Source organism: Cyprinus carpio, chromosome A14 (genome assembly GCF_018340385.1).
Source record: "Cyprinus carpio isolate SPL01 chromosome A14, ASM1834038v1, whole genome shotgun sequence".
NCBI lineage: Eukaryota > Metazoa > Chordata > Actinopteri > Cypriniformes > Cyprinidae > Cyprinus > Cyprinus carpio.
This window is the reverse complement of record NC_056585.1, coordinates 679,301-751,389: the sequence shown is the minus strand read 5'-3', so window position 1 is coordinate 751,389 and position 72,089 is coordinate 679,301. Positions and strand designations below refer to the sequence as shown.

The window sequence follows — 72,089 nt, the reverse complement described above, 5'->3', positions numbered from 1 at the left end:
GTCTGACGAAGATGTCTGAGTTTTGCTGTAAACCATGGCTTATCATTGTTGAATGTTAAATAAGTCCCTGGTAGGAATACATATATCCTCACAAAAACTAATATAGGATGTTATGGTCTCTGTGAGTTCGTCCAGATCGATGGTAGGAGCTTCAAAAAACACTCCAATCAGTGATGTCAAAACAAGCTTGTAAATCCTGCTCTGTTTCGTTGGTCCATCTCTTTACAGTCTTTACTACAGGTTTAGCAGATTTAAGTTTCTGCCTGTAGGTTGGTATAAGATGAACCAGACAGTGATCAGACAGTCCCAAAGCTGCTCGTGGAACAGAGTGATATGCATCCTTTATTGTGGTGCAACAGTGATCTAGTATGTTGCTGTGGCTGATTCTGTTCTTCGAATGCACATGTTGTTGATTATTAGTATGGCTGGATTGAGTTATCTGAGATAATTGCATGTTCATGGGTTGATTTAAAAGGGGTAATGTATCGATACTCGAAACCACGATCAGCAATGCAGCGATTGGCTGGCAGCAAGACGGCAACCTAATGACATCGTATAATTAAAAAAGACACCTGACGAAAAACTTGACAGCCAAGCGAACAAAACTAAATGTTATAACAGATAAATGAAATGTGCACTGTTTTTATTTTAATTTACATGATTCCCAATTATTTATATTCACGATTTTTAATATTTGTACAGACTTTACATTTTCATTTCAATGTAGATTAGCAATTCATTTAATTTTATATTTGAACAGATTTGTTACGTGACAGCATTAACTGACTGTGTTAAAGACTATAATGTTATTATATTATCTTTATTTATTTATTTTTTTTATTATTATTAATTAAAATTTTTGTTTCTGGATCAGTAGGATGCTCTTGTAATGTGGTAGCGGACAGATTTTAAGTATCAATTCTGCTTAAAAAAAAGGCAAACTAATCCTGTTTACATGAAATAAGCCTTTAAGTTTATGGGCCTGTTGCTATGACAGCAACTTCTGGATGAGTTTCGAAGACCTAAACTATCCAAAATCATGGCAAATCATCAACAATCAAATCCAGTTAACTGAGTTAGCGACGTACGAAGAACGGGACCCAGTAAGTAACAATATATTGAAAAATATTATCAGTCTGGATCCAGCCCTTACGAAGATCCAAAATGACCAAACACCTGAGAAGAGATGATGCCAACCCTGAACCAACATACAAAACTACTGAATTTTCCTATTGATAGTTTTTACGTGACGTCACATGTAAACTATGCATCATTAATATAGAAATTACTTATTTTTCTTATTATTTTATTATTATTTTGAAGAATTTTTGGAGTCCGATGAAATCAGTATAAATACGTGTTTAATACTGCAAAATATACTCGATGTTACAGTCACTGCCCTTGCCGTTCAGAATAAAAGAGAACATCCCAATTGAGTGAAATAGTTTGTGGAAACTGTGGTTCCTAATTATTGTGATCCAACATTTGCCTCGCATTTCAGGATAAAAAGACAAACATTTCAGGTGAAGGATAATCCACTAACCTCCGAGACTGTGTTATGGTCTATATGACCTTATTATTTTTATTGTGAGTATTAGGCTTGTCATTATTGCTGATCACTGTTGTTGTGCTGTTATTGTAATATTTACAATTATATAATCAGAGGAGTATAGAAAAATTTATGAAAGTGTCACTCCACAATACAATAGCAAAATATATAAATATGTATAGTATTTTTATGTTACATTAATCAATGTCTAGCACACCTTACTAAGGAAAGGATATGGACCAGAAGACATTGCAATTACTAAATGATATTTAGACCGACTTAAAGGCGTTTCAGTTCTATACTTGTTCTCTTAAGATTTCAGTTATTTAGCCTTTAATGGTAATAGACATTTGCAAATAATATACTTGCTCTTGTGAAATTATTTTGATGTTCATTATTTTGTTTGAGCTGTCTCTTTAATACCACGTGGTTAATATACAAGTTGCTGCTGATTAGGCTTTCTTGAAGGTGCAGTGGGTAATTTCTGTGCCATTAGCTTAGCAAATAGAATGGCAAGAATAACTTGTTCTTTATACTTTCTGAAGAAAATGTGATAGGTTTGAGTATTGTGGCTTGTTAAGATGTTGCTATGCAGTGCTATGGTGCTCTGAGTGTTTTAATGTATTTTTGTATGGTTGTTCTGGGTGGTTGCTAGGGCATTCTATACAGTTGCTAGGGTGTCATGGGTGGTTGCTATGATTGTTCCTAGTTATTATAGGTTTACTTGGGAAAAATAAAGTCTATGTGATATCCTGGTCTCTAAATATGGCTCTGCTTCTTCCTTCAAATTAAGTCTGAGATTTATTTATTTATTCATTTATTTTTGTCCATTTTATCATCCATCAGGTGAAAAATCCTGGTAGTCACTTAGTATAGATTCAGTAAGGTTATTTTTAGCTAGGTGAATGATTTGAGGTAGCATTCATATCTGTAACACTTAGATCACAAACCCCCAGTTTCACAGACACGGTTTAAGCCTAGTCCTAGATTAAAATGTAAATCTGAGCTGTTTCAACTGTAAGAAACTTGCACTGATTGATCTTAAAACATGTCAGTGCCTTTGTTTTGTCTTAAGATGCACACCAGTAATGTTTTTTTCTAAGGCATGTTTATAAAAAATGCTTAAATGTCCTAATTGAGCTATGGCATAATCCTGGTTTAGGCTAAACCCTGTCTGTGAAACCGGGCCTTAAAGTAATAATGATGCTTGCCTTAGCGTGTCAAAAACTATTTTTTACTTTTTTTTTTTTCTTTCTATTTTTTCAGTATGTGTACAGGAAGTGGATGTGGAATCATCTGCACATGGCAGCATTTGACTTCCTATATTCCTAAAGTAACACAAGCCTCATTTGCATCTTCCAGCAAAATGCAAAATGTCAAAGTGCTCTCCGGGCCTCATTAATAATAGAAGGTTCAGATCCATTCAGATCCAGAACTTGGGTAACATTCTGCCAATTAAACGGACAGGCCTTTATGATTTCAAATGTTGTCCTTCAGGATAAAATGGGCACATAAATATTTAAAGGTGATGTGACATAACGGCAGTCAGAGATAACGAGAAGAGACAGATTCCACCTCTATCTCACTCTCTTTCTATCTCACTCTCCTCTTTTCTTCTATAGATCTCTCTTCTTTCCCTCTCTTGCTCTTGAAATGTTCGAAATGAAAGGATAACCACAAAAACATCATTTGCATTCCATTCCCCATGAGTGCATGTTTTTTTTTCTACTGTCAGGTGTCTCCTCGCAGCATGACAACTGGGGAATTGTTCATCTTGTGTCTTGTTTGTTTTTTGGTGGCATGCCTGCAGAGACAGTTTCAGCTCTCTGTGCGAGGATGTACTAATGTACTCGTTCCAGATGCCACTTCCCATTCCAAAAAAAAAAATGAACAGGATTTCATTATCAGGAGATTCCAGCTTCTGCGGCACTTGCTAAACGATGGATGGAGATGTTTTTTTAAAGCTCTCAGAGGGAGAGATGGTCCACATGTTTCATTGCAGTTTACAGTTCTGAGCATCTTTTTCATTTCTGTGAAGAAAGAAAATCTATGCAAAATGCACGGCCTCATTGTTCACACAAGAGCTGGGTTGTTAACGGGCTCCTTTCTCTCCTCTGCACACATCCAAGCATTATTATACGTGTTTACCATGAGCGCCCAAACCAATTCCTCTACCCCCTGCTATGGATTTTGTGTAAAATGGTAATAGCAATTACTGCTCATTTTCCAGGAACAAAACAGAACAGCAAGGAGCCCTCACTTGGAGGAAAGCAATCAGTATGTTCTCTAATTGCATTAAATTTCTTTTGTTAAAATGTTTTGATGATTGTTAATCTGTTTGAAATTTGCAAGCAAATTCCATATTTAGTAAATCCATTTTGGAATATCATCAAATGAGAAAAGCAACACAAAGGCAAGTGGTTTTTGTCAATGCAACGAGAGCAATATATTAACATTATTGATTATGTAAGCTCTCTTTCATCTGATCAAAACATGATTTTTAAAGTTCCTTAAAATGTGAGTGGTGCTTGCAGTCCCATTAACCATTATTGGTGACAACAATAAGGTCTCATTTGTTAACCTTAGTTAATGCATAAACATGAACTAACAATAAGCAAAGTATATTTACAGCATTTATTAATCTTTGTTAATTGTAATTAATAAAAATGCAGTAGGTTATTGTTTGTTTATTTTAGTTCGAAGTGCATTAAATAAATCTTAGCAGATACAGCTTTCCATTTTAAAAATATATTGTTTAATGTTGGAATTAACATAAATTAATTGGAACCTGTAAAGTGTTACCCAATTCTTTTAGTGCTTCTTCAGATTTTAGTGCTGATAGAGAGAGAGAGAGAGAGAGAAATTATGCAAGAAAATAGACTTTAATTCCATTCATTTTAGTGGCATAAATCCAATACAACAATGGCCCTTAATTGTATTTTAAATAACAAATACTAAAATAAATAAAATATGTCAACATATTTCATTCAATTTTGTATTTATTATTATTATTATTATTATTTTTTTTTTTTTTATAGAATAATACTTATAAAATTCACATTGTGCATCTTTAACTACACATTGTCAGTTGAACTGATGTTTAACTGTATGCATTTGATTCACTAAACAGAACTGTTTGGGAGTCTAACTGTAATGCATGTGCTATACAGTATTTTTTGTTTCACTAAAAAGAACTGGCTCATTAGAATCATTCATTCTGTAATTGTACTCAGTGATCACGCCGTCAGTTTTGCACTATGGATTCAATAGCAGTTTCAGCAGAAATTAATGAGTAGCATTCTATTTCAGTCTGTATTTTAGTTAGGTGTTTCATTTACATGCAAGAAATGTTTACAGAAACAGAACGGCATTAAATTCTGGAACTTAATGTCAAAGGTTATTAGTTCCCAATCCTAGTTTTTAATGGTTCTTCTCATATTTATATATTTTTTTGTTTTCCTAAGTGGTTCCTTCACAGTCATATATTTATATCATATATATATAGTATAATATTAAAATTTATTTTTTATTCAGGTGTCTAAATATTTATAAAGTTTTTCTAAGATTTTGACAACAAAACCTATAACTTGGGTAAACAATTTTTTTACAGCAATAGAATTCAAACCATTCAAACATCAATTACAGTTTTCAAAAAAAGGAAATATAATAAACATCATAACTTGTATCCATGGTGACTGCATAATTATGATAACTTGAGTGAAACAATGGAAACGCTTCAATGGCAGTTTCAGAACTCTCTTGGAAGTCATTTGGGCGCCTTGGCAACCAGAGTTTCTCTCTGTCTCCCAGCTGCTCAGAGGTCAGCTGTCATTGGCTCTCATTTGCTGTTCTCGCTAACAAACGTGTCACAGTACATCAAGATAACATTTATAACCCATCCAAACAACAGGGGTACGGCACAGAGCTCCATCCCAATGACAGCTGAATGAAAAAGAAAAAAAAAAAAACTTCAAAAGTACTTCCTAATTTGCCTTTTGGGATAAATGATCGAGTTTGTGATTATTCAAACGTTGTCGTCTTTTAAATAAGGTCAAAGGCAAGTCAACCTCATCTGTTTTAGACAACACAACAGCATCAATCTAACTGATGGCACCCACAAACCCTTGCTCTTCATGCAAATGAGCCTGAATATCATACGATTGGCCTGTATATTGAGTGCAACCTGAGGCATCCACATCCGCGTGTGTTGTGTGTGTTTTTAATGCACTGTGAGAGACGCTTTGGAGACCTGTGTAAGAGAGCATCTGAATGCACCTGAGGGGGAATGAAGATGGAAAGCGGTTAATTTCCGCTCGCTGATGGGAAAACTGCTGTGACCTTTAGAATGTGTGTGTTTGAGTGTGAAACATCTCCTCTTAGGCATGATGTAAAGAGGGGAAAAAAAAGATAATTGAGAATGAGTCATAAATTTCCATTGCACTCATAATATGCATTCATAGCACCATTCACTGTGTACAATGGCTATAATTGCTTCTGTGAAGCTACAAAATAACTAGTCAGATCAAGGTGGCTATTTTTTTACCAGCCCTTTTGTACTGCTGTTGTTTTCTCTTCTTTGCCTTTGTGCGGCTTTTTCATACCTAAACTTTTCCCCATTTAATCTAATTCATTATCTCAAACCTCTTTGTTCTCCTATCGAGTCGCACAGTGTCGCCTGTTCACTACGGACATGTGATTTCTTTCTTTCAGGCATTCCATCCTCTCCTCCCCTGGGATGCAGAATCCAGGAAAAATACCTAAAGCTGGGGTTTTTCCCCCTTTTGTGTCTGGGAGGTTCAAGAAGGGAATGACAGAGGCACGGGATAAACGTTTTAGAGAGGCACTTATCGTGACACTTTTTGGCCCCACAGGGCCTCCATATGCATGGTTTGTGCTGATGGGATTCAAGAAGGGAATGAGGGACTTTATTTCCTTTTGATTGAAGGTGCTGTGGACCTTTTTTTTTTTTTACATTGGGGCAGTTGTGGCCTAATGGTTAGAGAGTTGGACTTGTAACCTGAAAGTTGCAGGTTCAAGTCACAGGTCCAGCAGGAATTGTCATGGGGGAAGTGAATGAGCACCACTCTCATCCACCCTCAATGCCACGACTAAGGTGAGACCCTTGAGAAAGGCATCGAACCCCCAACTGCTACCCGGGCGCCACAGCAATAAAGCTGAACACTGCTCTGGGTGTGTGTTAACAGTTTATGTGTGCACTTGGATGGGTTAAATGCAGAGCACAAATTCTGAGTATGAGACACCATACTTGGCAACAATGTCACTTCACACACATTGTAATTGTTTGTGAAATTTACTAGCAATCGATTTTACAGTGTTCAGCCCATCTGCTTTTTGTTATCTATAACATACTTAATCATTTATTAGGCGGAAACTTTATCTCATAAAGTTTTTTTTTTTTTTTTTTTTTTGTCAAAACGTATTATTTTAACTGTAAAGTTTTTTAACCATAGTTTTTTTTTTTTTTTTTTTATGGTTATTTGACAGTTTTGTTTAGATATTAGTGTTGTTTCAAAACAACGTTGCTACCTAAACAACGTGTAGTTCTATTCAAATATTAAAACTACTGATTACAAGCAACAAGCAACAAGAAACATTTTCACTTGTCCAGTTTGCAGGTATGATTTATAATATTTCAGAGATTATGCATTAAACAAGATTTTTTGCTTATTCTGAACGGAATGTGGAGTGGTGTTTGCCCATGCATACTGTATGGTTGTGTTTGCCCATGTTGCTATGTGGTTGTTTACCACAATCATGCCCAAGTTTAATACAAAATGACAACTGTAGTAGTGACCCTTGACTTGCAGTGAACTGCAAATATATATTAATTATTAAAATAATACCATCTTAAAAAACTGTAAGATTTGAAGATGAACTTAAAGTTATAGGCAAACACAGTAAGAAGCACTACAGGGCTGATGAAACGGTATGAACCTTGAATGACTGCTGTGCTAAAGAAAATCTCCCACCTAGCCAGAGATAGCTACTTTTGAATCCAGTCCCATACAGCCTAATCCTGCTATATCCTTGAGTAGGAACATGATTCTCCTCACTGTTCCTGCATTCCTCTCACAGTTCCTCTCAATCACTCTTTGCTTTCTGTCTCTGCTCTGAATTATTTCTCTATGAGAAAAAAAAAAAAAAAAGGTTAGTTCACATTTGGGAAAAAAAAAAAGAAAAATAAATAAATAAATAAATAAATACAATAAATATATAAATATATATATATATATATATATATATATATATATATATATATATATATATATACAGTATATCATAATAATCATATTAATCATATTAATCATGTTAAATCACTTCATCATAAAATAGTTATGTTTCCTCAACATATTTTCCTTTATGATATATATACTAAGAGATCAATCAGAAGAAAAAAAAAATGATGTGGGAACATGTTGCACTTTTTTCACTGGTTTGGTGCATAGACCTTCCACTATATTTATTGAAAGTGTAACACATATACAACTCAAGAGGCCTGCTGTCAGTCAAGTTTTGTGTCGAGGTGGTGTGGGAGATCTTCTCTCTCTAATTACACACCATGAGTGACGGGGAGACAAGAGGAAGGGTTAGAGAGGCAGAAGGGCGACTGCTACAGTGGCACAATTAAAACAAAAAAGGGGGAGCACACAAGATCTGCCACACACACTTCGACCACATACACACACTCAATCTATCTATCACAGAAATGCTTACTATTCACTGCTTTGAGACCTCAGTGCTCAATGGCTGAAGGCTTTCTGTTGCAATGAGCAGGAAGACACCACCTGGTGCCTGATCTGACAACTTCTTCCACTCCTGAGAGTCTTCCACATTTGATTGGATAGAGACGACAAGGGAGACATTGTTTTCTTGACATACTGTATGTCACACACACATACACACACACACACATACACACACACACACACACACACATACACACACATACACACACACACACATGTTTGTTTTTTGAAAAGTGGGGACATCCCATAGGCGTACTGGTTTTTATACTGTACAAACTGTATATTCTATTGCCCTACACCAACCCTACCCTTAAAGGAAACTTTGTGCATTTTTACTTTCTCAAAAAAAATAATTCTGTATGTTTTATGAGCGTTTGGAAAAATGGGGACATGGGGTTATGTCCTCATTAGTCACCCTCCTCTCCTTGTAATACCTGTGTCATACCCATGTCATTATACAAAGTTGTGTCCTGATATGTCACAAAACCACGCACACACACACACACACACACACACACACACACAAAACATATTATCAGATCTGTCCTGAGATCCAGAGAAAAAACTAACGTTGATATGCAAGTATTTTACTGTTGAATTCCTCCAAGATTAGAGTTTGAAAGAGAGACGAGATATGACAAGGGGCCGTGGGGGGAGACAGAAAAAGATGGACCTAAAAAAATGGAGTTAGGGTTGATTAAAAGATTACTACGTATTAAATATAAGATTGTATTTAAGATAATTACCAGATATTTCTGTGCATGAAGAATAGATAGATAGATAGATATTCGATAGATAGATAGATAGATAGGATAGATAGATAGATAGATAGATAGATAGATAGATAGATAAATATATGAAGATCCCTTTTTTGCATCTTTTGTTCATCAGCTCTGATGTTTTCAAGTAAATCGTGGATGACTATTTCTGAGGGAAGTGAACCTTAGGCACTGCAAAAATAATACAAACACCATTACATCCAGAAATGTTTTATAGCACTATTATGAAAGCCAACAGTCGCACATTAAGGTCTTGATGTGCTTACACAGCCAAAAAAACTCTCTTTTATTGCCAAGTGCAATAACAGGCTGAAAAGAAAAAAAAATGGCATGTGACAGAAACAACACATTAACTTCAAAATTAATCTCCCTCCAACCATTTGAATGATTTTTTAAATAAAAAGAGAGATCAATCTGCTAATGGTGCATAGCCATTTTTATTCATTATGGAGATTCACAGCAAACCCAAACAAACCACACAGCCATCTTTCACTTAGACAAATTAATCCCAATTTGGGACCCGTGGAAGAACACGGAAGAAAGCGCAGCACCAAACCATCCCCCAACCCCATAACAGGGCAAGTAATAGCACATTTTATTTTCTGTATAATTTTTATCCTCCGTGACAGCAGCATCTGCTCTCAGGTCTATGATTACAGCCTGGCCACACCGCCATAATTCTTTGTTTGCGCGTGCTTCCTATCAACACCTAAAACCTACATCCTATACTAATGTGTGGGCAGGGGCTGGGGAGTGAAAAGGCAGGGTCACCGACCTCTGGTCTCTTTCTGGTTTCTGATGTAATCTACTGCTCTGCTCTGCGTGAATGCTAATTAGATTCAGTGTTGAATATACATGACAGGGACTGCTGTTTACTGAGAGAGCAAGGGGTAGTGTTTTTAAATTCAGCTCACGTCGGCAGACACAATTACACAAAACACAAACACTCACCGCATTCGTGTCTCATTTGATGGAGTCACAGAGATGATGTTGCTCAAAACTACGGTTGAATGGCGTCTACTGGAAACTGTTATATCACGAAAAACACACGTATGTGAGCAGGATTCCAATCATAAAAGAGTGTCTCTAATAAATAACTAATGGGTCTGGTGAGCTATAGTAATGGCAAATTTTCCAAACCTTGTCTCTGAAATCTTACTATTTTCTGAGGAATTTTTCTCAAGAGGGCAAACTTTATTGCTTGAGGTTCATCATAAAACAATCGTGAAACATTAGGTACCTTAGGTATTACACCGTAGTTATTATTTTGTCATCCGAACGAATGAAAAAGTCCGAAAGGAATGTCTCGGAGAGCAACACAACACAGTAGTTCCTGAATGAATGAATGTTTGAACAAAATGGTTGATTCAATGATTCAAGCACGCACCTACTCAGTTTGTTTAATTTCTGAATGAATCAGGTGTTTTGAATGAATCAAATGTTTCCATGACTTAGACATCTTGCTGTGTCCCAATGTGCCTACTGGAAAGCCTACTACACCCCCTTAAAGTATGTAACTTTTTGGCGAAGAAAAAAGTACACATTGTCTGAGTGTTGTAGTAGAAGTATGCAAGGGCACATATTATGTTCATCTGGTATTGAGGTTTGGCAAACGGGAAACCTGTTTTCCAGAAACAGTAATATTGGGAACCAGTTTGAAAGTCATATTTTTCATTCTTGTCTTCAATATTATTTTAAATTATGCTGTATTTGTCAATTTAATCTCATTTGGTGTCTCGTAGAATGAAGTTTTTTTCCCTTTTTATTTGATGTTTTTCCTTCATGTTGGGTCAAGTCCAGTCTATCTTTCCCTCTTCTCTACTCTTATTTTATAATAAACATACAAGCCATTTAGTCAGCCCGGATACAGTAAGTAGACCAAAAGCTTTCCCATCCAGCATGTTGAGGGGAAAGGGGAAGTTGAGGGGAAAGGGTGTGTAATATCCCTTCTATCATACCCATATAGGGATACAGCACCGTCATCCCATAGGAACCATTCTATTACTCTCTCACTAACACACATGCAGTTCTTCCACTCTGCCATTGAACAATTAGCAGAGCGAGGTCACTAATGAGCCTGAACATTTGATGAATAAGGCTTGTTTATGCTAATTAAAAAATGGCTAACGAAGCGACACAGCCAATTATGTACCGGTTCCATCCAGTTCCTCAATATCATTCACAGAAAACAGACACGGGAACATGGACCCATTAACCAGAATCACCTAATGAGTATATTTCCTCCCAGAGATTTATACTGTGTTACAAGTTCATTAAATATACGCCTTTATATCTGAATTCAGAGCTGGTACCTATGTGGTCAGTACTGAGTAAGTGTAGTATTTGTGCAAATTGTTATAGAGCATTAGAGCATTCATGGTCAGCTAAAAGTTCCGTTAAGATCTTCTGCGCTCACTATCTTTGCCATGGTGTAGCCAAACTTTGTAAAAACGAGTATCTGAGCCCCCAGGACAAACAGAACTGAACTACTCAATATAATTATCTGTGGCTGAGGGCAAAAAAACAAAAGGATGGTTGGTACAAATCTGATGGAGATCTTCTGTGGAGTGTAGAGTGATGGTCTCTTGTGGAACTTCCTCAGGCTATGTTGTGTTCTCATTACATAATTTGGCTGATTTTGATGTAGCAGACTAAAAAGCCGCAGGAATAAGGGTGCAAAAAGTGAACATATGCAACATGTTTTAATGCAAGTCATATAAATCCTTGAAATAACCAAAAATATCACTTTTAAATAAGAGAATATATTTGTTAATTTGTCTCAATCTTTTTAGTCCAGATGCACGAGCATCTTCCACTTTGTAGAATAAGCTAGATTTAATTCTCACAGTGCTGTGTTTTACAGACAACATGAATCAGACTAATACAGTAAGTGCTGAATATAATGAAAGCAGATGGTGCTTTGGGAATTTGTGGGTGCACTTTAAAGACACAAGCCTGGCCATTTGCAGATTTTATAAAACCAAATCTAGCAATTAGATGTTGTTTTGTTTAGTTTTTTTCCCTCAAAACCACTCATTGTTATCGTGTGCTGACTTCTAAACAACCCTTAAAAAACTTTACAAGTCTGTCATCTACGCTCTGAAAACTATGAGGAAATCAGTTTTTTTTTTTTTTTTATTTTTTTTGTTTTTTTTTGTGAAACATATATAAAAAATATTACATTTACCCTAACCAACAACATAACAGAATGTCAAACATATCAGAACATTAAAAACACTACAGCTCTCTTCTTAATTAACAAAATAGCACTTAATTTCAGCATATACTCTCCTTATACATTCCATGTAAAAGCATGCTGGGATATTTAAAAAAATAAATAAATAAATAAATTGAAGTAAACTTAAGTTAAATCATAAGTTATTAAGTTATTATTAATAATTTCCAAAAATGTGTCCAAAATTAACTTTCATTTTGATATGTCCAGCTTAAACAATCACTGAAGTAATAGAAAAGATTTTATAGCAGGAGCGTAACCACCATAGACAATAATTAAAAGTGGCCAAACTGAAATTTTATATATGGATTCAAACAAGCAAACAAATAAATTAATAAATGTTCGTTAATGCAAATTGCTAAATGAGTCCCTGCTCTGGACACACTGCTGAGCATGAATGGCAGATTGTGTGCTGTAGTGAACACCTCTTTGTTTTACTCCTTGTATCCTGTTTCCTTGGGGAAGTAAAATAGCAACGTCAAAGATTCTCCATTCCCACTGCGGTTTTACTGAAGAATTCTGAGCTGGATTATACAAGCAGAGGAAGAAAAAAAAAAAAGCAGGGATGGGATTTTGTGTTTTAATAGGTCTGTGCTGATGAGAGTGGTTTCTTTCAGCAAGTTGTAGGACTTTGTTTCCTCCAGTGAGACGGAGCCTCAGGGGCATCTCACATTCTGTTCCACATGGTTTTTTTGTCTGACTATGAACACTCTGATCTCAGCCTCAGAGTTTAAAAATACAATACCTCATTTTTCTAGAGAAAATGCTTTCTTCTTACAGTATAAGGGCTAGTTCTGAGGCCCCTTTTTTTTCTTTCTTTTTTTTTAAATACATTTTAGATGAGCTGTAAAATTACACGTTTCTAAGGCCATGAAAATTCCCACTTTTTATTGAAAAGACATTTGCTCATGAGTGTTCTAGGTTTGTAGAAGGTATTTTAGTGAACTTCAGAGTAGTCGCCTCAAAAATTTTCTAAACTAGTTGCATCGATGCCATAAGGTTCTGTATTCAACTAAAGTAAAACAACATTGCAAAAAAACTAAAATAAATAAATAAATAATAATAATAATAAAAAACTTCATATTTGTTTTTTGTGGTTGACCACATGCCCAGGGTGCATTTTTCTGCTGAAAGGATAAAGACAGATATGTTTTTCCTTAAAAAAAAAAAAAAAAAGAGAAGCAGAAGTCAGCAGAATGAGCCAGCAGACGCAGCACTGATGTGATCCCGGCCCATCTCACAGCTTAATGAACAGCAGAATGTGCAGAGGGGGAGTGGGTGATGTTTTGGTGCAGCAATCTTTATGTAATCCTCTTCATATTACCTATTATGAAGAAAAAAAACACACATCTAAAGGCCCCTTGAAGGAAAGATATGATGATGGAACTGCAGAATCATGGTTTTTCTTGTGGTTTATGGGATAGTATATCGGAAAAAAAAAAACTATTGTTGTTTACCTGTACTAAGCTGAGGTAAGCTAAGCTGAGCTTAGTCTCAATTTTTGTGTATTTCTTTTTTTAATGGCATGACCAAAAACAGTGCCTTTGCAATGCTAATGCAGTGAAAAAGTTAAATAACAGTGGGAGTAAACAAATAATATAAAACAAATAAAAAAAAGGAAATGAAAAACAGATTGATGAATTAATGAGTTTTAAAGAGAATTAAAATAAATAAATAAAATATTTTTAAAGATAATACATTTATCAATAAATTAAAGAAAATAAAAATGTTTTAAGAGAATAAGTGCAATTTTAATATATAAATGAATATAAATGAATACATCATTTGTAAAGAGCATAAAACCATTTTAAGAGAATAAATGATTTAAATAGACATTTAAGACAATAATGAACAAATAAATATTTTAAATAAACAAATACACACATAAATAAATACAATTTTAAAAAGAATAACTATACATAAATATTTTTAAAGATAAAGAGTGAATAATGTCTAATAAGAATAAATGAATCAGTTAAATTATTAATTAGTTAATTAATTAATTGTAAAGCACATCAATCATTTTAAGATAAATAAATAATAAAAATAAATCAATTTAATGAGAGTAAATGAATGAAATAAATAATTTGTAATGAAGATAAATGTCATTGCATCAAAATGTCACAAAACTGCATAGTGACATGTTTCTTTCTGATTGTGATTTTTTTTCTTTTTTAAGTATATTTTAAAATAGCTTGGTTGTCTGGCTCTGATATGCATTGACATGACATCCAAAGACAGCATGAGTTTTTCCTTTTTCTTTGGGTGTCTAAAATCACTGTATTCTCCGCTCCTCTCATCTCTCCTCCGCAGGCATTTTCCTTTCAGCTGCATTCTGCCACACGGTCTGAGAACAACAGACTGTTTTGTGAAGACTAAAGAAAACAGTGAGCATGAGATGCTCCGAATTTTAGAGGTGAGAAGAAAATCATGCCTGTCAAAACACAGGTTATTCTGCACGAAGAAGAAGAAAGCATGCTTTTGTGTGGCCTGGGGGCAAGGCAAGGTATTAACCTATGCAAGTTTCTAGTTTAAACTGGGATTGTAGGTGGGGGGAGTGAATATAAGCAGTGCTTCCCTTCTTTCCAAACCCTCAATACTGACTGAGGTGAGACCCTTCAGCAAGGCACCCGAAGAACCCCCAACTGCTCCCAGGGCACGGCAGCAAAAACATGGCTGCCCACTGCTCCAGATGTGTTTTCACTACTCACTGTGTGTGTGCACTTGGATGGGTTAAATGCAGAGCACAAATTCCGAGTATGAGACACCATACTTGGCTACATGTCACGTCACACTTTAAGATAAGTGTGAGGAATAGTAGCAACGTTTGTCTTAGCTCTAAAACAGAACATGTCCTCTGAAAACGTCCTCTTATTTATTTCTGTATTTATCCATTATTTTTTTTTTTTTCCATCAGAATCACAGAACAAAACAATGACAATGGCCAGTGTGCCTTATCTACACTGAAATTCTTGTTTACATCCTGTTTGATATTTCTTGATAGTTGAAATAAGACATGGCATTTGCTATTTACTGTAAGAAAGCTTAATTAACAAGATGTCTGTTGAGAAACCATTATGAATGAAACTATTTCTTAATTTTCATGAAAAAGGTTTAGTAGAAAGAAAAGGGAGTATTTTTAAGATAATAAAAATTTTCTATTGGCAAATTTTTTTAATGGCAGTTGAAACATATTCCCCCATATTCTTGGAAATACATCTGAAAAAAAGGGGGTCTATACTTGTTCATGTCAATAATACACCCAAAACAATAGGTGGCCACCAAAAATGTGTAAAACCGTGTGTCCTCCAGGACTGAAGTGAACCACTACTGTGTTATGCCATATAGCCAGTGTTTCTAAATTGGTGGGTCGCAAGAAACATCAACAATAACCAACAACAATAAAGAAACAATAACAAACATTCTATGTTTTTTTTTTTTTTTTCTTCTGATGCAAGACTTTATTTTTGAAAGATGTGCGTGGAAGCTGTTGACACTTCTATATATGTCAAGTGTGGATATTCTAAAGCTAAAAGAATAATGAATTTCTTGCCTCACCTCAGAAAAACAATCTTTCTTCTGTTAGCTATTAAACTATTGTGTTTCGTTTTGCGTGTAGAGCACTTCATCAGAAATAAAGTTTCAAAGGAAGTACGAGCGTGCAGTGGTTGTAGTTGTGTTGGTAAATGATGAAATTACCAATAAAATTATGTAACTGGTAAAATGTTTTACTTTTTTAGGATTTAGGTCAAGACAAGCAGGCATGTTTCTAGGCATAGGCAAACTAGGGCATGACCGCGCAGGAGGGGCACCAATGAGCGTACTTACTGGCACTATATTTTAGCAAAGTCCTGATAAAGAGTGGCACAGCCACCCTGAAATATGCCTGCTGCCTCCACTGGATCCCAATCATCATTGGGCTAGAGTATTGTCAATCTGAATATGCCTGTATGCCACTGGATCAGAGAGCTGTCAATTGCTGCCTGATTGTTGCATGCAAAGTTTGCATTTGGAGTGCTCAACAACAAAATTAGATCATTGTTCTGTCAATGCTTTGACAAGGTTATATTTTTTTTTTTTTTTTTTTTTACTTAAAAAAATAATAATAAAGTTTCAATGAAGTTTCAATGGCCAGTTTAAAATATCGTTACTGATTACTTAACAGTATGTGACTGATCAAACTTTTATCTGTACTTTGGGATAGCAAAGGGGTTTTATAGGTTTGAATTATAATGATTTTTAATGAGGGAAAACATCCCCTAAAAAGTCAGTGTTTTATATCTGAAGTCTCCCCTGTACAATCTTACAATCAAACATCCTAAGCATGTAAGCGGTTATTTGTTTAAAGGGGTCATATGATGTAGCTAAAGATAACATTATTTTTTGGTGTAATGAAATGGTTTTTTTATGTGGTTTAAGTTTCAAAAAAACACATTAGTTTTCCACATACTGTAATTATTGTTTCTCCTCTTTGCCCCGCCTTTCTGAAACGCGTCAAATTAAATTCATGTCTCATACACGTCAATGCACTTTGAATGGAACATATACATTCACTTTGAACAGGAATCATGGCGGAATATATCCTGTGATGTCCACTTCACAGGGCACTTATGTTCGAATCGAACAAATGTCTATAGCGATAAGAGAAACATACAAATTGTGCCAGAGCAGGGGGCGCGAGAAGACTGGAATTGAGAGCTGATTTTATACTGTCTTTTTACGCGTTGCGTTGCATCGTGCTGCGGTTAACATAAAACCATGTCTGCAGTTATGATCTGAGAAACGACAAACAACAAGCACTAGTCTACACTGCTCAAAAACTCACATTTGAATTGTCAGTGGCAAATCCTTTAAATATGTAAACGTACTTACAGTCTATGAGTCAGAACACTGTATTGCATTGTAGTCTATTCTCAATTCTATTCTATTCTATTCTATTAATATTAATATTAATATTATTATATTAATTCTATTCGCAGGATCAAGAAACAGTCCTCCATAAAATGCGTTGCACACATCTGAATATTTGGGTTGGACTGTTCTGGAACAGTGTTTTAAATACAACTTAACCACTGATTTCTATTTGTGTCCTCTTTTGGAAGACCAAACAAAGTAGTTTCGCTTTCACAAGGAAAAACACAGCATCTCCTCAACATGGCGGTGGCGGCAAAAACATGGCGGTGGCGGCAACAGCGAGAATAAAAGTTACGCCTTCTTTCTTTGTGTGAACATTTGGGTGGCGTTATGCAAATCTTCCCACATCAGATGAACATGATGAACATCGGTTGCTCAAAATGACAAAATGCTCATTCTCGGAAAACAGAATTATGCTTTGTATACACATATACCTTGATTCTCCTTGTACAGTTATTTTCACTTTTTATGTAATTTTGTTATAGTGTTTTTATTTGTTTTATTATTTGACTTCAAATGTATCTAAAATTATTTATTAATTAATAGCATTCAGAGAAATAATGCTGTTAATACGGTATGGACTTAAAGACATGAATCTTTATTTCCAAGATGATGCATGGTAAGCTTTGAATTTCGATACAACCAAAGTCCCTTTGAGGCAAGGTCATTTCACCTCGGCAGCCATCTTTGAAACCCTCTCGGGCATTTGCAAGTGCAGCTTTGAATGGGGAACCATCAAAATTCCCCAAAACTGTTTGCCAGTTTACAATTAAATTCATATTTGAAATCACCAATGAAATCTTGCAGACAGCTTCTCTCAAAAATGTTGTTTCTTTTTCTCAAATAGCGTAAAAAAGGGTCTAGACCAGCCAGTGCACATGCACAGTCCTAAGAGCGTGTCTCAGAATGCTGAATATTTCTATTCATAATTTTCACATGACGTCACACTCTTACAGGAACGCCTACATGGAGGGCAAAAACAACCGGCTTTCCAAGCTGACCGCCAGGTATTTTTACGAGGATTGCAATAATAATAAGTAAGTAGTAAGACAGTGATATTTAAAGGCCAAATTCAGTATACACTTTATTGATGATGCAGACTTTGCATAGGCAATCAGATAAACCAAGTATATAAACTAAATGCGCAAAGTTTCACATTTTAATGTTTTTTCCATAGAAAAACGTTATTAAAAAAAAAACACTTAACCAGCGCATTGCATTCATATTTCAAGCTCAAACTCGTTTGCTTGCCTGTATAAAGCATGCATCATCGATAAAGTGTGTACTGAATTTTATTTTCTAATATCACTGTTTTAAAGGCACTTTAAGTGTTTTCACATTAAGCATTTTAAAATGTCATGCAGTTTTTAATTGAAATATTGCGGTGGGTGTTTTATATGTAATGCAAATGGCCAAAACTTACATTTTGTTCACATATCTTTGTTTTATACTTTTGAGAGATGATCTAAATATTTGTGGATTGGAAACAGATGGAAAATTGACAGGCTCATGCTGCAGTTCTATGGATGTTTTTCCCCCCAGGTCTTCTAGCCAGACACGAGACTAAAAACTATGAATAGCAACCGGGACTTCTAACGCCAGCTGCAGTGACACAATGACTTTGCAGATTAGCTATTGGCTTTTTTACTCAGAAGGTGGGGCTTCTTTCGATAGAGCAGCCATATTGAGCATTGCATTTTCCACATTCAAAAACACATATGAGTGACAGGCCTTGGGTATTCTATAGTTTTTGATACAACAGCAATATAGTAAAACAGAGGCATGTATTATATTATTCATTGTATATTCAAATCACTTTCTGATACTAATACCAGATATGTTCATGTTTAATATTTCCTTAATAATTACCTACAGTGCATAAATAAATATATTTTATGTTGGATAAGTTACCTGTGTCGGCAAGTGCGCACCAGTCACACCCCACCTAAATGATTTCAATATATCGCTTATCCTGCCCCAAAAGACCATAAACATTTCATATAACATCTGAAGTAAAAATTAAATAACACATATTTTAACACATATCTTTTAAAACTAATCCTGTGTGACTGATACGCTTCAAATCAAGTGATTTTGGGTCAAGGATTTTGCTGTTATGATGCTCTCTGCCTGACAGAACGCATAAGCAATCCAGCCATTATATAGATCAGTGTTCCACACACACTAGTGTAACTGCATTCTGAAAAGAATATGTATATGTATATGTATCTATATCTATATCTATCTATCTATATCTTATATATATATATATATAATCTATCTATATCTTATATATATATATATATATTCTCTAATTATGTAGTCCGTATGATAAGTGCATTTCTTAAAGGCATGTCCATTACTGTGGAGATGACAGTAGGCAGTAAGACAAGATAAAATTATAATCAGGTTGTCTTATATTTGGGATAAAAATACAGTATATTAAATAAAAGATTTATATAAATATATTAATTAATTATATACTTTATCAAATCATTAAATCATTTTAAATAAATAAATAACAAACAATCTACTTTATTATATAAATTAATTACATATATTAAATGTATTGAATGAATGCATGAATGAATGAATATTTTATTTATATTCACATAGGAAATTCTGGGTGAAATGTGGTTTCAGACATGCAAATATCATAAATGTAAAAACATAAAATATAATCCAGACATTTGTAATATTCATCATTTAATATGGTTTAATTTTTGTCTCATATTGTTATTTATTTATTTATTATTTGTTATTCTCTGGATTATTTCTAAGAGAACATGTTTTTATGTTTATTTACCTACACACACTTCAGTGTAGCTCAGCATGGTTCTGTTTGACACGGTGTTATTGTGCAGAGATGGAGCTCATATGTCTGTCACCAGTGGCTGCAATAAGAGTCATGTGTTATCAGGAGATGTCTAAACCCAGTGCTGTATTTTCTCATTGTCTACGGCGAGAGGTTAATCCCGGTTATTAAAATCATCACTCTTAAGGGGATGTTTGTGCCTTTGCCCTTCGCCTGTTGCTTTTAAAGGATAAAGTGGCATTAGTGAGGGCAGAGATGGCTATCAGAAGTCTCTCTCTCTCTCTCTCTCTCTCTCTCTCTCTCTCTCTCTCTCTCTGTGTGTGTGTGTGTGTGTGTAAAAGTAAAGAGGAAGCAGTGTTTTTGTGAAGAAGACAATTATCAATATTGGAGAGTTCAGAATTTGATTAAAATTTGTGCATCTTTTTCAGACATTGGTGCCATTGACAAATAAAATAAAGCATGCATTCTGTGAGAGCAAACAAGATCACAATACTGATTCTGAGAGGAGCAGCATTTTAAGTTCATGAAAACATTTCCAGTCTTGATGGCAGCAGTGAAATGTGTCATAAAATTTAAAAAAACAACTTGCAAAAGTCCCTCTTAAGTGAATTTTGAGAAGACAAGGGTCATTTGAGGAGACAGACAGATTTACTTTTATATCAGGCAAGGTGTGAGTCTGGTGACCATTGCAGTCACAGCAGCTCTGTGGAGAAATAAACCACTGCCTGTATAACCTTTCCTGTGACAGAACAGATCACAGGAATTCTGCTCTTCTCTTCCCATCTCTCTCTCTCTCTCTCTCTCTCTCCTCTCCTCAGAGACTAACACACACACACACACACACACACACACACACACACTATCAGCATCTGTCATTCAGTATTTGTCTTTCTCTTATTCATTAGCATTTAAAGGGTCAACTTCACAAGCAAATATTATAGTTTTTTTATATAATACAAGCCTAGAAAGAGCAATTTTTCATTTTGTGATGCATAAAATGGCCATTATATTGATTGATACAGTATATTGACGTGTGAACAAAAAGGTCATTCTCAAAAAGTTTATTTAAACTTCTGAATTCAGTTCATGATTTCTTAACTCGTGAGTTTAGTTGTGGATTCTGTTAGGTTATAGGCTAAAGGGTTTTAATGATCTCGGTCAGGGATATTGGACCATAATAACTGAGATGCTGTGTTTAATAGGAAACAAGGGATGATTTATGAAATACCTGTACTGTAATTATAGTTAATTATGACACATTCACAAATCGAGCTTGTATTAAATAATCAACTAAGTGTTCAAATGATACAAACAATAACAAAGAACAGTTGCTGAAAAAGTGCACTTGCACACTTAATATACTGTATACAGCTATCAGGGGAAGGTGTAGTTTATGCCCTTTGACTTTTGAGATTATACCCAGTCTCCCTTGGCAACAGGGAGTCCTAGCAGATTAATAAGCTTAACCAAGAGATAATAGCTATTTTGCTCCTATATTCCTCTTAACATTTATACTTCCTTGCAAGTATTTTTAGCATTTGCTGTAAATGTAAGAAAAAAAAAGTGGGATACAGAAAGTTTGTGCTTTTCCAAATACACCATAATAGATTAATAGTATACAAAAAATATACTGTACATACAGGAACTACCATATGCAACATAAAACCATAAAATATCAAACTATTTAATTTTATGAACTATTTGTACAAATTTATTTATTTTCTATATTAATGTTGTTTACAAAGCATTACAGTAGACTGTCGAGTTGTGTTTTCATGTTAATTAAAGATTGGAAACAATTAATTGTTTGTAAAACTATCAAACTAAACATTTATTTGTTTCATAAATAATCCACTGTTTTTTCAGGAACAGCTTATTTAATTTATAAACAAGGTGATATACAGCTAAAAATGATAAACTACGGCAAGAGCAAAGCAAGCCGCTACTTTTGAATCACTCTCGCCGTTCTCGAATCTCGATCTCATTCCAGAGTCTTGAATCGGTTGCAATGGTTTTCAGATCACTAGTACACTGATTGAACCGAAAACTCTTTCTTTTGGACACATCTGATTTGAGAACCGATGAGATGATACTGCGCACATGCGTGATTCCGCAGGAAGTTACCGAACACACATGACTGACTGCCTGGAGGGGGCCAATCTAAATAAATCAGAATGGATTATGCATTGTAAGTGGATCATGGTTTATGTGCTGTTTAAGACTAATTTATTCACTTTATATCTTCAATATTTGTAAAAGATCCTCGTTTGCACATCACTGCTGTACTAGTACTTGGCTACTTAATTGTAAGAAATCAGATCATCATGTGTTTTTTTTTTTTTTTTTTTTTAAGTTATGATTACTGACTTATATATTTGAATGTTGTTGAGTGTGTTTTCCATCTTTTTTTTTCCCATCTTTTTTTTTCATCAAGACATAACGAATGACGTCATTATGTTATGACGTAAAAGTACAGGTCAATCGTTTTTTTTTTTTCTTTATTATTACTATTATTATTATTATTATTATTTATAATATTATTATTTTATATTATTGCCTGCCGCCTGTACCAATGTGATCTTTGTTGAGTTTGACATTCAAAAATAAGTCATGAATTGGTTAGTCTTGACTGGCAGAGCTACGATTCTGCTTACGTTTGTTCCGTGCTTTCTGTCAAACGGTTTCAATTCTAATCAATAATGCGCGGGACTCGAGGAAGGAGAGGAAGCGGCCAGAAGCATCCCATTATTATCCTCAGTCAGAATGATGAATGTTAAAAGACATCATTATATCTATTGTAAAGTTACATTAATAAATTAAGCAGACAGATGTACACATCGATTTATAGTAAATATAGTTGGAGGGAGCTAGAGCAGACAGCACCACAAAAATATGAGACATAATAATGCATTCACGTGTTCAGTAACATTTTTCTATAAACAATTTATTGTAAAGTATTTTAATAAAATAGGCTATGCTGTAGGTTTGTTAATCTTGGGTATTAAAGTGATTTTAACAACAAAAACACATTTTCCTAATGTAATACTTTAAATTTAACTAAAATAAATTTAGATTGTGTGCAAACAAATTACAATGAGGTGGCTGTTTTGCAACAAGGTGGAGACAGTTCTGTTCTTAACAGTAGACCTGCTGGTAAAGAAGTGACAGGTATAAGAAAAATAGCCAAAATAATAATAATAATAAAGTACACACACACATACAGTACATAAATAGAAGTGAGAAATTAGATATCAAGGAAAATTAAGAAACGGAAAAGGGAAATGAAGGTGCAGTTCAAGGGAGAACCTTTAATTATTTTGCACAGCCCGAGTCTAAGGATTTAGACTTTTTATTTAATTATTTCATTATTATTATTATTATTATTTTTTTATGATTATTATTATTATTATTTTTTATGTGATGGCCATACAAATAATAGGGTTGTCTGTGGTTTCAAAAATTGTTGTGTGTGTAGTGTCCTGCAGAGTTTAGTGCAACCCCAATTAAACACACCTGGATCAGCTAATCAAGATCTTACTGGAAACTTCCAGGCAATTGTGTTGAGGCAAGTTGGAGCTAAACTCTGCAGGACACCGGCCCTCCAGGACTGAGTTTGGAGACCCCTAGTGTTTAGGATGGCCTGGATGAGTGTGAGATTTCCCAGCCTGGACTTGTGTCCCAGTCCAGCCCTGTCTACAATGTACAGTATCTGTCATAAGTAAAGTTTGTCATAGATAAATGTTTATCATCTATTTATCATAAATGTTGAACACAAATTAAGCCACAAATTAAGAGGCCCATCAGGTCGTCACATCAAGAGAAGAACCTTTTTTTTTTTTTTTTTATAAAACTGTGTCTCAATCCATTGCTCTTTTAGAGACAGGAGGACAGTTACAGAGACACAGGTAACTTCTTAAAAATCACTCTTTTGACAAGGGGATTTGGTTAAGTGTTGTGTTTATATAGCTGCATTCTGTATATTCCTGTTTGATATTCCTGACTTTTGACCATATAGATGTTTCATTGTTCGATGCAGAACATGTTCACAAAATGGCAACTCTACCTTTATCTTTGCAAGTGTTAAATTGTCAGAAAAAAAAAGTCAATTAGCAAACAATTGTGAGCATTAAAACTGCAATAAAATGTTAGTGTTTGTTTTGCATGTTTTTGTTGATAATTTTTTTCACATTCTTCCTCATTCTCTCTGCAGAAATGTATGCTAAACATGTTCTGCAGTATAGAAACGTTGACTCACTAGCCACATGTTTCCAGAGTTAGGAATTTAATTTATGGAAAAAAATAAAAAATAAATCACAAAGCATAGTACACAAGTCAAAGTCAATAACAGAGATCTAATAACAGAGTGCTGCATGGATGACTCATTTTTTGTAGGCCAAAACCAAAGTCCCTTTAAGGCAAGTCATTTTAATCGGTGGCCATCTTTAAAGTGTCTTTGAATGGGGAAAAATTAAATTCTCCAAAACTATTCACCAAGTTTACGATTAAATTTCATATTTGAAATCATTAATGAAATCTGACAACAGCTGTCTCATAAATGTTTTTTTTTATTTTTATTTTTTCTCAAATAGCATTAATAAATGCTTATTATTCAGGCTCGACCAGCCAGTGTGCATGCACAGTCCCGAGCGCACATCTCTGCTGACTGTTTCTATAGAAACTGGGACTTCTAACCGCAGCTGCAGTGACGCGATGACTTTACCGATCAGTGATTGGCTCTTTTACTCTGAAGGTGGGGCTTCCTTCGATAGAGCGCCCATATTGATCGTTGCATTTTTCCCCATTCAAAACTATACAAGTGACACATCTTGTATATATATATATAGTTTACTGATAACACTATATACATACACAAAATACCAAGTAAACCAGAGTCAAAAAACAAAACAAATGCAGCATTACAAAAATAAATAAACAAAATAAAAATAATTAGAACATTAAAAATGAATGAATTAATAAATAAATAAATCAAATTAAATCTTTCTGGGGTGGGGGGGCGGGGGGTTATTAAAGAATCTATATTTATGAATGAAATAATTGGCAAATGAAGCATGAAACATAAATTACAAGAGACAACACAATCAATATAATGACACGCGATAGAAGATTTGAAAAAAAGACAAACAGGTTTTATCAGTATATTTAAGCATAAGCACATTGCTATAAAGGCAGGGCACACATCTTGTTAACATTTATAATTGATATTCAGCTGAAATGTTGTAAGGAACAATATGTTTAAAGAAAATAAAAATTCTATCAAAAAGAAATTGGTTCTGCCTGTTGTCCATTAATTCCAGCAGTGACGTTCCACTATGTTGTCTGTTGACGTTGTATGTAGTTATGTCATCAGAAATTGAGTAATCACTGTCTCAATGTGCACTGAGCCAGGGTACATACCAGTGACCGGATTCTGATCTATCTATCATATATACTGAATAAAAAAGGACAATGAATAATTGTAATGACTGTATGCTTTTTTGTGCAATTTGGAAATTTTATTTGCACTTGGCATTTCCACAGAACATTCTATGGAAAATCCCTAAATTATGTCATGCATCAAAATAGTCTTGTGCACTTACAAGCAGTGTTATATTGCACTTCTCGAAGTAGGAAGTTGGAAATATTAACTCTGAGTTCCAATAATGGAAACAGAGCTGATTTTACTGATAGCACTGAACACTGAACCATTTTCTAAATTAGTCTCTTTCTTTCCTCCCTATCTTTTGTCGGTATTATTTTTGTGCTTGTGTCTTGTGACGCAGTAAGAAGATCCTCCCGCTGTGAGCCTGTGCGGCTGACCACCCATCTAGAGGCCAGCGTATTCACTCATTCCTTCATTATGCAATTCTGATTGCTTTGTTGACAATTCTATTCTTAGCATGATGTTTCTCTGCAGCACTAGTGCAACTGTTATTTTACAGTATAAAGACACAGCAAATCGCACTGTGTTTTGATGGCTTCAGGAGAGTTGCCATTTGTGTTTTATATGGACAATAGTTTAGTGCACATCAGCTTAAATGAATCCTGATGGAAATGTCTTGGCTGTTTTAGTTCCCTAATAAGGCTTAGCTGAAAAAGTGATCACACAGCCCAGCTGCTAAATGAGATGGTTATAAAACAAACCTGTATAAAGCTGACACTGCAGCGCCTCCAGATGTCGAGGGTTGGTACAGCACTGATTTTTTAATCAGGAAATCAGTTTAAAAAGCATGAAAAGGCATTTGCAACTAATTTTAATTGTGCATAGCTAAGATAGGTTGTCAAATTCCTACATGATATATAGATATATATATATATATATATATATATATCATTTTTGATATATATACAGGTCCTTCTCAAAAAATTAGCATATTGTGATAAAAGTTCATTATTTTCCATAATGTAATGATAAAATTAAACTTTTATATATTTTAGATTCATTGCACACCAACTGAAATATTTCAGGTCTTTTATTGTTTTAATACTGATGATTTTGGCATACAGCTCATGAAAACCCAAAATTCCTATCTCAAAAAAATTAGCATATTTCATCCGACCAATAAAGAAAAGGGTTTTTAATTAATACAAAAAAAGTCAACCTTCAAATAATTATGTTCAGTTATGCACTCAATACTTGGTCGGGAATCCTTTTGCAGAAATGACTGCTTCAATGCGGCGTGGCATGGAGGCAATCAGCCTGTGGCACTGCTGAGGTGGTTATGGAGGCCCAGGATGCTTCGATAGCGGCCTTAGATCTCATCCAGAGTGTTGGGTCTTGCGTCTCTCAACTTTCTCTTCACAATATCCCACAGATTCTCTATGGGGTTCAGGTCAGGAGAGTTGGCAGGCCAATTGAGCACAGTAATACCATGGTCAGTAAACCATTTACCAGTGGTTTTGGCACTGTGAGCAGGTGCGAAAAAAAAGGTCGAAAAACGAAAATCTTCATTTCCATAAAGCTTTTCAGCAGATGGGAAGCATGAAGTGCTCCAAAATCTCCTGATAGCTAGCTGCATTGACCCTGCCCTTGATAAAACACAGTGGACCAACACCAGCAGCTGACATGGCACCCCAGACCATCACTGACTGTGGGTATTTTGACACTGGACTTCAGGCATTTGGCATTTCCTTCTCCCCAGTCTTCCTCCAGACTCTGGCACCTTGATTTCCGAATGACATGCAAAATTTGCTTTCATCCGAAAAAAGTACTTTGGACCACTGAGCAACAGTCCAGTGCTGCTTCTCTGTAGCCCAGGTAAAGGCGCTTCTGCCGCTGTTTTCTGGTTCAAAAGCACACGCCTGTGCACGGTGGCTCTGGATGTTTCTACTCCAGACTCAGTCCACTGCTTCCGCAAGTCCCCCAAGGTCTGGAATCGTCCTTCTCCACAATCTTCCTCAGGGGTCCGGTCACCTCTTCTCGTTGTGCAGCGTTTTTTGCCACACTTTTTCCTTCCCACAGACTTCCACTGAGGTGCCTTGATACAGCACTCTGGGAACAGCCTATTCGTTCAGAAATTTCTTTCTGTGTCTTACCCTCTCGCTTGAGGGTGTCAATGATGGCCTTTGGGTTAACCTCTTACCCATGATTGCGGTTTTGAGTAATGAACCAGGCTGGGAGTTTTTAAAAGCCTCAGGAATCTTTTGCAGGTGTTTAGAGTGAATTAGTTGATTCAGATGATTAGGTTAATAGCTTGTTTAGAGAAACTTTTCATGATATGCTAATTTTTTGAGATAGGAATTTTGGGTTTTCATGAGCTGTATGCCAAAATCATCAGTATTTAAAAACAATAAAAGACCTGAAAATATTTCAGTTGGTGTGCAATGAATCTAAAATATATGAAAGTTTAATTTTATCATTACATTATGGAAAATAATGAACTTTTATCACAATATGCTAATTTTTTGAGAAGGACCTGTATTTTTATATATTTATTTATTTATGTATATTTATGTATATATATATATATATATATATATATAACAAAAGAATACAAAAAGACCAACGCAGGGCAACTTTGCCTGGTAAGTATGAAAATCTAATTTGTTGAATACTTGAGCAATATAGTTAAACAGTAAATCTTTTTTAGTAAACAAATATTTAAGTAAATACTTCTAGAAACTCTTTCAGAGAGCTTTCAGCCTCTGTTAATTTCAGTCACATTCTGCATTTTATATCTCAAGAATGTTCTATTATTTGGACGTCTAGCAAACAAACAGTGTACGTTTTGGTGCTAAGGCAAGCATATTTTCAAGAATGAATCTCAGTTGTGATTGGAACCGTCAATGTGGCTCATTTTGTATGTTCTGGATGCATCCATTCTCCCTTTATGGAAAATGCATGGGAAATGATTTATTGCAGTTGAATTAATTTGTATTTTCCACTGTTTTGCTAGCAACTGTGGCATGAACTGATGGCAAGCAGAAGAAAAGTCATATTTGCATAAATATTCAATAACCGAGCAAACATGTGGGTTTTTCAATTGAGTTTTGAAGGAAGGGACAAGATGAAATGTCTTTGCTGAGAAAAAACACCAAGAGAGGATGATCTGAGATCAAAGAACCATTAATAAATTGGCTCTTAAGGGAGAATATGTTGGACATTACATTGAACAAAATGTTTCTTTTCTCTCTTTTCCAACCTGGTCTCATAAAAATATATACCTCTGTACACTTTTTTTTTTTTAAACACCGTTTTTACGTACCTAACTGCACGTTTCACTGCATTTTCAAAGATAAATGTCCACTGAGTGAGGCTTAAAACACTAGTTCAATTTGTGAACACTGGCACGTTTTTATTACGTTGAAATAGGTATGAATTGCTGTGTTTTTTAGTATGTTTTTGAGGCAGTTCAGAATTCAAATACTCTGTCGCTAAAAGTTAATACTCTATCGTGATGGAAATATGCCCTACACCAAACCCAACCCTAAACCTACCTGATAGTGTTAACAAATGAAAAACTGATATAAAAACACATTTGTTAAATGAACTGTGCCATCTGAACTTCCGTATTAGCCCGTTTTGAACTGCTTTGTCGAAGCGTGATTTGAACCGGAGCTCCTGGCTTGTCAAGTACATCTCCATACTACCGTGAGCTACCGAACAAACATCATACCGCCAATGAAAACCCATAGATATGAAGCTGGATATGTGCGATGCTAACATTCAAAAGCATAAAGTTTTCAAATTTCCCAGCATATTAATATTGTTTTGAAGTCATAACATGATATTCTTCAAGTAATTGTGCGAAAATTATGCTTTATTAATCGAAACTGTAAATTTGTGTGAAAAGGAATAAAAGGTGTCGGAGTTTTACTGCCTCTAGTGTTCATTTATTTTGGAAATGCAGTGACGTGTGTCATGAGATTTCACATCTTGATAAAACGTGCACCCAGGTACATTTTATTCCATGAGATAAGGTAGCTCTTTTCATATGAAAAGCAGGAGTTTAAAACACCTTATATGTATAGTGTACGGTGAAGTTAGTTTTTCAAGGATTTTTTTTTTTTTTTTTTTTTTTAAGCAATCTGCACTCAGGTCATTTAGAACCAGTGGTTTTCAAACTAGTCCTGCAAGCATCCCTAGCACCTCACATTTTGTATGTCTCCCTATATCTGACACACCCATTGTCAGGTCTTGCTTGCGTCCCTATACTAATGAGCTGATGAGTTGAATCAGGTGTGATAGATAAGGGACAGAAAATGTGCTAGGGGTCCTCACAGGACTGGTTTGAAAACCACTGATTTAGACAAATGTAAAATAAGGTAGAGATATACTCCAAAAGAAACCAGTATCAACCTCAAATGAAAGTTGGTTTCCTCAAAGATGCAGCGAGAACACAAAGACCCACTGGAAAGCCAAAAATAAGGCCCAATCTTTAACCACTTAAAGCAAAATCACAAAGAGCAGGGTAATCAAAGAAAGGGAACATTAAATTAACATACCACAGGGAGGAAAAACAGGTAGACAAAGAGAGGAGACTGAGGCTACGTCTACACGAAGCCAGAGCATTCCCTATCCAATCTTTTTTTTTCACCTTATCTCAAGAAATATCTGCGTCCCACACGAAGCCACAAAATGATGTAGTATTACATGCCAGACCAGCATGTGGCACTGTAAATCTGCCCACAGAGATGGCACTAAAACACAGAGAAGAAGACTTGGACTATGCGTGTAAACCTTACGCGTGGTATACAAACGAACATGGCACAATACTGTACATTTATTAATCAGTGTTAATGTCAGTTAATAAAATGGACTAATGTTCATTGTTTGTTCATGTTTTTGTTTGCTGTAACATGATGTAGCTGTGTCTCAATAGGGGAGAGGTGTGGGCTGATGACATCATCGTTTCAGAAAATATACGGATTCGCTGTCCACACTGTAATAGTAATCAACGACACAAAGTTAAAACAGCTTGATGCGATAGACTCTGTTTACTTAACTTGTCCCCCCCCCCTCCCGCCTCCACAACCTTTCTACAGGTTACCTTTTGGGACATCTACTACATCTCCCCTCCTTAGAGGCCAACATTAACTTTTGAACATCTCTGTAACCATATTTCCTTAGAACAAGTGAACAAACATATTATAACATTCTAGAATAAAAGAACATATTTCTATTTTTTATAATGCTTAACTCAATGAACAACATAGTCTCTAAGCCACTTTGGTGGCTTCACTTGTCTTCTTGGAGGCTCTCTTTCTTTTTCAGTATGTGCCCTCTCTGTTCTTGCTGTTTCAGGCACCTGCTCCACTTCTGCTTCTCTCCTATACACCACAGTTTCTGGTATTTCAACCAAAGGCTCTTGTTGAACCACTGTAGATACCCTCTGGGTCCCTGGGGTCTCTAGTGCTTGTACAGAGTGCTCTGGTTGAGGATGAAGGTGGGCTTTGTTTCTCCTTGGTTGCACTGTTCCTGTCTGAACTATTTAGGACCTTAGTGTATTTGCTTTGCCAAGCTCTGTTGCTGGTTGTTGTGATTTAGAGATCCATACTGCTTGTCCTGGTTTTAACTCAGGCCTCACAGCTAGCTCTGTGTCTCTTGTTTAAAGTTCAGTGTTTTGTGTCATTTCAGCTGTTCATCCTTTTCTCTGAATACTCGCCCTGTCGGGCCATCGTGGTTTGAGTTGCGATTTTGCCTGTGATAATGGAGATCTTAATTTCCGGCTCATTAACATTTCAGTGGGTGAGGGTCCGTGTAGCAGCGGTGTGACCCTGTAGGCCAACAGTGCAGGTTATATAAGATCAGGATTTTTTTGAAGCAAAGTCTTAATTGTTTTCATGGCCCCCTCTGCCTCCCCATTGCTTTGGCTGAAATATGGGCTGCTGGTTATATGAATTAAATCATAATCTGCCGTAAGGATGAAAACTCAGCAGATGCTAATTGTGGGCCATTATCACCTTATCAGTGTTTCTGTTAGTGTTTTCAGTGTTTCACTTATCGGTGTAAAATCGATCTTTTCGATTTTAATGTACCTTGAGAAGTAGTCGACGACTAGAAGGTAGGTCTTACCTTTCTGGAAGAAAAGATCAGCCCCCAGTTTTTGCCAGGGCAGTCCGGGTAACGGGGATGGTATCATAGGTTCAGTGTGCTGGGGTTGATGTCTCAAAACATGTCTCACATTGCGCAACCATTTTTTTGCAATTTGACTGCATAGGCCCAACCACCTCACTGACTGCTGTGCTCGAGCTCATATACTTGGATATTCACATATGTCCCTCATGCAGCCCGGGTTAACATTTTTTTAGCTCCTCCTGTCTTGGCCAGCCTATTTTGCATCGCTTCATCAGCTCCCTCCAGATCCTGTCATGTTGCTGCGCATCTGCTATTTGTTATAACTTTGATTATAATGCTGGTAAGCAGTGATGTTTGTACTGCATCCACAAACACTTGTGCTTCTTTTTCCAGTTCCTTTTCTTCACTTGACAGTTCTCTTACTATAGGGGCTCTTGACAGTGTGTCTGCAGTGATTAATGACTTGCCTGGAACATGCACTATGTTGTATGTATATCTCAGGAGTCTTAGACGGAATCTTTGAATCCTGGGGGGCAAGTCATCCAATGCCTTCATCCCCAAAAGGGCCAACAATGGTTTGTGGTCTGTCTCTATAGTAAAATGAAGGCTGATCAGGTATGAGCTGAGGTCTTTCACAAGCCCATGTTACTGCCAAAGCCTCCTTTTCTACTTGAGCATATCTCTGTTCTGTCTCAGAACAGGGATCGTGAAATAAAAGCCACTTGTCGCCATTCTTTCTCATTCTGCATTTGGCTAAGGACGGCTCCTAATCCAAATGAGGATGCATCTGTGGACACTTTTGTTTTTGAATCAGGCTTTGCACTCGTGTGCTAATACCTGGGTTGATGCCAAGTCAGATTTGATCTTTTCAAAAGCTGCTTGCTGCACACTGCCCCAAGTCCAGTCATTCTGCTTGTCTAGTAGATCACGCAGTGGTTTTGAATCATCAGTGAAACGAGGAATGAACTTGCTCATATATGTGGCCATGCCCAGGAAATGTCTCATATCTGCCGCAGTTTGGAGTGCAGGCATCTCTACAATAGCCCTGACCTTTTCTGGATCTGGTGCTATTCCTTTTGCACTTAATTTGTGGCCCACAAACAAAACTTCAGACTGTGCGAAGGAGCAGAGTCGTTCAGAGTTAAGCCTGTTTTCTAAAATCTAAACAGAACTTCAGTTAGTCACTCGTCATGTTGAACTTTATCCTTAACACAAACTAGCACATCATCAGCATGGCAGATTACTCCTGTTTATTCCATCTAGGAGCTGAGACATGCGTCTCCTGGAAGTGTTCTAGACCTGAGTTGATGCTGAAGCATAGGACGTTACAAAAGAATTGGCCAAATGGTGTAATAAATGTTGTGAGTTCTCTGCACTCTTTCGCCAGTGGTATCTGCCAAAGCCGGGACCGTGCATCTAGCTTGGTAAAAATTGTTTCACCATTCAGCTGGGCCAATGACTGCTCTACAGAAGGTAATATATGCTGTTCTCTGCATACTGCCTAATTTAGCTTTGTTGTTTAATCGGATGTTATTAATTTTTTTTATTTTTGTTTTTAAAACTGGCACCGCCGGCACACCATTCCGTCGGTTGGTCTATCCTTGATATCACCCCATTCTTCCCATACGCTCTAACTCCTCCTTAATTTTGTTTTTCCAAAGGAATAGGCACTCTGTGAGGGGGTTGTGACTGCGTATGGCAGTAGTATGGCAAGCGAATGCAGTAGTTTACTTCTAGTTTTCCCAGTCCAGTAAATACTTTTTTGGAAATTCTTTTTTATACCTTTTCTTCAGTTACTTCAACTGGCATCAAATCCGTTTCAACACAGCTGTAATGCCCTCAATAGCTGGCAGGCCCAATAGGGGTCTGGAAAAAATGAATCAATTACAAAAAATAGTTTGAGAGGTCTTTGCTTTCCAATTTGCCACACGTTACCTGTCCTGCCACTAGTAGCTGTTTATTATTGGGCCCCGTAACTTCCAGTTTTTCTTCTTGATTCCATCAATTCTCATCAGTCTGTGAAGAACTGCCCCACATATAACTAGCTTTGCTGCTGTTTTACCATCTCGTTCTGTTTCACCTGACTGACAGCTCTGCTTTACGTCAAGTCTGAGTCCAGCTGGAGTTTTTCTGAAAGTGACATGTCTCTTATTCCCACAACAATGTGACCAAGTATTAATTTGTCTTTTAAAGGTCCAAAAATTACAATGTTCTGCAAGCTTATGGATGGCCGTTATAAAGCTATCAGCTGACTCGCCAGGTTCTTGTTTGCACATATTAAACTTGGCTCTCTCAAAAATGACCGGGTATGTTTTTTCCCTCAAATGGTTATTTAAAAACAGTTTTCAACTGCAGTGTAGCTGAGCTGTTTCCTCTGCAGTTAAAGTGGAAGCATTCGAAAAAATATCCTCCGCTTCCATCACCCATAAAGTAAATAAAAGTATTGACCTGGAATTTGTCATCTCTTTTGTTCAAGTCCAGACGCGAGACGTATCTTTGGAAATGTCTGATTCATTTTTTTTTGCCACTCTTTGCCATCAGCACAGTCAAATTTGTCAGGAGCACTGATATGAAAAACTCTCCGTGGTGTGCGCGTGCTGGTGTTTCATTCTCAGACATGATGTAAACAATATGAAGTTCGTTGCTAGCCGATAAACATTTCTCATTCGTCAGATGAGTCTCGGACGTGTATTCACAGTGTCCATTTATCACATTATGAAATCTTCTGACACCATTTAATAGTAATCAATGACACACCAACAGCTTGATGCGCTATCCTCTGTTTACTTAACTTTTTCCCCCCGCCTCCAAAACCTTTTCTAAGGGGTCCACCTTTTGGGACATCTACTACACACACGAAAACACAAAGGCGGTATTTTCAAATTTATCCACTCTGGAACCCGGTTCTAAAAAAATATCGGTTTCACTCTCCCAAAATGCCGGGATCGGGTGTGGACGAAAATGCCTATATGATAACAAACAGTTATGCGTATACAGCAAAACGTGTCTCAGTGTGGACAGGGCAGAATTTTATCAGTCTCCTAATCGCTGATCCACCACTGGAGCTTTATACCCTCCGTTAAAGAGCAGATGTGATCAATGAATACGTCAACTGCTCTGATTGGTGCAGGAGTGGGGAGGAAAAAACTAGAGCAATCAACCAATTGAGAGGGTGATCACGCTCTCCTGGATATCACAAATAACTCTCTCTGGTGCAGCATACTACCATACTGCTCTTACTGTATTTCTGCTTATATTTCTGCCCTGAAATCTATAATGCCTGGACTGTGTGATTCGGAGGCCAGAAAACTCCCACAGGTACTCTAGAAATGAGAATCTGACTGCTGATGGCATGCGCCTTGAACTTCATAAATATAAAAACAATGTTTAATGCTTATGGTGACTGTACTGCAGGATGTTTCCTTCTTTTTCTCACCTTCAGACCCTGAGAGAGAGAGAGAGTCTGTCTGAACCATTTCACTGTCTCTTGGGATTTGGAAAAATAAGGCTCTTGACTTTCAGCAGTCTGTTATATTATTTAGCTATCATGTCATGGCCCTTCATCTTTGAATTCTCTCAGTCTTGAATAATGCTGTGCACTCAACCCACACCCTCACAGTGCCATATCCTACTGGATCTAAGTCAAAAGCTAAACCAGTGCAGGTGGCCTGCATTGTGGGAAAGCAACTGACCCTTTGTTGGGAGTTGGACTGGAAGGCGATTCTCTGGACAAAGTTAATAATGTTCGAATCTGCACATTTTTGTACCTGACGCAAAACATTTACCAGACTGGCGAGTAGAATTACCGTGGTGGACTTGTGAACACATTTTCAGTTTCCTCCTTTGCTCTGCAATTGTTTTTGATGGAGCCCCAAGTGTATGTGTGGGCTTTAGTGGCTCCATGGCTTTCGGACATCGCAACCATACCTAAGGGGTGTGATCTTTACATAAGGTCAACAGATAACATACGGCGGCAGATGGATGCATTTCCCACATATGAGTGATACTAAAGTATTAGTAGCATCTCAGTGCAGGGTGTGCGTGCTACAAAAATATGAGGTAGCTTGTGGAAAAATAATCTTCTAGTCTTAAAATGTAAAATATTGTGGAAAATATGGTGTCTGCTAAATCCATATATAAATGGTAACTGTGTAATCGTTTTTTTGTAAAAAAGTTAAATTACTGGTTTTGCGCACGCCCACACAACACACACACACCACACACCACCAACACACCACACACACACACCACATAATATATATATCTATATATAGACATATTGATCATCACAGCCACAGGCTTGAAATGGGTGCAAAAAGTCTCCTAGTATAATGATGCAGCTGTAGACTGTGAAAAGTAGCTCCTTCAGATGGAGGATTTTAAACTGGCCTCCTGACATTCTGTCATCAGCTCCCCCCCTCAAATTACCGAGATTCAGACTTTGTTTTCTTTTTGAAGCTGGTTTTAGCAACTGCAGATGGCTGGCTAGTAGGTCCAATGTAAAACAAAAACAAAAAAAACAAAACCCTAGCTTGCTGCTGGGAGCTACGTGTTTGTGTCCAGCCAGAAGGCTGCGCTCAATGCCCGACTTGTATGGGTTGCAAAAACGTCTTCGTCTATGAAACGTTCTGCAGGAGTGTAAAAAAGAAAGCATCCTTTTGATTTAAAAGCATTTAGACTGGCACCTGTGGAAAAGGAGCATCGTTCAGGTTGAGGCTTTCTGTCAAAAGAGGAGCAAACTTGATAACACCCATATTGAGCAAACTATAGACCAATATTAAATCTTCCGTTTTATAGGCACAGATTATAGAAAAAGGTAGTCTTTAATCAGCTGAACAAATACTCCTAAACTTCAAATGGATCCCCTAGCACAATTTTCAATCTGGTTTCAGACTGCATCACAGCACAGAGACAGCATCAATTAAGATAAATAAATGATATTCGCTAATTTCTGATATCTGGCAAAATTAGCAGTGCTGTGCTTACTTTATCTCAGTGCTGCGTTTGACACTGTCGATCAATCATAACCTATACTAGAGAGAGACTGGAAAACTGGGTTGGGCTTTCTGGGAGTAATCAAAAATGTTTCAGGTCATACTTAGGAAGGGGGCGGTTAAATATGTGAGTAATAGGAGAGACATAAGTCTAAGTGGACGTCCTTGACATGCGGAGGTCCCATAAGGCTCATTCTTGCACCTCTCTCTCTTGTTTAGGCTTTTCTATTGCTCCAACTCAAGTACAAATAACAAACTAAAAAATCACAGTTAGGAATCTTGGCTTTGATGTCTGGAGACAGACAATTATTGTTCAGTAGTCAAATGTCCAAGCAGTAACTAAATCAACATACTATCATCAAATAACATTTGCAAGACTAAGCATGTTTCGTTTTTCCAGTCAATAAGACTTGGAGAACCTTCTTCATGCCTGTTATAGCACCAGCAGGTGGGTGGACCTATCGTAAGTGGTGGTCCCTCTCACTCGGCATGTCGCAAGAGACCTCAAAAAGACCATTAACTGCTGGCTCATCATCCAGACGCTTGCTCCTGCCAGGGATTCTGACGAGCACAACAGTCAAATCTGAGACATATACACACAAACGCAAACCAGTCCTCAAGTTCCGTACACAAACACTAGGCTTTCCATTTATATTTAGTGTGAGATTGATTTTAAAAGTACTACTTTATACTCCCCCCAACAAACTCGTTTATAATATCACTCACCTTGACCTAGGGAACTAAATTAATAGCGATATGTTCACTGAATATAAACCTAAACAGACCACTCAGATCATCTGTGATTCAGTCAGTTTAGAAATACCCAGGTTTCACACACAAAACAAGGGGGGGATTCGCTTTTTTAGTTATAATATGCGGCCCACATTTTGAATCAGCTTCCCAGAAGATGTCCTAAAACCATTCACATTTCAATGCGAGACCTCAAGAACTCATCTAGTATAGGGCTGTGCAATTTATTGAAGTGAGCACTGCTGCAATGTCCAAACTGATTTTTGTATTATTGCCTCGTGCCGCTTTGACTGTCGGGTAGAAGTCTACTGCGGAGCTCGCCTCAGTGCAGGCCCTCGGCAGAAGTGCGCATCGAAGGTTGCATAGGTGGCCGCAAAGGGGACGCTCGCGAGCACCCTTCTGAAAGCTAAAATTACAACTGTGTACACCCTACGGTCCTCATGGACTTAACAGATTAGATCTGACTGGTTATATTAGCTGTGATGTTCTGCTATAAATCCCACCCGCCTCTTGAGATTGTGCACGTTTGTGAATCGGGTCTGAATGAACAATATAACGGGAAGATTCAATTTTGAAAACGTAAACAACAAACCATACTTAGATATAAGGACTTCAAATAAGACTTAAAATGGCATGAAAAACATGAAATAGCTGAACTTTTTGCCTCCTCATTGTAGAACAACCACCGCACACACCACTGATATATAAATAAACAATAGCAGGAATCTTAACCATGAGAGAACTAAATTGAAGAGAGAAAGAGAAGTTAAGACAACAGCAAGTTGTTGAAGTTAAAAAATTTCGGTTGTTGTTTGTTGAAAATCTTTCCCAAACTATCTTTCTGACTCATTCATGATGACTGAAGAAAATGTTATGATCGTTTGGAATTGAAAAAATGGTGAGTAAATGTTGTCTGAATGGCAAGATTTTTTATTTTTAGTGAACTGGTACTATTAACAATTTGTAGTCTTCCACAATGGTGAACGTGATTTCATCAAGTACAACATGTTCCTGGATCAACATCCTTGTTGATCCTGGAACAACATTCCAATCAACCAATCAGAATCGAGGGATAAGTTTTCAGGAAATGCAGTTTTAGGTTTACAATCAGGGTTAGATGCTTCTACACCCTTGTTATTCACCTATCATTTCTCTCTGATTTTAGGAATAAATTATGGGTAGGGTAAGGTTTAGGGGTAGGGATAGGGTTAGGTCTATATTTTTGGACAGTAATGTTGATCCAGGATCAACAAAAGATGTCAAAAGTCACCAGCCAAGGCAACTGAATGCCTTCATTCAACAATTCCTTGTAGTTCATCACACCACTATGAACAATCATGTTGTCATTTTCAACAGCAGGAAATAAGACAAAGCATAACAATTATTTTTTTTTATCTCTAAATGTACTTTTCCTCCACAAGCACTAATCTGAGAGCTTTTACACTTTAATTTAGATTAAATAAATAACAGATCATAAAATATGTTACGGTAACGGATGTTGTGTTTCATTTCATTAGTACCACCAATGACACTATTGATCGAATAAGAGCATTAACGGCAGTGTAATTAATTTACACGAAGATATAAATAGATACTAAAATTGAAGCATAATCTTAAAAATAAATGCATGTTTATTTTTTTTTTGTTTTTTTTTTTTGTTAACTGAACTATATGATATAATAAATCATTTGATTATTCATTATTATTATTTTCATTAGTTGTATTCCATATAACACTAGGGGTGTACAGAGATCTGCAGGTGTTTGATTCATTGATTTGATTCGTGAAACTACATCGCCACCTGCAGATTAATTTGTGCCATTACAGTAAAGTGTCGCGCCTTCACACTGTAGAAATGCCTCTGTTCAGAAATTCAGAGATATTTTGAAGATGCCTACTACTTTTCATTTTATGATAGAAATCAATCAGAGGTCAAGGTAAAAAAATATTTCTGCCAAGAACCTAAGTATGGTGCAAAAGGAATAGGAATATATATATTTTTTTAATATATTGACGATGTGAGAGACCACACACATAAAATTTTTAAAAAGAAATCATATTTTAACAGTTTTGTTCCTCTAGTGTGGAGTAACCAAGACAGCATACCACACACTAACTGATTCCATTCATACACAACCCGACTCCTGATTGTGAACACGGGAAATTTTGTGTGGTCAAACATGACTTTAGTGTAAACAATGGTGGCAATACTTTCCAAAAAAAAAAAACGTTAATAATAATAATAATATGCCCATCGAAAGAGATAGTTCACCCCAAATCAAATAATATAATATGTAGAAATATCAAGTTACTCTGGACTTTACCTACAGTAGGATTGTCGGAAGAGGACAATTCGGCTGAAAATCAGGCCGATTATCTTACAATGTGTGCCATGCTCTATGCAATATGAGAGAGTATAGAGAATATATGAGAGAATACTGTCCCTGGACCCAAAACTAAACAGACCAGCATATCAATACATCAATTCATTAACAGATGGGGTATAGTGACATTATTTGTTTAGTAGCAGTCAGATCCAACGGTAGGGTAGACGAAACGAAGACTGGAATTATGAAAACTGTAGTTACATTCAGTTTTTATCTGAAATTTGATAGGTTTTTTCACAAACACTCAGAAAATTAAATTGTTCAAACACAGCCCTATCTGTTAAAGAGTTGGGAAACCACTTTTGAAAAGTTCCAAGCCCTTTCTTGGCCAGCATTGGCTTAATCCTTGTTATTTTCCTTAAATTGAGAACATCCATTAATATTTCATTCACACAACACACTTGCTTTATTATTAAAAAAAAAAAAAAAAGGCCAGGTAATAGGGTCAATAGTCCCAAATTTTCATTTGGGAATCTGTTAAGCTACTGACCCTGCAGTAATTTAGATCTGCCACCAAAAACAAATGTCATCATTGCACACAATAGCTATACATGATGCTATTTACAATCACATGGTCCCATTTAACTCCGACCAGTGGACAAACATTTGTATATCTATGCATATGTGCTCCCAAACTCTTCAAACAGGACAAGTTATGTGATCAACAAACTCAAAAGACAAGGGGGAAAAAAAAAGAGAGAGAGAAATAATCAAACCCTGCATTAATCACACATACTTTACATTCAGATGACATGAATACATCTCGTTTAAGGTGTGCTGGTAGAATAAGAAAGTAATGTGACATGATTGTTATGTACAGAAGCTCTTATGTACTGATGTTCTATACAACACTACTATACAAACCTCGGCCTCGTCACACACAAGTCTCCACTGCTCTTAAAGGCCTTTAGTGTCTGCTTTACAATCCATTATATACAGATCAGCATTCAATTAAAAGCAGGTAGAATTCAGACTCCAATTTGAGGGAAATATGTAGGTCAGTGGAAGAGCTTGTTCATTATGGCAGACAGAAGAAACAAGATGCAGATGAGTCAATTTTATGAGCATCCAGAGACTGACATAAAAGCAATTCCCGACCAACTGATGACCGCTGTAACAAATTTAAGCCTTAAGCTTACATGTAATTATGCTTGTTGGGTAAACATCACACAAACATCCCTGGGTCGTATTTAACCCCAAAATATATATATATTAAAAAAAAGGAAAGAAAAGAAAAAGGTCACCATTGTGACTAAATGTGAGAAACTATAAGATGTTTTGGTAATACAGTAATGATCATTTGTAGTCAAAATGTGCTTAATTTTCATGAAAATAGTCACGATCAAAGCTAAAAAATAAAATAAAAAAAGTATATAGATATATATATCTATAGATATATATATATATATATATATATATATCCCAAAATATGCTTCATTTTCTATAATACTCTTTTTGAAATGCAACCTGGACATGTTCCTCAAACATTAGGAGGATATGCAAATCAAATGACTGTTCATTTTCTAGACATATTAAGACATGAATTCATTCAGAAACATCCGCATTATCAAAAACCAGAGGCAGCATATGAAGTTTTTGTGTTTCATAAGTATTTTTCCTCTCTAAGATCCATTTTGTCCAAAAAAGAAGTTGCGATGTGAAAAACAGGCTGTTTTCACTAGCTGTTTCCAAGAAGTGTCCACCACAAACCCTTGGACCCACAGACTCATAAAGGCAGACAAACAGTGACAAATTAAAAATCAGTTATGGAACTTAAATGTGTTTCCATACATTTTTTGTCCCCCTTGAGGCAATACATTTTTAGAAATTATTTATTTTCCTTAAAACTGTCAATTGACTCATTCCCTGACAGTCACATACGTTAAATAAGAAGAGATGGTCTGACTGATATGACTTAAAAATAAACATACAAATAAAAACTTATGATGGGTCTGGAAAACATCATGGATTACAAGAAACTTTTTCTCATCTTCTAAAATTGCTCTTGATTCAGTCGCCCCAATGAATACCTCTGAAATAAGGCTAAAGTAAAACATTTTATCAGATGAAGTATTAAAACATTTCCAGAGTTTAATTTAAAAACTCAACCCAGTTACCAAAATATAAATAAATTAAAGATGAATCTAATGATTCAAAACAGGAGCAAATTAACCTGTGGAACACAAATCCTAATGAATCTGTGACCTAATGGAGTGAATCTCGTGAAATCTATCAAGAACATGACCAGGTCATATTACATCCCAAAAGAAATGAGATTTTACATAAAGAAAATGAAGCCTTTTGCTAGTCCCATTAAGATTTAAGTATTTTTCATTTATTATTTTATTTTTTTGCTGTGACCACTGAGCTTATCCCTTTATTTAAATAGTCCCAGAGGGATAGTGCACCCAAAGAAGAACTTTTGTCATTATTTACTTACCCTCATGTCGTTCCAAACCTGTAAGAAACACTGGAAGTGAATGGCTACCAGCAACTGACTAGTTACAGTTCTTCAAAATATCTTTTTTTTTTTTTGTTAAACAGAAGGAAGAAACTCATACACGTTTGTTACAATTTGAGGGTCAGTAAATAATTTTTGGGTGAACTGTCCCTTTGTATTGAGAAATATCATGCTTAAATGTATTGTATTGCTTTTTTTGCAATTTTTTGCAATAAATAAATAAAAACTTTTTTTTTTTTTTGGGGGGGGGGGGGGGGGGGTGGGGGTAGATCATGACTCAGATTTTCATGATATTCACCCAATACTGAAATACAGAAATGATATAAAGCATTTCAGTTCCTTGTATTTTCTCCTACACTGAGAATTATGGGTTTAGTTTTATTAGGTTTAAGGGACCGTCTGCAATCATATCACACTGAATCTGAATGAGGGCATTTGAAGTTACTGTAGTCTCACTGTCTTTTTGCTGTAGACTATCTCTCTTGTTCGTCAGAGCTGGCCTTATGCCCCGCCTCCTCAGTGGGCGTGTCCAGTACTGGATTAACAAATCCATCAAAGTCCTCGTCGGCATGGTCACCACTGTCCTCAGGATGTGCACTTACAAAGTCATTCTCCCACTCCAAAGCATTAGAGTCCTCAGATGCGGAGGTGGGGCCACTGTCCAGCTGTTTCCCGCCGGGACGAAGTGATGCCCGTAAAATGTCCTCCTCTGTTTTGGAACGCTCCCATGCAGGACCCATCCGGATAATTCCTGTATAATGCCACATATTAATCATTGTATTATGAATTACGTTAACTGTATTTACTCTGCTAATTCACTTCTGGTCAAAAGTTTTAAATAAATTTAACAATTATGAATTACATATGAGAATAATTTCTGAAGGTGCATGTGACACTGGAGTGATGATGCTAAAATTTAAGCTTTGCATCACAGGAATAAATTACACTTTAAAATGTAATACAATAGATAATAGTTCTTGTAAGTTGTAATAATATTTTTTGAATTTTATTGTTTTATATAATCAAAAACTACAAACCACAAAGTTTTTTTCTGTACAAAAATGTCTGAGAACTTTGAGAACATCTGAAATCTTCACAATGTCTCATTTGTAACATTTAATACAATAGATAACTAACAATGAGCAATACATTTTTACAAAAATTATTGTTATTGTCAAATAAAATGTTTGTTAAGGTTTGATGAGGTAAAATAGACCATTTTCCTTGTTTGTTCACATTGCATTGATAGTATAAGACACAAATGATTATTTTTTATTTATTTTTTTTGCATCACTGATATACTATTATAGACTTCGTTCATATTTTGAATTAGATATTATTTTTAGATTTTGTTTTAACTTTAATTTTAGTTAAGTTGTATTAATTTGGATGTCTTCTTGGCATTTTTATTATTTGTCTTTCAACACACACACACACACACACACACACACATATATATATAATGTTAAAATAAACAAAAATGAGAAATTAATGTTTTGTTTTTTTTTATTCCAGTAACCAATATTTTTTTTTTCTATGGTTTTACTTTTAGTTTTAGCAAACTATAATAACTAAAACTAGCATGAACTAAGATTAATAAATTTGCAGAGGTGCTGTTCATGTAATGTAGTTAACCAATCTTAAGTAAAAACATAATGCAAAGTGTTACTGAAATGCTGAAAACAAATGTCTAGCCAGACCTGACTTGGATGCGGCATTTAAAGGCCAACTCTAACTGGCATGTTGTGACTTGACTCCAGCATAATTTGTATAATAAATGATTACTGAATGCAGGAAGCAAGTGTTTGGGAAGTTCAGTGAAGTCACTCACCCTCCTCATCCTCCCATTCCAGGTCCAGAGTGGCGTCAGTCTTACTGGTGAAGTCCCAGCTGCTCTCTGTGTTTGGGGTCACCACATTCGTTTCAGAACTGAGTCCTTAACACACAGAAAAAAGAAAAAAATAAGGGGGTGGGGGGGTAGATTTTAGCATTTAGAGATTAATATTGTTTTATTATAAACATGTCATCAATAGTATTCTGTAGTATTGGAATTGAAATGTGTTAATGGGAACTTACTGTTACAGCGAAAGGCTTCAGATTGAGCCTTCACACTCTGCAGGTACACCTCAAACTCTGCATCTGACACTTTGCTGCAGAAACACACACACAGTTACATCATCTGTCTGCAACACACTGCTTTTATCACCATAGCTGCATTTAGAGAGATTGTGGACAGCGTGACAGCCTTAATGTGAACCTCTTCCTACAGTAAAACTGTTCGTTCTGGTCACTGAGATTTGATCAGTTCCTGACAATTAAAAAAAACACCACAAGAAAAGAACCACTAGTACACTTTTTTGCTACAAAAATCATTTGTGCATCCCTACAAACAAGAAACAGCAAAACTGGATTTATTATTAGTAGGTTTTTTTTAAAGACAACCACAATTAAAAATCACTATCAAGTAAGATAATATAATACTATTAAAAAGGTGCTATAATAAATACAATAAGAATGTTAATATATACTATTAACTATTCTGCTTGAACATCCTAAAGGGATACTCCACCCCAAAATGAAAATTTTGTCATTAGTCACTTTCCCCCATGTCGTTCCAAACCCATAAAAGTGCAGTTCGTCTTCAGAACACAATTTAAGATATTTTTGATGAAAACCGGGATGAATGTTTTTTTATCATGGACTGCCAAGTAAAATACACTGTCAAGGTCTATAAAAGGTATGAAAGTCATCATCAGAATACTCTTTCTGCTATCAGACGTGCAATCTGGGTTATATGAAGCGACGGGAACACTTTTTGTAAGCAAAAAAAAAACAAAAATAACATCTTTCTTCAACAATTCCTTTGTCAACGGTCTCCTCTGTGTCTCTCCATATCACCGTATGCTGTGTATGCTCTTCTGTGTCATCCGCGCCACAAGAATGCGCTGTTTTCTTTCAAATCAAAGCAAAATACATGTAGAAACAGTGCATCCTTGTGGCGTGGATGACACAGAAGAGCATATGCAGCATACGGTGATATGGAGAGACACAGAGGAGACCGTTGACAAATTAATTGTTGAGTAAAGTCGTTAATTTTGTTTTCTTCGCTTACAAAAAGTGTTCCCGTTGCTTCATATAACACAGATTGCACGTCTGATGGCAGATGGAGTTTCCTGATGACGACTTTCATACCTTTTATGGACCTTGACACTGTTATTTACTTGGCAGTCTATGGGACAGTCACAGGCCTCCCAGTTTTCATCCAAAATATCTTAAATTGTGTTCCGAAGATGAACAGAGCTTTTAAGGGTTTGGAACGACATGGGGGTAAGGGATTAATGACAAAATTTTCATTTTGGGGTGGAGTATCCTTTTAAGAACTCAGGTCACACAGTAAACCACCTTCAACCAACTGGAAAAATTTGAATTGAAAAATAGCTCAAATAAAAGGATGTTATTTCTGAAGTAAAGTATAACTGCATTTTTTCGCACATGACACCTGGTTTATTATTTTGCTTCTAATGCAATGACACTTAAATGTTCAAAAACTTTTTTGGAGTCAGTGAATATTTTTCACATTAATTTCAGAGCAGAATGAACTTACGTTTTGTGCCGAGGGTCACTGCTCTTTGGGTCTGATCTGGGTTTGGTCCTTTGTGGCTGCTTCCCCTGAAAAAAACAACATTTCAAGAATGACAACTGATTCACTTCTACTAATGTTTCACAAAGTGTTGTGGTATCAGTCTGATTTTCAAAAAAAAAAAAAAAATTGTATTGCTAAAATTAATTCTAACTGTTTGTGCCAAGGTTTAGTGCCCTACTGGGAAACAGACACCACATGCAATATTAGCAGATGGTCAAACATACAAATCATGGTAGAAAACAACATAACAGGAAATAAAAATGAACAGAGAACATGAGGGGCAAATTAAAAAGAAAAATGCTAATAAAACAGGAGGATATAAGAGACGTGTTGTTTAGGATAGTTAGTTTTTAGGTGGAGGTTTTCTTGGAAGCAAATCAATTTTAGTTTTTATCTGCATTAGGTGCTGAGTTTATTCACAAGACGTTGATCAATATTTGACGATGGACCAACATTAAGTGCCTTCAATCCTGTTTATAACTATTCACTGCATGTCCCAATATATATAAAGTACATTTCAAAGATGAGTCTAATTATTAAAAAATATAATTAAAAAAAAAAAAAAAAAAAAAATTTTGATAAAAAAAAAATAACTTACAAACTCAAGAAACTATTCATGTAAAAATCAGAATTTGTTACATATAAATTACATAGAGCTGAAGGCACATCATAAATGAAAAGGGGTGTGGCTGGAGGTTAATGGGCGGGGTTAAGAGAAGGGCTGGGCGTGCTCAGTACGAACGCCTCACCTCCTTTAGCTTTCGTTCCATAGCGAGCCGCGCTGCCTCACGCTGAGCTGCAAAAACAGCCTCCTCTTCTAGCCTTAACTTCTCCTCTTCTGCCAATAACTGGGCAGAAATCACAACAGAAAGGAAAAGTTAACTAAACTCAGAAACAAAAGCGGGGTGAAAAACCAAAGCAATGGAAAACAAATGAAAGCATAAACTTAACGTAAGCTCTAACTTAAAAGTAAACATTGTTTTATGGCAACATGTTTTGAACTTGACTATTTAATCGTCACATGACATTGATCCATTTTACTTTACAAACACATGTTTGGCACATATGATGACCTGCTGTACCTCTGCATTCAGCTTTTCGTCGATCAGCACCTGTTTGTCTGAGATGGCAGCATAGCACTGCTCCTTCAAGTGACCAATCTCCTCTTCACTGATGGGTCTGAAGCAATGACGGGAGAGAGAATTGAGTTCAGAGTCTCCATCAACCAATCAAAATCTATCTGACCTCATGCTATGTGATGCACTGATCTGAGAAGAATGTGACTACCGTAATTACAGTCCTAACTTTAATGGCTAGTTTTGACTAACTGTTCCACTTTACAACTTATCCAGGCCAAGAGCTGACCATTACAGGTCAGCCATCAGTGAATATCCATAGCTCATTTAAAAGGTTTAGTGAACCAAAAATATCATATCATGTTGTTCCAAATTTGTATGAATTAATTTTTTTCTGCTCAACACAAAAGATAATATTTTGAAGAAGGTAACCAAACAGTTTTGGGTCTCTTCGATTTCCATTGTATTTTTGTCCATACTATGGAAGTCCAATGGAAACCCAAATCATTTGGTTACATAAATATCTTCAATTGTGTTCCACAGGAAAAAGTCATACAGGTTTGGAACGACATGAGTGGGAGTAAATGATGATTGAAATTTCATTTTTGGGTGGACTATACCTTTAAGTGGCATTTAGATACAGACAAATATGCAAATGGATATATTAGAAAGAAGTTCCTGCATTTTTTGTGCACAATATCCATCACACTATTCATAAACAGTTTAAAATTTGTCACTGTCCTCAACTGAAAAATTGATGTCACTGCCCTCAAATCAAGAGATAATAAGACTTTTAGTGACCCAACTCTAAAATACCAATAAAAGAGTCAAGATTAAATAGTATCAGACCTGGAGCAGCTTTGTGAGCTCTCACCCTGAAAAAGAAGACAAAGTGTTGACGTCTAAGCAAAAGTGGTATATTGTAAAATTGTGTGAGTGTGGTACTGTAAGTGTGCCTTTACCTCATCGCTCTCAACAAGGTTCTCAAACTGTAAAAGAATGCATAGAAGTCACTCAAAATGTACACAGTGGAGAATATTTTATATCTAATCTTCAGTTTTAAATTATGATGACTGTACCTCAATGGTATAGTGTTCCCCAGCGGTGCTGCTTTTGAAGTATTTTGACCTATTGACAAAACAAGCAGTAACCAGCCATCAGGGCAGGCAGGCTATATGAGAGGTAGCACTTTCCTGGCAGAATTTATTAATAGATTATATATTGTGTGTGTGTGTGTGTGTGTGTGTGTGTGTATATAAATAAAAAAATAAAAAAAACTATATATTAAAAAAATAGTGGGTATAAAATACGTACTGTACTATTTTATAATATAAGATTTCGATTATAAATAAATTGCAAACGATGACACAGAATGAAGTCTCAGGGCGGATTCACAAGAGGACTCTGGGCGGGGTCCTGAGATCAGACATCAACTAATGCGGAAGCTAGAGTAGCATTGATAAGTCTGAATCATTCAATCGAGTCAGACCGTTTAAAAAATGGATTCGAATCATCGCTCAAAAGTGTAAAATTAAAAGGTTCCTGTGTTTATGTTATTTTTATGTATTCAGTGAATGTTGTAATAAGTAAATGTGTGTAATTACAAACTTTAATCACAATAGGAGTCGCTGTTCTTCCAAAGAGTCAAGCGATTTTACACACACATTGAATCAAGTGAATCGTTAAAAAAGAACCGTTTCAAAAAGAACGATTCGTTCACGTAATGAACATCACTAATGTAATGGAGCTGCTATCACTTGCATTCTACTTACTCAAAATCTGCGCATTTAATGTAACTGCAAAGTTGTATTAATAGTGTTGAGTCAACCCTTTTAAAACGGTCCAGCGATTTAAACTCACCGGCTGTTCGATTGTTTTCCAAAGCAATGCACCTGACAGCCGGCGAATCTTGCTGTCAAAGATCACAGATACCATTTTTAAAAATTCATCTTCGATAACAAGCCTCATGAATGACTCACCCTCCTCCTCTCTGTATCCTGTTTGCTTCCCTCCTAAAGAGCCCAAAACATTGAGCCCAGCAGTTCCCCATGGCAAGCACGGATCAGGTGTATGGATCAGCTACTCTTCCATTCCGGATCCGTATCCTGCTTCTTTGGGCACTGCTCTGCACGCGACGAATTTATTCTGCATGACTTGTTAAAGCGCGAGCACGCGGCCGGTTCGCGCAGGTGAGTCACCTGCGGACACTTCGCTGGCATCATTCATCGCCCATGGCTCGCATTCTCAGCTCCGGCCTAAAATCCTCTATTGTGTCTTCCTTCCATAGACAGTAAAAGAAATGGACACAGCGACCCCATTGGAACTCAATTGAGACAAGTGAAGCCCGTTTTTAGCGATTTTTAGAACTTCCGTTTCTGACGCGCAGACTCCAAACTAAGCTTGATGACGTCAGCAACCTGTCTGACAGATGTAAATCTTCTAGTAGCTGTGCGTGCAAACTGCCATCGTTATTCTTGCAGAGACGGCGAGCTTGAGCGGGGAGTTCTTTGGCGTGAGTGAGCAGGAGTAAGTATTCTGATTAATTATTTTGTATAGTATTTTAAAAGTGTAACGCCAGTTACGCCATATCTCTTGACGTCTCCCCGATTGCCTGCGAGCTTCTCCTCCTGTCTGTACGGTAATTTCTCTACTGTGCGACAGAGAGTCGAGTGGTTATGACGCAATCGTTAGCCTATTTTTTACAAAAACTGTTTCTACGGGGCATAATGTAACATAGAAGGTAATGGAGCCCTTTATACATTGTCGTGTATCTTTAGAAATAAATAATGGACAAATGGAGTCTTTTAAACGACTCAGATGTAAAGTTATTCTCTGTCAAAGTGACGCAAAAATGAATGGGAGTCAATGGGATGCTAACGCAAGTGAAGTTCTGCTACAAGATGGCGGCACGCGGCCGACTTCAACTTCCGGTCGACTTCCTTGCCCCCTGCTTCCTTCTGACAACTCATACATGTGATTAATGTTTAAACTACGGCAAGTCGCGAGGTTCAAGTGCTGTAATGACGTTTCCGAAACACTGGAGGCCGACAGAGATCATACGTAGCCTAGCTGAAATTACCATGGTAACTATAGTTTTCCCTAATAAATCATAGTTAGGATACTGCAGGTGGTGCTAATAATGAAGAACTATAATAAGTATATAACTAGGCTATTATAAGCGTAAATATATTACTTGCTTGAATATGTTTGCCCTAAACTATGCATATTTGTCTGTCTCTAAATGGTAGGCCTATAGTCCACCCAAAACTGAAATTTCATTATTTAATCGTTACATTAATCATTATTTCCTCCCCCTCATGCTCCAAATCTGGGGTGCATTTTCCAAAAGTAACTGTGGTTGCAAGTTCCGTCGTTATCAATAGAGTTCAATGGAAGTTGCAACCATAGTTATCTAATGATGCTTTTTGGGAAACTAACCCCTGTATGACTCACTTTCATCTGTGGAACACAAAAGAAGATATTTTGCTAACCAACTAATTTCAGGTCCCACTGACTTCCATATTCGACAGATAGGGACATTTTTCATATGTAGGTTTCCAACATCTAAGAGTTTTTTGGATATCAGACACCTACATATGGAGGATCAGCTGTGTCTCCTCTGACTCAGAAACAATGGGGTCTTTTGTATTACTTCATCAAAACCAAGACCCTGCTGGTTTTTTAAGGTCAAAGAGGATTAAAATCATATTAGCCAACGTTCTTCGACACTTGATTTCAGGGAGCGCAAATTGCTTCTAACAGCAGGTAAAGCCAAGTGCCCATATTGCACGCCAGGTACGGCAACCCCACCTTTACAGGCCGCCAGTCTGAAACCTTCACGTATGATTATGCTTGTACACGTTTCCACTCGCATAACCATACAGATAAACCCACACATACACCTGCTCCTATCAGCAGGCCAGTGGGGCTCTTAATGAAAAGTAGATTATACCTGTAGACAGAAGACTGCTGTACTCGTGACACAGGTGGGACGACTGTTGTGATCCAAATGCTTGGTAAAGGTGCTGGAAAAACAGTGTCACAATTTTATGGATGTTTGTGGAGCTGGCTACCCCTGGTCATTTACCATGAAGGTTAACCTCCGAAAACACATAAAATTAATCAAAACGACTTTCTGCCGTATAGAGTTAATGCTCTCCATATGGCTGCATATGGAAGCATTATGAGGCTCTTTGTTCAACTGGATTTGCTAAATGTCTCTAATTCTTCACAGACGCAAACTAAATGTTTCTGCAGGCATTAGAGCATGTGTGATACATTCTGCAATTGGTGAAATGTCCCGTGTCATTTAACCTGCAAAGACTAATGAGACCTTCCTCAGTTTTCCAGCCTGCAGCCGTAGCAGTTGCTTTTGCATCCTTTGGATTCTATGCACTAGCTCAAATCAGATTTAAGATTAGGAAGAAAAAAATGCTAAAAATACTTCTTTTTTTTTTTTTTTTTTTGGGTGCCATAACAATTTTTAGGGGAGAAACTAATTAGGGTTGCAGCTTCATGCCAGCACTGCATAAAACAAGAACTGCTGTTTCTTTGGAAACTGAAGAGAGACTTAAGTACTTCCTGCTGTGGGAGAAAGGCACATTGACATTCATCCTCTGATTCCCTTTGACCTCTACACCGGCTAAGTCTCAGGCACAGATGCTCAAGCTCGACAAGACCACGACTACAGTACACAGAGCAAGAATTATCATCTTTTATTACCACCATCGCTGGAATTCATGACGGGATAATCTGCCATTCATATATCCTTGTATAATGAGTACTAAACTGTATAGTCTTAAATTCTTATGAAACTTTTACAAATACATTTTAAAGTATATATATATATATATATATATATAGAGAGAGAGAGAGAGAGAGAGAGAGAGAGAGAGTTTAGTAAGTTTGTTGTGTGTTTTTGCAATTTCAATTATTTGTTATTTCAGTTTTAGTTTTGTACATCAAGTAAATGAGAAATGTTTATACAGTATATATATATATATATATATATATATATATATATATATATATATATATATATATATATATATATACACAGTCATGGCCCGAAGTTTTAGCAGTGACATAAAATTGGTATTTTGCAAAGTTTCCTGCTTCGGTGTTTGTAGATTATTTTTCCACGTTTCTATGGTATACTGAAAAACAATAAGCATATAATATAAGTTTTAAAGATTTTTTTTTTCTTTTTGGCTATATATATATATATATATATATATATATATATATATATATATATATATATATATATATATATATATATATATATATATATATATATAAATGAGTCAATATTCACAGGGTTGAGCCTTGTTCTTCATAACCTGTGCAATTCGCTCTGACATGCTGGTTATTAGCTACTGGGCCAAATCCTGACTGATGGTGATCCATTCTTGCCTTATTAGTTCTCAGAGCTGATCACAATTTGTGGGCTTCTGCTGGTCCACTCACCTTTTAAGGACTGACCTGAGGTTCCCTATGGGATTGAGATCCGGGGAGTTGCCTGGCCATGGATCTAAAATTTCAATGTAATGATCTTCGAGCCACTTCTTCATCACTCTTACTTTGTGACATGGTGCTCCATCATGTTGAAAAATGCACGGATCACCAAATTGCTCATGGATCGTTGGAAGAAGGTCGCTCTTGCAGGACGTTTTGATACCATTCTTTATTCCTGGCAGTGCTTTTGGGCAGAATTATGAGCGAGCCCACTCGCTTGGTTGAAAAGCAACCCCACAAATGGATGGTCTCAGGATGCTTCAGTGTTAGCACGTCACAGGACTCATGGTAGCGTTCACCTTTTCTTCTCTGGACAATCGATTTTCCAGATTTCCCAAACAGTCATGATGGTGCATCATCAGAGAAATGTCTTTGCACCAGTCGTCTGCTGTCCAATCCTTGTACTTTCTGCAGCATTTCAGTCTATCCTTGATGTTTTTCTTGAAGAGAAGTGGCTTCTTTAATGCCCTTCTTGACACCAGGTCGTTGTCCAAAAGTCTTGGCCTCACTGTGTGTGCAGATGCTCTCACACCAACCTGCTGCCATTCCTGAGCAAGCTCTGCATCTCTGGAGACATGATTCCGTAGCTTACACCTCAGGAGGAGATGGTCCTGGCGCTTGCTGGACACTCTGGGACGTCCTGAAGACTTCTTCACTGCAGTCGAACTTCTCTCCTTGAAGTTCTTGATGATCCGGTAAATGGTTCTTTCAGATGTGATATTCTTTGTAGCAATTTCCTTGCATGCGAGGCCATTTTGATGCAAAGTGATGATGGCTGCACGTGTTTCTTTGGCGGTAACCATTGCAAACAAGAACACAATGATTGGTAGTGATGTTCAGTTCTTGAACGAATCATTCTTTTGAGCCGGTTCTCAGGAAGTAACGAGTCAAGCCGGTTCACAAATCGAACTGAATCGAACTTTAGTTCCGGGTTGATGGCGCAGGACGCACAGCCGAAGTAGCATGTACAACCCAAAAAGAACTGATTGAGCTGGTTCAAACAACTGTGGAATTTACTGAGGATTACCAAGGACTCAACAAGAACCGAATGAGCCGTGGCGAAGTTTGCCGAGGAATACCGAAGATTCTGATGAGTGAGTTGACGATACTGTGCAAGCCTGAGGTGCGTACTGGAAATATACTTATTATGAATGTTATTAATTTACATTTTATTAAAACCTGCAAAAACCTTCCTGTCGAGAGCTATAAATAAATTTTACAATAGTTTATTGTGCATGCATATTATATTTAAAGTTGCTTAAGTGAGATCAAGGATTTTATAAGACTGGTTTAATTATTCTTTATACTAGATATGTAGAACATATACGCATTTGTGCATCAATCTCTGTAATGTGTGCTGTAGGTACTCATTCACACTTTCACATGCATGCTGCTGATATGATTAGTCAATTAATGTTAGCTGGTCATTTTGTGTAAGGACCAAATAACAGTAAATTATTTATATATTTATGTATTTTTGTGAAAAGTTCATTTTGATATGCTTTTCATTATTTTTCAGTATACCATAGAAACATGTGGAAAATAATCTATAAATACTGAAGCAGCAAACTTTCCAAAACACCAAATTTATGTCATTGCCAAAACTTCTGGCCGTGACTCTGTGTGTGTGTGTGTGTGTGTGTGTGTTATTTCAGTAAAGGTAAATTTCAGGTGACTTTTTTTTTTAATAGCACAGTGAGGGATGACTTATGTACTGAAGGGCAATATGAGTGTTATGAGTTAAGGATTACACATCATTAATAAAATCTTGTAGCATTTCCTAACTCAAGTGTTAAGGGTGCTTTGACCTGATGGAGATGACAGATGGAGAATGTGGTCAGATGTGTTGTCAACATGTCATTAACCCCACTGAGACCCGCAGCCCAGCTGATGTCTGATCCTGATGCCCCAGCAGAGAGCCTTCTAAACTGCTGATTATAGTAAATCTCACATAAGCCTCAGAGAACAGAGTGACGTGAAGTTTAAGTTTGCTTGTAATATTCTTCGGTCTGTTGCCATAGTTACTTAAATCGTTCCTCAAGCACACGGATCCTGGTGTAATCAGAGACACTGACATCACAACGGCCCAACATGTATGGAAAGCCGTTTTGACTTTTATTCATTCTCAGGATATGAATTCTTGATATCAACAATTACATTTTCACTAGTTAAAAGGATAATCATTGATATCAGGAATTGAATTTCTACCAGTAACAATGGCTATTTTTCGATATCAGCAATTACATTTTTACTAGTAACAATGTTAATTCTTGATATCAACAATTCAATTTTCACTAGTTAAAGGGATAATTATTGATATCAGGAATTCAATTTCAACTAGTAAATGATATATGCAATTGTATTTTCACTAGTATAATGGCACCATAGCCTGTCATTCAAATTTAATTGTTGATATCAAGAATTGATTTCTTACTAGTTGAAATTACAAGTAAAAACCTTTATTTTTGTTATCAGTAATCACGTGTTCACTAGTACAGATGTCTATTCTTGATATCAGCAATTTAATTATTGATTCCAACAATTTAATTCTTCATATCAACAATTTAATTGTCACTAGTGACAATGTAAATTTCTGATATCATGAATGTGATTGTTACTAGTAACAAAAGTCATTTTAGATATCAGAAATTACTCTCCTAATTGTTGATATTAGAAATACATTTTCAGATATCAGAAATAACAAATGTAACATGTTGAAATTACAGATTTTCTTTTTTTTTTTTACTAGTTGAAATGTAATTCCTGATATCAAGAATTAGCATTTTAACTAGTGGAAATTGAATTGTTAATATCAAGCATTACCATTTTAAATAGTGGAAATGTAGTTCCTGATATTAAACATTGCTATTGTTACTAGTAGAAATCTAATTCCTGATATAAAAAATTAGCATTTTGACTAGTCAAAATTGAATTGTTGATATCAAGAATTCATATCCTGCGAATGAATTAAAGTCAAAACGGCTTGCCTATTGCCATTCCCAATATATAAATTCTTGATATCAAGAATAATATTTTTTACTAGTTGAAATAGAATTGCTGATATCAAGAATTCATATCCTGAGAATGAATAAAAGTCAAAACGAACGATTGCCATAAACATGGGCCAACATCCGTCTGAAGCACAGAGGGTAATCTAGACGAGAAACTTCAGGTTGCCCTTTCATATTTCAGTTCACAGTTGTATAACTAATTTTTAAATTCTTGATATCAAGAACTACTTTTTTATATTTTATGTTTTTGTTTTTTGTTTTTTATATTTTTTTATTTTGGGTATGTCATTTGTGTCTCCATGCCTGAAAATGGGGGTGACAGCAAAGGGGTTAAGTTTTAGTAATGTTGTTGTGTTTTGTCATTTTTATTATTATTATTTTTTTTTAAGTTATGTCTATATTGTTTTTATACATTTTTATTTCAGTTTTACTTTTAGTTATTTTAGTACTTCAAGTGTACTTGACAGCTTGCTAAAATATATGTTTATTATTAATTGTTTTCAATTCTATTTCAGTTAACATTTATATTATTATTATTATTATTTTTTTTTTTTAATTATTATTATTTTGCCAGGACATTATGTATTAATTTTACAAACCTTTCCATTAACACTAAAACACAATGAAATGACGTGCAAAATTAATAAATACAGGTAAAACATGACTATAGTATAGCAAGTATTATCATCTTTTAATACATACTTTCTGGAATATTACATTCTATATGCTCTATTTGGCAAATATCTTTGTATAATGGGTGCTAAACTGTATCTGACATTCTTATGTAACTTCTTAAAAGGAATATGAAATTAACAAAAATTAATTAGGGAATTTTAATAATCCGGTGGCTTATGTAAATACACACTACATAAACACTAAATATCCTTTTATAAATATACTATAGTACAAAAGTCTGAGGTCAGTAAGAGTTTTATTTATTTATATTCTATGAAAGAAATTAATACTTTTATTCAGCAAAGATGCATTAATTGATCAAAAGTGACAGTAAAGACATTTATAATGTTCCAAAAGGTCCCTGTTTCAAATAAATGATTTTATTTCTGTGCAATTACAAAAAAAAAAAAAAAAAAATAGGACTTAGGATAAAACACAATTAAAGTACTGCAAGTATCATATTATCACAAGTTTTCTGAAGCCTTTTGTTTAAATTCTTTCTTCCATAAGTGAAAGATTTAGAACCTAATCAGTAGAATTTCCATTTGCTGTGCATTTTTGCTCTTGTTGCCTGTCCTAAAGTGAGAGAAAAATGCTGTGCCTAAAGAAAACTTAAATATGTTTCTATTCAATAACCATATTTGATATCATTCCCAGGGTGCTGATGAGAGAATGTTCTCATGGATGTGTGAAGAGAAACTCTTTGACACTTAAATCTTTAAAATGTCCTTTCTATTTCACTCCCTCATGGATCAGTATATGCTGAAGGGAGGGTAAAGCAGATGTGATATTTCAGCAGTCCTCCTGTGATCATTTTTCATGGCTTTTTATCACAGCATCCTGCAGATCTGGGTTGGTCTCCTCCTCCTGTGCTACTCCATGCACTGATCCTCCTCCTCTGGTCCCTTTCACACACAAACACACACATGCCAGCTTGCATCATGGAAAATATCCACACATCCAAGTCAGATTTTTCCATTGAACACATCTCGCAACTGCTCTCCTACTGTAATCTTCATCCTTGAACGGTTCTGTCAGAAGGAGACTGCAGCAGACAGCCGATGATTACAGAAAAAAAAGGACTTTTAGCCAACTATTAGAGTCTGGGTTTGGTTGCAGGCTGTTTGTTCTTGAGCAATGGTTTGTTTTTCCTTTCTAATCATTTGATGATCATACTATATTTTTTTTTTCTCTAGCTACGCTTAGTGGAAAACATTGCTTCTGAACAGTGCATATATATGTTATACTATCTGGACCACACACAGATATACTAAACAGTGCATATATATATATATATATATATAATAGAAGATCATTTCACCATTTCCATGGCAACTAAACCCTCAGTTCAAAGGTAACTGTTGGTTAAAAGTGTTTTGGGTCTTTATGAAGTAGGATAAATACTATGATGCTACTTTACGCAGTCTGAATAACAGGGTCATGGAAATGAATGGCTGGATGGTCATTAGTGAAAATGTATTTGTGCAAAGTGGCAATCTAGATAGACCGGTCTGTCTATCTATCGGCGGCGAGTTTAGAAACATCTGGTGTTGCAGAATAGTATTTGTGAGGACATGGGGATGACACGGCAAGTTGCCTGAAGGCACTGCCGGAGACTTGGACAAGGGGACAATCACTCTGATAACTGCTGCAGCGAGCTTGGCCCTCGACTCTATGAATACACAGCGTACATTTCCTTACAGAGTTACGCGTATTTCTGATTATTGATTTGAGTCATTTTGAGATGCTGTATTGAAAGCATATGAAGAGAATGATGAAACTGTTCATATTCAGAGAAAGAAAGAACTGTAGGACAAGAATTATGTTTATAATAAGCTCACACAGTAAAAACGGGACTGTTGAGAGAAAACATGATGCTTAAATAGGTGAGTTCTCCCAACTGTCCAAATAATTGTCCTTAGTAACACTAAAACAACAAAATTTGAATTTGTTAATTCATTGCCTTTTTTTCAGTTCAAATTTATCTCAAGAATTTAAGCAAGTAACAACAAATTAAGAGAAATTAGTAGTAAATCATATAAATAATATTTAACTTAAAATATAGATAGATAGATAGATAGATAGATAGATAGATAGATAGATAGATAGATAGATAGATAGATAGATAGATAGATAGATAGATAGATAGATAGATTGATAGATTGATTGATTGATTGATTGATTGTTATAGATAGATTGATTTGTTGTTTGGTTTTCATTGGATAAAAGCATTTGCTAATTGACAAATCATTGATCTGTTGAACTTACTTGTCCTTGTTAAGCTTTATTCGGTTGATCCATTTTTAATGACACTGCCAGACTCTACATAACTGCATCTTCATATTAGCGTCTCATTTTGCTCCCTGTCTGACATGGTCACTGCAAGCCTTGTAAACAAATGACAATATAAATGACTCTCATTACCACAGTCAGTGGCACATAACGGAAACCTGGAGAGACGCCACTACCCCACATCGGAACAACAAATCTGCGCAGAGGACAATCCACATCTCCTCTTGTTTAGACAGGCCAAATATAACCCTGCCTCCCTCATCCTCTTCCATCACTCTACACTTCTGTCCTAATCCATCAGGTGTACTCGGCTCCAGACCCCAGCACACAGACTTTAAATGTCTGGGCAAGTGTGCATGAGAGCTTTAATAACACTTGATTGATGACAAAAGAGAGCTAAAATCATTTGTAAGTTTACTGAATCAGCCAGTAGTGGCAAAGCTTAGAAGCCTATTAGTATGTAGAAAAAATTATCAGTATAATCAAAAAGATCCATACTGTATAATGAAGTTTCAAAAAACTAAATATCTCCCATAGCGAACTTCAACTCCATTGTAATAAATATTCTGTATTTTATAAAGACAATGTGAGTTGTGCAAAGTTGTCTGAGTGATTACCATTCGCACCATTGGGAAATGCAGTACAGGTCATATTTCAGCACAAAAACAAGTCTTTTGCTTATATTATTAAAGGTCAAGAATTCCCTGTAAGCTCTTTTGATTAGTGGAATTTTCTATAAGGCATCATTTTCACCACAAATTCAGCTGTTAAACAATATTTTAAATAATAATAATAATTTGAAATAATGTGAATGGGTGGCTTCAACAAAACAATTGCAATTGATTAATAACTTTAGAACTCACAGTAGGTCTAAATAAAGGGGATTTTAAGTTATTAAAAATCTATTTCTGAACATTGTTTTTATTTACAGGCTATTGCACTTTGTGAAGTCAGTGGAATGGTCTGTCTCCTGTCAGCAGACAAAATGTCACAGATTAGACGTTAATATTACAGTGACTGATTCCACTGTTCTTATTTCAGCTCCACATTTAGCATTATTATTAAAGAATAATGTATGGAAAAATGTCAGAAACCTTCAGCATCCCGGGAGATTTTGTTTCATGCATTGATAATAGTTCATCTTGTTCATGATATGATGAATTATGCACACTGCAATTTACATACACTTTCATTTGCATAATGTTCATTTGTAGCAGAAAGAAAAATTATTTGTGGTTGAACTGAATGATGAATGATGTTTTATTTTTACCGGCCACATGAAATCAACTGTACTATTCAGCTGAATTTAATCAATACTGACTTAAGCTGAACATCAACACTACTGTATGTTGTACCCTGTTTTCTGTAGAGCTGCTTATAGCTGAACTGCAATAGTTTCATAATTTATGATCTTTAAAGTTATCGAACTGGACTGAACTAACACTGAACTGACTTGAGCTGAATAATGACACTATTGGTTCGCTGGAGCGGCTTTACAGCAGAATTTGGATTTATCTCATATCTGATGAAGTTTGCATCATAATTCTGTTATTTTCCTATTGAAAGGGGTCATATGATGTTGCTAAAAAGAACATTATGTTGTGTATTTGGTTTAATGCAATGTGTTTATGCGGTTTAAGGTTAATTAAGGTTGAAAAACTATTTTACAAAAAAAAAACAAATTATTTTACATTTTTTTTGATATTGTATGTACATTATTTTTGATATTTTTTGATTTTTATTTATGTAATGGTTATGTTTTGTGAGGTGTCTGGTTGGCCAGCTATCCAGTGCGTTGTGATTGGCTGAATACATCAAGAGTGTGACGGAAATGTTACGCCCCTTAACATACTGTGATGCTGTCTCCCGGCACGACCAGACAAAACCAATAAAACCCATTACAAACGAGGAATTTGTCGCATCCAGTGGGGACATACAGTAATTACTGATTATAATGACTTTTACTGTGTTTTTACGCGTTGCGTTATGTATCGCGACGCATAAACATAAAACCATGTCTACATTTACGTATGATCGGCGAAATGACAAACAACAAGTGCTACTCTGCACTGCTTAAAACTCGCGTTTTGAATCATCAGTGGCAATTTCTTTAAATATAAAACATGTACTTACAGGCTATGAGTCAGAAGTGCCAGACTGTCCTTGCAAAGTTGGAACTGCCCCACTTTATGGAACAGATTTTGAGCACAGACCCATTGAAGGCTACTCTGCAGGTTCAGGAAACAGTCCTCCATAAAATGCATCACAGAGCGTCACACACTACAGGCTTGAGTGAGGAACGGCCGGCAAATTTGACGGAGGACACGTGACGACCACGGGCAGGACTTCGCGTCATCCACGGTGAAAGCCAGTCTGGCAATCAACAGCGCGAAGTTGATGTATTTCCTCAGTGACCAGCATGGATCAGCTCTAGGCATGACGAAGTGGATATCGCCTTTTTTTGGGAGGAACAAAGTAGTTTCACTTTCACAATGAAACACAGTGTCTCCACAACATGATGGAGGTGGCAACAACAATACTACAGAGAGAATAAAAGTTACACCTTCTTTCTTTGCTGAACATTTGGGTGGTGTTATGCAAATCTTCCCACATCATGACATAGATATTTGGGGGCATTTTAGAATGAGCTGTTTTAGGTAGGAGTGGTTGACTCTTAACTTTAATAAAGAATATCTCTTTGGATTTAAGACTTTAGTCTTTGCAACTTTACAGATATTCTTTATGCACCAAAAGCTTGTAACACTTCAAAGAGAAAAGAAAAAATTAAATCGCATCAGTTGCTGCTGCTGCCCTATTGTGGAGAAGCTGTGTTTCGTTGTGAAAGCGAAAATAGTTTGTTTGGCCTTCCAAAAGAGGACACAACTAGAAATCATTGTTTAACTTTTATTTACAACACTGTTCCAGAACAGTTAAACCCAAATATTCAGATGTGTGCAACACATTTTATAGAGGATGAGGACTGTTTCATGAACCAGTAGCCTACAATGCATCTATGGCACAAAGGCTGTTTCTATAAAATGGGGCAGTTCCAACTTTGCAAGGACAGTCTGGTGCTTCTGACTCACAGCCTGTAAATAAGTTTTTTATATTTAAAGAATTTGCCACTGACAATTCAAACGTGAGTTTTGAGCAATGTAAAGTAGCACTTGTTGTTTCTTTGATCACAAATGCAGACATGGTTTTATGTTTACGCAGCATGATATGCAACACAACGCATAAAAAAACAGTATAAGTCATTATAATCAGTAATTATGTCCCCACTGGATGCAACAAATGCCTCGTTTGTAATGGGTTTTATGGGTTTTTGTCTTGTCATGCCGGTGTGGGACATGGCACCACAATATGTAAAGGGGCGTAACATTTCCGCCACAAGCTTGAGGGATTCGACCAATCACAACGCACTGGATAGCTGCACAGAAAAAAAAACAATAAGTAGATTTACTTATTTTTTATTTAGTTTTATTAAGTTTTTGCACACATAAATTTTAAGTAAAATTTAAGTGTTAAATTAAGTAAAATCTACTTAACTAAGTTAGGTAAATTTAGCAAAGGAATAAAGTAAATTTAACATGGCCAGTTAGAGTTTAAAGAGTAATATCGACTTAGTTATTTAGTTAAATGCAATACTCAAGTACATTTCCCTCAGTTATAGTTTATAAAATTTACTCTAACAAGGTAGCACTAGAAAATAACCATGCTATTAAAGCATGTGGTTCACTTGCAAGCTGTAAGCAAGTAGCTTGTTATCCTTCAAAGATAATTTCAAAATAATTATTACCCAAATAAACACTCGATACTTGGTACACCATACACAATGACTTAAACAATCAGTGGATAGTGTTTGAGTATAAATGGGTCATTTTGAGTAGAAAATTAACACCAGATATCACAAAAGTCAAATATTATTAGTAGTATATTATTATTATTTTTTAAAAAAAATATAGGGGAGCAGCAATAATGTACATTATTTGGAAAATAATGTATTTTTTTTTAACCTTAAACCGCATAAATGCATTGTATTACACCAAATACACCAAATAATGTTATTTTTAGCAACATCATATGACCCCTTTAACAAGCAATAATAATGATTAAGATGCATAAGGACAACATCAAGACAGCAAGGCAGTGTCTAAGCTTTATTTTTTTTTATGTTTCTTTATCGTTTCTTTATCAGCATGTCAAAAATTAAGCAGTGCTGCGAAACTGTATTGTCAGACTGCTACTCAAGAGGATGCCTCAAGTTATTTCACTGTCAACAGTAAAGATTAACTTCTGAAAATGCTGATATTTAGCTGTTAAAGGGCTCTCTGTAGAATTTAGAAACTCTTGTTATTAGCGACAACGGTGGCTGTTAAGTGAGCTGTGGCCAGCAACTTATTGCTCATGCTTTTGCACACACTCCGTAGTAATGTGAGTGAGTGATGGCCAATGTGATTCACCAACATCATGTGGAAAGATGAGGTTCACTAAAATTACACTGTTATGAAACAGTGTCCTTCACATAAAAAATAGTCTATAGGCTTCATCTCATTTTTTTTAAAGTTTCGTTTCATGCTGTTTACGCATTAGCAATAAAAAGCGATTAATACTTCAAAATTCTTTCATAGAGCCTCTTTAAAAATTAAATTTTGTTCATAGAAACAAGTAGCTAATTTAGCCAGCAAGCTAACATCACTTGTCAGCTAGAAATCAAAGTAGTAGAGCAGCACAGCTTTTGCTTCTGTCCTGTAATAATATTCAGTGAGCAATATCTGATAATATATATTTTAGTACATACTTGGCCAGTTTGCACTGAGCACTAAAACAGCTTGTTTCATTTTTTTTTTCCTTTCAGTTTGACGAATTAAAGGGATAGTTCATCCAAAAATGGAAATTCTGTCATTAATTACTCACCCTCATGTTGTTTCACAACCGTAAGACTCGCGTCACTTCATAAAATTATGATAAAAGCACTGGAGTCACATGGATTACTTGATGTCTTTCCTACTGTTCTGGACCTTGAATGTGTAAGCTGACTGTACATGACTGTACGACACAAGAGTGAGTAATTAACTGAATTTTTGGGTGAACTAACCCTTAAAGACTGCCCCTATGGATCCAACAGGATGTCATATGATTAGCTTGCATCTAGCCAAAAACTGTGATAGGTTGTAGATGGCAGTACTATTAACTAAGGTGAAGAGATATATTGTATTATCTGAGATTAACATGAAGTATTTTAAGTATTTCAAATACAAATACGATCTCTCAAAGTATTTAATTATAAATTACATTTGATTTATTTTATTTTATTTTTTTGTCCAGCAAAATACAAATTACAAAATACTCAAAAGTAATTAAATACATATTTAAAATACATTTAATTAAAATACTGCCCATTTCTGATTATGAGATTATGCAGATTACACACCTGCACACACTGCAGAAGAGAATTTTCATTTATTTTTCTTGTGAACCTGAGCACTTAGTAAAGAACTGGTAAAGCTGATTCAGTCTGTCAGAGTATTCCATTCTGTTCTTTAAAGATATTATTAATGGTTTAAATATTTGATTATGCATTTGGGTCCGAGCATAAAGATGGCAGCCAAAACACCCGGATCGCTTTGAAATGAAAGAGATAATATTTCCCCATAGTCAGACTTTGAAGATATTAAACACAAACTAATTCCCTCCTTCTTGGCAAACAAATGAGTATTATGCCATGATCCAAGTGTCCCTCAACTCTACATCAAATGACTTTTTCATGAGCAATACATTTAAAATTCAAGCAAATGTTTTAAACATACAAAACCCAATGTTGAAATATGAAACAATGTTTGAAACGGCATGTTACAAATTTGAGAATGAACAGAGTAATAGGTGAATCTCAAAAACCGGTCAAGCATTTTCTCAGAAGCCTCAAAGGTAGATCATATAACACATTGGTGCTGTTGAGAAATGCAACCCTGGTCATAATTTAGCTCAAAATGAAAGAAAAAAAAGGAAAAGAAAATAAACCTATTAAAGGAGTATTATAATTTCAAGCATTATGAAATTATTTTTATGCAATTATGATAAATTACACTCCCCCAAATTTACTATTTCCATAGTCATAATTGCAATTAAAAAGAATGCTAAAGAAATAATTATTATTGTTTTACAATTACCATTAACTAATATATATTAAAATAATATATAAGTAAATAAAAAATATTTTACAAATATTTAAAAGTTTTACAATAATTGCTGTAGAAAATTACTGTATTTTAGTCAAAAACATTTAATAAGAATAACTATTGAGAATAATGGGCAATCAATTAATTAAATAAATAAATAAATAAATGTAGACACATTACTGCAATGAGAAATTAGTATAAGAAAGAAAGAAAGACATTCAAGTGGTACTAAATCTTTCTTTTTTTAACAGCAAACATCAACAGAAAAGTAAGAGGGCGACCTGGACTGGGACTGGGATATGACTTAGGGCAAACTTAAAATAAACATACTATCCATGCCACAACTCCGACCTGGCCATTATTCAAGAGGGTCACCCCAATACGTCAACATTTCTTTCAATTATACCACACTAAATATTTAACAGACTGCAAAAACAACATCAGCTTTAAGTGAATCTGTGTCTTAAAATGATACACATCCATCATAGTTCAATATCAGAGAAATGAGGTTCCCTCTGGTAAAATATTACGGCCTGCACTGTTTGAGGATTTTCCGGTGGCAACCTAAATTGCACAGTTTAATTTTACCGCCTTGTGTCTATGTAAAGATATGAAAGCCCCCCTGGTGCAATGTGAAGTTCAATTTTAGCTGCGCACGTAAGCGGAGCCACACAAAGACATCTGAGACAGACACTGTTTTACTGAGTATATAGGTCATTTAGCATGGGAACTAATGTTCATGGGAAACCTCCATTCCTTCAAGGTGCTCTTGAACCCTTAACACACCTCTAAATTATCTCTTAGATGTTGGGAACTAGCTAATCACCACATTTACTTTATTGCAGCATCTGCTGTTTTATTTATCATTTTGAATTCTGGCCGATTTATGGGTAAGCTGCAAAAGTGAAGTCTGAGGGAATGTTCTCAATTTTTGGATTTCTTAAGATGCATCGAAGACCTCTAGTCACTACAAAAAAATAAAAACTTTAGAAAAACAACATCTTCTCTGATTCATTATGGTTTCCATGGATGCAATCAATGGTCTGAGGTAAAATAAATAAATAAATAAAAATGTGGAGCATGAGATCTTTGTTTTGTTCTCTCTCTCTCCTCAGTCCTGCCCCGTCTTTATGGCAGATGATGAGATGGGGCGGCAGTGAAAGCACCTCTGACGCAGACTGGAGATCATTCCCCAGGTCCCCCAGCGGTGCTGGTAGCCTACTTTGCACAATACAGGTCAATGCGAGCCGTTCTCTCCATGGCGAAGCAATACGCCCCCACATTCAGGGTTTTATACAGTAATTCACACAGAGCACACATCTACTGTACAGTCACTGTACAGCCCTTACAGATCACTAAACGTTTAGCATATTTACATGCAAGTAGCCAGGGTGAATCTTTGCTTATAGCTCTGACACCAATGACACTAAACAGCCTACAGCTAAACTAATGAACTGCATTACTCAGCTTAAGAATTGTTAATTCCAATTATTAAAGAATACAATTATTTAATGAACATCTGTGACTTTTATCATCATTTATAGAATCAATAAACCAGCTGAGCCTTGCATTACTGTAATTTAGCCATTATTTCAAGGTATGTGCTTAATGTTATACCTTGTGTAAAAACACCATTTCCTTTTGGTGAAATCACAGTAACGCAGCAGCCTTCAGTGGTTACATATCAGTCCTTTTTCATTTCCGTCTGGACATTGTAAAGCAGTGAGTGGGGTAAGAAGAGCTAGTTTTAACTTACATTGTTTTGCTCCAGGCAAAGAGGAGAAAGGAGACTGAGGTAAAATTAATTCACATAATTATATTTCAGAATATATCCTATCAAATTAAATGATAAGGATCTAGATGGGCAAGGGCTAGCATTTTTTTCTCCTTTATACCAAGGGGCCAGATTACTAATCCATGTCCACACACCTTTTCCCCGTCTTACTAAATTTCCTTTTTATTGAAGGAAATTAAAGTATAACTAATTTAATTTGTTTTTAAAGATTTTAACTATAAAACTTGTGCAGTTATGCTAATTCAGAAGGAAAACTTTGTTGTCAGTGGACAGAAATATTACCCCAACAAGCCAATGCAACCCAAATTGCATTGTCTGTAAACTTGCAACAAACAAATGTACAGAGGTCCTTTTTTATCTGTGGCCTACAGAGCATTCTCAAAACAACCTAAGAGGGCAGTTAAAAAGGGCTTATTCAAATAAAAAAAGAAATAATAATAATAATAATAATTATAATAATAATAATAATAATATTAGTATTATTATTATTATTATTATTATTATTATTATTATTATTCCAAAGGTTACCATGAAATAACCTGGTATCTGCAGGTTTACACATTTGCAATTTTAAGACCTTTAAAATCCTTTTTAAGATCTGCACTTCACATTTCAGCCTTTAAACTATTTTTAAGAAAAGGGATTATTCAAAAGTATCAATTATTATATTCATTTGAACAATTATTATCAATTAATTATTATATCAAATAACATATAAATATATTTTAGTGTCTTATTTGTTTAGATTTTTATAATGCATTAGCTTTTTGTCGATCCACTGGTTCACATTTTAAAATATATAGCAAAAATAGCAGATGGGATTATTGAAAAAGCAAATTCGTTGTCTGCTAGCAGGTTTCACTTTTCAGTGGCAGAATATGGTGGTTTCCCCGGAAACCGCAGTACACAAAGCTGATGTGCAGTGCTCAAGTCTATTCAGTGAAATCATAGCCTTTTGAAGTTTAATCGTCATATTAATCCATATAGCAATTCTTGTTTTTCCGTCACCAAATACCTCTTATAATTTAGACTTTTTGTACCATTTAAGAGTTTTCCTGGCCTTAAATGTAAACAATTTAACTTAAGACGTTTTAAGGACCCACGGAAACCCTAATAAGAACATAGTTCAGTGCAAACATTTCTGTCATGCATTTAGCAAAAAGCTTTTGCTGACTATGAATAGAGTCACTTTGTGAAAGGTCTTATGTCAGCTCTCTCTGCTTGCCTGCTGTGTCAGGGCATCCAAGTGCAACTCCTATCTCTTTGAATGGGGAAACATTAAATTCTACAAAACTGTTCACTAGTCTTGCAATTTAATTTCATATTTGAAATCACCAAAGAAATCTGATAACAACTGTGTCATAAATGTTGTTTATTTTGCTCAAATAATGTTATAAAAATTTTATTATTCAGGCTAGATCAGCCAGTGCGCAACTCAGAACGCTGACTGTTTCTATAACAACCGGGATGCTTCTATCGGCAGGTGCAGTGATTGGCTCCTTCTTTCAGAAGGCGGGGCTTCCTGCGATTGAGCAGCCATATTGAGCGTTGAATTTTTTTCCTATTCAAAACTATACGAGTGACATGTCTTGGGTATTCTATAGTCTTTGCTATGAAATTTACCTTTGAAATTTGAGGCAAGTGCAACTCTGGCATCCCTGTAGTTTGTGAGCAGTGGTGGCGTTGTGGTGTTTCCAAACATATGGGTATCCTCTTGAACTTGGTTAAACGATAATCTGTTTACCATCTTGACTGGAAAATACCATTTTCATGGTCAGTTTTTCATTTATTATTTGCTAATGTTAGTGAATGTTTACAATAGATTGCACGTCCTACTACGCTGAAATTAATACGGGGAGCGGCTGAAACTACCGGCCTCTACTGGTTGGAGATAGTATTAACATAAACTGAAAGCAACCTTTACATGACTTGCTTTTCAAATGTTTTAAAATTGATCATCCGAGTCTAATATGATCCAGCGGGCCGTACTAAAAGACACTGTGGGCCGTATACGGCCCAAGGCCTCCAGTTGCCCATACCTGATCTAAATGACAGGTCCAGAGAAATGTGACTTCTTGAAATAGGCCACCAACCTCAGCTTGCCCCGAAGCATCTGGCTCACTTGCCACCACAGTTCTGTAAAAATAATGATGATAATAATAATTAAATAAATAATCAAATCAAATCAAATAAATATAATCAGTATCAGAAAATAATTTATATAGAATTAAAATATAAATAATTACAATTTTTGAATGGTAGTGTATATACCATAGACTGTCACTGTCAGAATATAATAAATGAATGTTGGTGAGAGTAAATTATATAGGCATTTTTCAGCCAGGCCTAAAAACTGAATTACATCATTATATCCCTTTAAACACACAGCCTCTATCCAAAACCCAACCCTAAAAAAAAAAAAAAAAAACTTAACTAAATGACACGAATGTGTCAGCCAACCTGACAACAATGTGCTAAATGATTAACAGACAGTAAACATTGATTGGCTAAAAAAGGATGTGCTGTACCCATATGCTTTAGCTGTTTACAAAGCCAGCGACAGGTGTGATTTCTCAAGACACCTATTTCAGTGATATCTGTCATATAGTTGGGACATTTCTTGCGTGGCATTTAAAATAATATAAATAAAATCATAATAATAATGTCACACTCAGGTGCACTCAAAACAGTCACAAAGATGATGAAGGTAAAATTATCTTTAATATTCCACACAGAAGGTAAATCCACAAGAGGAAAGCTTGGCACACGGGAAAACATAGACAAGATCTGACAAACACTAACTGAACAGAGAGGAACTTAAATACACAGGAAAATTAAGATAATTCACTAGACACAGGTGAAAAGAATGAACTAATCAGACACGAGGGAAAACTAAGTCAAGGGAAACATGAAAAAAGAAAACAAACTAAAAGTCCATGATAGTGACAAATAATAACTTATATAACTAACATATTTACTTAATTTAAATTGAATGCCTTTTATTTTTGGTCAAATCAGTCTCTTTCTGTCTGCCTCTCTAAGCTGGAAACCGATCCTTGTATACATTCTCTATCTCTGGACACATGCTCTTTTGATCCTGAGTGAAAGCCAAACTTCTTTACAGACTATCTGTAATATTATATAAGTCCAGGTTTTATTAAGAACCAAAAAATCTCCTTCAGTCATAATTATGTGTGGTTATGAATGCCACTTTTGAAAAATATTTTAGAACCATCAACCACCCACTTGCTCTGTTCAACTCCATTAGCCACATCCTCAATATGCTGCTGCTGAGTCTCAAAGATCGGCGTTCCCATGCTAGCACGCTCACGGCATATATTTTAAAGGAATAGTTCTATCAAAAATGAACATTCTGTCAGTATTTACTCACCGTCATGGTGTTCCAGATCTGTATGATGTTATTTTTACTGTGGAACATGAAGGAAGGATTTTTAAAGGATTTTCATGTGGCTCTTTTCCAGACAATAACAGTTCATGGATCTTTTCTACAGGGGAAAAAAACTCTTTCAAGGTCATACCAAGGAGTATAACTATAATTATAAAATTTTAATAATCATTCTCATTCTATGAAACATCATCAGCCAATTAGAATCCACCTGACTTTTATATGGAGGCTTGTATCCACCACAGAATAGGAAAGTAAAAAAACATAATTGTAAATTTATTATCTCACAATTTTCCAAAAAAATAAAGTCAAGATTTATTAAATTGCAAGATTTCATCAGATTTTTGAAGGGGTGAAAAAAAGTGAGAATTGCAAGATATAAGCTCAGAATTGCGAGAAAAATAGTCTGAATTTTTGGATTACAAAAGTTGCATTTTTTTAACAGCTCGTAAAAAATAGGGAAACTACATATCTGCATCACACAATTATAATAAACAAAATTATATAATCAGCTGGTGTGGATGCTAATATAGTTATGGTTATCCTTATAGTTATCATTCTTTGTGAACAACATGAGGCTGAGTTAAATGAAAGAAATGGAAGCTTTAACGCAAGTTCTACCGGGACGACTTAATGCTACTTCATACATGCCATTTAGATCTAGCCAATTATCACTTGGCACCCAGAGTATATAATGGCGCTTTTCCACTGTGTGGTATGACTCAGCTCGGCACGGATCAGTATGGTACGGTACGGCTCGGCTCAGCACGGTTTGCGTTTCCACTGTAGTTTAGCATCGCTTTAGAGTGGGCAGGATTATTCACATGTTGTTATAGTTGCGCCGCCTCTACTGCCAAGACTCGCTGGATCTGCTCCTCTGCTATCAACGAGATGAACGTCTATACTTCCACAACAGACAATTAAAAAAAGGTGCCCTCGTTCAAAACAGTTGGGATCGATCCTTCTCTGGCTGTGCTGATTTAAAGGGATAGTTCACCCAAAAATAAAAAAAATGATGTTTATCTGCTTACCCCCAGGGCATCCAAGATGTAGTTGACTTTGTTTCTTTAGTAGTAGTTTTTTTTTCTCTGATAGATTCTGTTACCATTGCCAAGCACTGTACTGCTGAGAGACTGCAACGCCTGAAGATAAAAATCATAATTTGTGTTCTACTGAAGAAACAAAGTCACCTACATCTTGGATACCCTGGGGGTAAGCAAATAAACATCAACTTTTTATTTTTGGGTGAACTATCGCATTAAATCTAACGGTTCTTTTGTGTTTGTGTCGCAAGTTCAGTGACGCAGGTAGTGACGATTCTCTCCGCCCAATCCGTGATCAGAGTTTACACATCATGTTTACTATTGGTAATGGTACAGTTCACTTGGAACCTCAACCGAAGTGGTATTAGAATAGTACCAGGTACCAGGTACTGTGCCCAGTGGTAAACCCACCAAAAGTGAACTGTACCGAGCCGTACCGTGCCGTACCGTGCCGTACCATGCAGTGGAAAAGCACCATAAGTTCTCTACTCACTCTTTCTTGCGTTTGCAGATGCCGATGTTGACATTCACTACTCTGTCAGGGAAACTTTTGCTTAAAACATTAGCCCAACTTTTTCTTAAAACTACTGACATATTATTAAATGTAACCTTCTGTAAACGATTGTGTTAGTGACATCACTTTTTTTTTACATTACATAATTAATTAATTAATTAATTAAAAATCCTTCCATTTGTTCAGGTTGAGAAATACACAGTATTTGATATCTTATTGATGTTTAACATTGACTCAAATTAAGAATTTTCTGTATGGATTTTATAATATTCCATTATTCTTCAGCCGTGACTTATTAGGGCAGAGTCCACAAATTTTCAGGCAAAATTTTAATTTCAGCCATTGTCAGTTTAAGACTACTTCACTTATTTTCACAATTACTGTTAGCAAACCTTGTTACGGACCAAAATGATGTAATCAGCTTCAGCTGCTTTATGCTTGAATTAGTCTGCATCTGGTAAATAACTAGTTGGTGCCTTTCTCTTTCTATGTGGTGGAGCATAAAACAGTCTACATCCTTATTGGAAACTTTACTAATTGCACGTAAAGACCTTTCTATAGTTCTGTTGTGTTTTATAAATGCACATTTCTTGTTAAAATTTAGTTTTTGTTCCCTGTGGTACATTCTTGTCCTGGTCAGTTGCATGCCTGTGCATGACATACTGCTGCTGTGCTACATTTATCCCTGTATAAGGATTTTCTTTAAATTATGTTGCAGGGTTTAATAGCTTGCTAAAGTTCAGTTAGGTGTTAGTGTGTTATTTTAGTGTTT

At 35.9% G+C, this 72,089-nt stretch overlaps 1 protein-coding gene across 2 annotated transcripts; it reads right to left on the bottom strand.

The window, feature by feature from the left end:
- Window positions 1-42,422: 42,422 nt before the first annotated feature.
- On the bottom strand, window positions 42,423-49,163 carry LOC109101625 (AP-1 complex-associated regulatory protein-like). 2 transcript variants are annotated; one of them, XM_042769671.1, is made up of 10 exons: window positions 48,865-49,163; window positions 47,965-48,013; window positions 47,848-47,874; window positions 47,735-47,760; window positions 46,892-46,988; window positions 46,559-46,657; window positions 45,771-45,835; window positions 44,243-44,316; window positions 43,998-44,102; window positions 42,423-42,917 (listed from the first exon to the last, which is right to left on the bottom strand). In XM_042769671.1, exons 1-10 carry the CDS (start codon window positions 48,933-48,935, stop codon window positions 42,640-42,642), a joined length of 891 nt encoding a protein of 296 aa, XP_042625605.1. In that variant the 5' UTR covers window positions 48,936-49,163; the 3' UTR covers window positions 42,423-42,639. The 2 variants fall into 2 exon arrangements, with proteins under 2 accessions (XP_042625605.1, XP_042625606.1); XM_042769672.1 differs by lacking the exon at window positions 46,559-46,657.
- Between the last annotated feature and the right edge of the window lie 22,926 nt (window positions 49,164-72,089).

What these genes read in the sequence shown, in the direction of transcription:
- LOC109101625 (XM_042769671.1), bottom strand. Translation starts at nt 48,935, where the DNA reads ATGGGGAACTGCTGGGCTCAATGTTTTGGGCTCTTTAGGAGGGAAGCA. An exon ending in AGGATACAGAGAGGAGGAGG is followed by an intron (nt 48,014 to 48,864) that starts GTGAGTCATTCA and finishes TTTTGTCAATAG; the next exon opens with GTCAAAATACTTCAAAAGCA. An exon ending in TGGAACGAAAGCTAAAGGAG is followed by an intron (nt 45,836 to 46,558) that starts GTGAGGCGTTCG and finishes TGTTTTTTTCAG; the next exon opens with GGGAAGCAGCCACAAAGGAC.